At 48.7% G+C, this 69,551-nt stretch overlaps 2 protein-coding genes and 2 long non-coding RNA genes across 7 annotated transcripts; 3 read left to right on the forward strand and 1 right to left on the reverse strand.

Moving 5' to 3' along the window:
* Nucleotides 1-299: 299 nt before the first annotated feature.
* LOC119142801 lies at nucleotides 300-8,421 on the reverse strand. 4 transcript variants are annotated; one of them, XR_005102422.1, is made up of 4 exons: nucleotides 8,206-8,419; nucleotides 4,028-4,712; nucleotides 3,881-3,928; nucleotides 300-2,575 (listed from the first exon to the last, which is right to left on the reverse strand). It is a non-coding gene; the product is annotated as an uncharacterized LOC119142801 (long non-coding RNA). The 4 variants fall into 4 exon arrangements; XR_005102421.1 differs by having other exon boundaries at nucleotides 3,881-4,712; nucleotides 8,206-8,421; XR_005102420.1 differs by having other exon boundaries at nucleotides 300-3,928; nucleotides 8,206-8,418.
* A 238-nt stretch (nucleotides 8,422-8,659) lies between these two features.
* On the forward strand, nucleotides 8,660-39,569 carry LOC119142773. Its single transcript, XM_037376137.1, is given in 16 exon segments — nucleotides 8,660-8,948; nucleotides 10,486-10,567; nucleotides 10,889-11,069; nucleotides 13,650-13,806; nucleotides 14,229-14,326; nucleotides 14,329-14,417; nucleotides 14,840-14,947; nucleotides 16,958-17,048; nucleotides 19,227-19,484; nucleotides 20,400-20,630; nucleotides 24,414-24,511; nucleotides 30,087-30,274; nucleotides 30,361-30,496; nucleotides 37,573-37,636; nucleotides 37,744-37,798; nucleotides 37,964-39,569. Coding segments are annotated over 14 exon segments (3,213 nt in total). The 5' UTR covers nucleotides 8,660-8,948; nucleotides 10,486-10,567; nucleotides 10,889-11,020; the 3' UTR covers nucleotides 39,555-39,569.
* Nucleotides 39,570-50,270: 10,701 nt separating this feature from the next.
* Nucleotides 50,271-50,775, forward strand: LOC119142802. The gene is made up of 3 exons (XR_005102423.1): nucleotides 50,271-50,419; nucleotides 50,527-50,581; nucleotides 50,747-50,775. It is a non-coding gene; the product is annotated as an uncharacterized LOC119142802 (long non-coding RNA).
* Nucleotides 50,776-60,242: 9,467 nt separating this feature from the next.
* Nucleotides 60,243-61,246, forward strand: LOC119142911. Its single transcript, XM_037376476.1, has 3 exons — nucleotides 60,243-60,525; nucleotides 60,633-60,687; nucleotides 60,853-61,246. The coding sequence occupies exons 1-3, from the start codon at nucleotides 60,243-60,245 to the stop codon at nucleotides 61,244-61,246; spliced, it is 732 nt and encodes a 243-aa protein (XP_037232373.1).
* The last annotated feature ends 8,305 nt before the right edge of the window (nucleotides 61,247-69,551 follow it).

Here is a 69,551-nt window from a genome sequence, read left to right on the forward strand (position 1 = left end):
GTAGGCCCCTTCCAAGTGGAAATATTCTGTTCTAATACAGAATAAGAATAGTTATTTTCTGGTTTAATTACTGTCAACGGTGAAAGACTCTTCTTAGAACTTTCCCAGGTCTGTTCCACCCAGTGTCCAGATCTGCACACAGACAACATATCCAACATCACTCACCTAAGAAACACTGGGAAGTGCAGTGGCTTTAGCATCCTCTGCCACAGCCATGTGACTGAACGAACAATATGCAGCTTCTAGAACCCTGTAATTCTGAGAAACGTTATCCCTCACATTACACATAACTACAGGTCTTCTGTGGTATGCTTACTATAGATTCTTTATTTCTCAAACAAAGAAGCAAAATACAAGGTGTTAAGTGTCACAGAAAATTAACACAACTCACAGCACTTGCTTCGTGCTTGAGTGATTTTGTGCATCACAGGTTTTATGTTCTCACTCACATTGTATCTTGTAGCCTTGGAGGCTGAAGTCCAGAGCCCACTGTGCTGCAAACTCACTATTTGTTGTAAAAATGCCATCTACAAATGTCATCTTCCCTTCTCGTGTAAACGATGAAAGAGCCACATAAATTCTTTCAAATGCTGCACTTGAAATCCTCAGAACATGCTACGTGGGCTTACAGTAACAGAATAAAGTAGGTAAGAAAATTCTGCATTTGTGATGGGAAGAAGAAAGAGAAGAATGAAACCAAGGCAGACAGAAAAGGTTACTTCTTGTTCCTTTCCTGTGGGAGGAAGCAGAGAGCTCTAACAAAGAATGAACTGAAAGTAGCAGGAGGAAAGAGTTTAAGGAATGAGCTAAAAGAGGCTAAAGGAACCTGAAATTGAGGATAAGGGATTAAGTAAAACTTTGAACCTTCCCATTTTAAACTAGGAAGATGGCAAAATGAGAGTGAGAGGAAAGGCAGTGAAGTGGCAGAATTCAGACCGTTTATGGGAGTTTGCTAACACCAGTGCAGCAGGTGAAAGAGACTCCAGGAGTATGTAAAGGCTGAGGACTTTCAGGATAGAGCTTGTAATGGAAGAGAAGGGGAAAATGAATCAAGGGTAGAGGACAACAGAGCATGAACAGAATTAGCCAATGGAGGAAAGCAAGTGATGAATGTGAGCAGAAGAGAAAATACCAGAAATCAAAAGAAGAGAGAAAAGCTGGCAGGGTGGACCCGGTGACAGCAACACTGAAAAGCTGAACACAGCACTGCTCTGAAGAGGAAGAGAGGAAAGGAAGCAGGGTAGGTGAAGAGGCAGCAATGGAAAAGCATTCTTCCCCCTCAGCCTGACCCAATTCAAACAACATGATCCATCGGGAGTTTTGACCTTGAGAAATGTCAAATAAAGGCATCAAAGTCTCTGAAGGACTCAGGACATAGAGAGGCCATGAAGATGCCAGGGACAGATGCATTTTTTACAGAGGGCATTTCAGAAACAGCAGCAGAAGGCAAGGCGATGTTAAAATTAGCTACATGACCTGGTGAGTAAGCAGAAAAGATGGAAGGAAACATTGATCGAACGAAGGGGGAGGGAAGGAATTAGCAGCTCTTATAAGAGGGATGCAGGATTTAGATTTATACTTTCAACATGAAAGCAAAAACAAGGCACAGAAAGGATCTAGCAAAGGTAATGTGAACCATTAACAGATAAGGGTAACAAGATGGAGAATTAGCATCAGGAAGACAGGAGGAATAAAAAAATATGAATCGCACCTAAATGAGAACCCTCCCTCAAAGCATCTGAAAAATGCTGGGCAGATAATTTTCACACCAGGACCCCAAAGTGCTGGACTGTACCAGGCTACCCTGGAAGAAAAGAGCATGATTGCAAAGCATAAAAATGAAGACAAGAACATCTTCCATGTGGTTGCCACACTCCCTGCTAGGTTATGGACAGCAGTAGCCTGAGTTCTACATTAGTCCTTCGGACAGGTTAGAAAGACAAGCCCGGAGTGCCGTTCTCCACAGTACAATGTCACCTCAAGCAGAGCTGAGAGATGGGACAAAGGTGAGAAAAGCCTGTTGTGCTTCAATTCCATTTCTAAGTGGTGTTTGCTTTACTGTAGTGCTCTGAGACTGGCAGAGGGAGTCCTGTCCTCTTGGGAAGAGCTCCATTCTGCATCTTACTTAGAATTGGTCTTGTCATCCAACAAGGACCCCTTTCCCATGGGGTGAGAACATGCTCCATTCCTGCAGTCATTCTCACTGCAATAGACTGGACTGGGACTGCACTGCTCACCAACTCCTGCAACTGCAAGCAGCACAGCTGCTCTGCACTGATGGGAGATAATTAAAACCTTCCTTGGTATTGCTTTCTCCCCTCAGAACGGAAAGTGCCTCCCTCTCCATTATGAAACCCATTCCCAGCCCAGAACAAAGGGTAGAAGCTTCTGGCAAGCACAGATCTCACCACAAGAAAGCAGGGGCCAGCACAATTTCTATTGTTTCCTTCCTTGCCATCTTTGTGTGGGGCCTCAAAGTGATGACATAGTGGCTCAGATGCTATAAACAAGGCCAAGTTCATTGACCAGAGACTCCCTGAAGACTGGCTAGATGTCTGTGTTAGGTTATGAGTTCCTGCAAGCAGAGAAAACAGCAGGGTGAAGCTGAGAGAATGGGAAGTTGCAGAACTGGGTGTCGGGACACTGGAGAGATACATTCCCTTTGCTAGTCCTGTTCATCTGAGCTTCCTAGGAAGAAATTGGTGATGTGATTCTGATTTTAACATCATGTGGATGGGGAATTCTAATTGGGGAAAGCAGCACTATGTCTGCTGGCAAACATGGCAATTTCATTGAAACATCAGGAAATTGGTAAGAAATAATGTCACCTGCCAGCAGAACGCAGAAGGCATCACATACCTGGGACCCTGACAAAATTTACTCATGGTCTAAATACAGATTGGACATTATTTTCTGAAAGTCCTGTTGTGGTTCCATACTGGTTAATTTTACAACCATTTTAAAACTGAAGAGACCCTGTGCCTTCAATCCCTGAATATAGCGGAGACCTCAAACCAGAACTCAACTTGTAACCAGAATGGGTTTGAAATGCTGATCCCAGAACACAGATGTTATGCCAGTAATCATTATACTAATAAAATATACATATGTAGTACTAATCCTTTTTTGCAGTTGGACTAGATGATTGTTGTAGGTCCCTTCCAACTGAGCTATTCTACTCTATTCTAATTATATTGTCCCTTTTATATACTCTTCCAAATACCTTTTGGCATAGCTATTTTATCAGAGAATGAACTCATATTCTATTGGTCATGTAATGCAATCAATTACGCCTTCAATTCCTGCTTTCCAGGACACAGCTGCCAATCTGTAACCATGAACTGCTCTGTGGGACTCTCCTAGAAACAACCCTGCTGGCTTACAATCATCCATTATAAAATACAGCAACAGTTTAAGTCAAAAGTGGATGAATTACTGCTCAGTATTTAATCATGTACTTCTTCAAGTAATACTGACAAATGCCTTACAGAAATCCCTTCTCGATCTCTGATGTACTAAAATTCCTTTTTTCTTTTTTTCCTTATGCTTTCCCCCTTGGAGGTATGAAGTTTGGTCTTATCCCCATTTTACAGACAGGCAATTGAGACAGATTTGAGGAGGAAACCATATAAGAGCCAGATTTTTGAAGGCTTTCAAGTCACCAAAGAAATCATGAAACAGCCAATTTTTGCATTTGGAGAGAAGAAAAAGACAGGGTCTTTATCTCTAAAATACAAAGGGAGCTCTGAGAGACTTGAGTCTTCTGGTTTAAGCAGCTGGGGGAGCAGCACCTCCATACAACAGGCCCCTAAACACAGGCAGAAATGTTACTTTTGAAACTTCCCTCAGTGGAAGTTAAAGGTTCCTATCTTGCTCGTACCTCTTGAAAAAAATCCACACTGGACAATGACTCAGATTGGAGTGTAACCTGTTCAAAGAGAAAAGGCAAACTGAGACAGTGTGACAAGGCCTTTGAAGTACTTTGAAGTACTAACACACGTGTGCAATACAGCATAAAGGGACATACCAGTTTATCAGAAGTATCATGGGTGCTTTACCCCAGTCCATGTTTATTCACAAAATGTAGAGAATCACTGAATGTAAATGCAACAGATACACTTGGTAACGTGTTAATTAAAATGGGGAAAGTGGCAGGTAGTACAGGAGCTCTGTGGCGAGTAAGGAGATGAAGAGTGCCTCCCGCCACACAAATGAAAGGCAGAGTGGGGGTTGGTATCACTTGATGTGAAGTGTATGAGCATCCTCCTGCAAGGAGAAGACTTCAATACTTTTTTTTAAAAGCTCTGGTAGTTTTTCAGAAAGAGTTGGTCATAGCAGTGCCTAAGGTCAAGCTCTTGTCCTTTAACATGGAATGGGCAACATCATTTAATGAAGTTCTGAATTATTAACAAGGAGATTTTAAAAGACCCCAGCATTACATGGGAATAAAACAGGGAAGCAAACCTCCCAGGATATCAACATATCTCCACTGATGGTATTCCAGACGTATAATTATCTTACTTAGAAATGTATATTGGTTGTATAGTTAATGACAAACATCACTTCCTCTTACAATGTGTGGTCAACCCTTCCACTATTTTGCCCAGGGCTGATACTGTATGAAGTGTCCAACAATTTCACAAGACACGTCATTTTCATCCCACAAGTATCAGTGCACTGGCAATTCCCCAAGATCCTTTGGTCCATGATCTCTGCAAAACAAAAACAAAAGAAAAACATTCTTTGTCCTCACATCTCCCCAGCTGGTTCTTTTCACCCTCCCTGTTGATTCACAAATCAAAGTCCATTGTAGTACTGGTGCAAATATTATTATCCAGGCTAGTATTTAAGCCATATCCTTACCTCAGTTCCCTCTTCTCTACCGTACAGTCTCTACAAGGCAATAAAACAAACTACTTCTTTTATCTTTTAAAAGTCCTCACAACTGTTTCCTGCACTTTGTAACTTCTGTGACAAGACACAGGATGCTTGTTTCTTCTCTCCACTTCCAACATCACTGCCATTAGTATCCAAGGATATCTTCTAAACTTCATTTCCATCACTTTTTTGGAAGAAGACATTCCACTGAACACCAAAGAATAAGAAAATCACAATATCTTCTTTCACCGTGATGGATTTTTTTGGGAGATGTATACGTTCCTAACAATGACTAGGAAGTTGGTTCATGTGATTGCATTCTAAGTGTTTAAAGTCAGGTTGGACAGTGCTTTAAGCAACCGGGTCTAGTGGAAGGTGTCCCTGCCCATGGATTGGGGGTTGGAACTAGATGGTCCCTTCCAACCCAAACCATTCTGTGATTCTGTGGTTGTACTTGCTTTGTTAATCACAGCCTGTTTGATGACACAGATGTACTTTTATCAAGTAATTAGGTTGTAGACTCAAGACTTTTTTGTGCTTCTTGGACTGATAACTTACATTGTTTATCTCTACATTTTGCTGCACTGGCCTTAGCCTGACAAGGCCGTGCCCTGTCACTGAGACCTCACTGTGGTATTACATTACAATAAAATGATTGAGATCTGAGACTCATACTATATGTTCTCCTGGATCCAATTCTTACCACGTTGTCCTAGACTGGCAGATGAATCTGGCCTCTGTTCTTGCAGCGATTGGGAGCAACGGGACAATATCAGTAATATTTTGGTCAGCAGTTTTTAACACAGTCCTACTGTTTAGCACACCACAGATCTGTAACCTTCTTCTCATTTCTAGAACCAGGTGCAAGCTGATACAGAGCCTGTGCTGCAACTGATAACCTTGAGCATACACCCAAGTGGCTAAGAAAGCAGAACAGGTAAGGGAAAATGATTGAAGTAGATCAGAAGCACAGATTTTGTGTTACTGAGTCAGCCAATGGAAAGACCCAGACTTCTTTGGCCCACCTTGAATTGAAGCTAGAGTCTTGATACTGTGGATACAGAGCACCCTTCTGTGGGAACAATACCTCCCATTTTATGTCTTCTCTCATTTAGTGGTACTGGCATCTCACCTTCCATGCTGGGTAGCCTGGCTGTTCTCTCTCTGAAGCACTCCCTGTTATTCATTTGGGGTTCTCTGACGTCAGCTCTGAGGTCAGGCAGGCAGGGCCACGCCTGTCCCTTGCCCGATCCCAAAGACAAAAGACTATAGATAGCTGCTGCAGCAAATGCTTTTCATTATGTACTCCCCTCTACTCAGACCGCCTGCCCAGTTGGGGGTGGGAGCAGCATGGGGCCCCTAGATGCCTGTGCTGCTCTGCTATGTGTTTTCTGTTATTTGGGGTGAGTTGTGCATTCCTCACAAGCTTTGAATGTCGTGCAGAGCCCCAGGGGAATCCTCAGAGGAGTGGGAGGAGAGACCAGGCAGGGGAAGGTTGCCCATGCACACCAGGGAAGAGGCATCTCCTCCCCCATGTCAGCCTGTGAAGATGTCCAAACCAGAGGGAAGTGCCAGGTCTATGACAGCATACCCGCTGCACACCGCATCCATCCCCTCTCAGAAATGGATTTAAAAGCTTTCTACTTCCCACTAGCAGAACTTTCTTAGCTAGCCTTAGTCTGGCAAAACAGACCAAGAAGTGATAAATCTGTCTACTTGCACACTTGGGAGTCAGTGCCTGAAAGGCAAATGAAAAATTTTAGATTAAGACTAATTGTGACTCAAGAAGAAATGGATACAAATTGGCCATTAATATATGCAACAAGAAATCCTGGCCATTAATACATGCAACAAGAAATCTGGAGGAGATTTCTAGCTATTGCAGCAATCAGGCTCCAAAACATCATTCCAAGGACATAGAAGCAAAAATCCCATCTGCTTCTAAACCAGAGCCTGATAAAATTGTGATTACAGGATTTTGTATCTGTGACAGCTAGGGATCGGACACACAGGCCCAAGAATGGCTGCATACCATGTTCTCATCCTTTACCAAGGAAATCTGATACAGAGACTCCCTTCCTGGAGCACACATGTGGTGTCTTGTACTAAGGACAGGAAAGTAACCTCCCCCCACCCCACCCCCAACTGTTCTGGTCTCTGTTCTAGTGTTAAACCAAGATGTCCAGCTCATGTTTCAGTGTCTGCTCACAGAGTCTGCACAGAAGATTGTTATGTATATAGAAATGTAGGACTGGAAAGGACTTCCTGGGATGGCTGGATGCAGTGAGTTCAGTGGCCACTCCTCAACTTGCTGCCATGTGTTTCGTTCCATCATAATCCTCAGGATGCTAGTGTAACTGGAAATCCTGCAGGATCTGAAGTGCCGGCAAGATGGGCTAGCATGCCCTGTAAGTCTTAACCTGTAACTAAATCAAAACATCATTTCCAGATCCCAGAAATGTGACAAGATGGACAAACGATGAACTAGGAAAAGGGAAACCTGGAGGTTTCCCCTAGCTAGGAAAAGGGCACCTGGAGGAAAAGGAAGCCTTGATCTCTGCAGAAACTGTGCACACATCGAGAACACAAATAGAACTATAGGAGCTATCATAGTGTAATGTGTCCTGCACTATAACTGCAGCAGGTAGGACTGCCTACCTCAGGCATGCCAGGAGTCACCTAAAAGGCAACATGAATCAAGTACACCTCAGAGAAAAAAAATCATGTGACTGTTGATAAAATGCTAGCACTGGGCTGAGGATTGAATTTTATGGGTCCCAGTTAGAAATACGCATACTGACCATTCTCCATAAAAGTGGCATTCTGAGACTAACTTATTGAATGCACAATATACTAATTTGTGGCTTACAAGATGCATAGAGACACCGAATAGGGCAGTAACCGTAGTACTCGTGACTCATCTTACATAGCTCAGGCTGCTATGGCTCCTCTACAACTGCTAATACAAAGCCTAAAGAGAAATAGCATGAAACCACTTCCAAGCACAGACACCCTCATGGCCCTGCCTGTCTGGCCGCGGCACTTACAGCTTGTCCACCCTCGAGAAGCCGTGTCCCCAACAGCCACCCAGCGCCAGCCCCGCTCCAACTGGCCGCACAGGGAGCGGAGCATGTGCACAACGCCTGGGGGTGCCGCTGCGCCGGGCTCTGCCCTCCGCCCCGGGAGCCCCGCGCCTTCCCCCCAGGAGGCCCGCACCCTGCCGCGGAGAGCCCCGCACGTTGTCCCCAGGAGCTCCGCATCCTGACCCTGGCGCCCCGCACCCTGTCCCGGGGAGCTCCGCCCTTCTCCCCCCGCCCCTCCGCTTACCGCGCAGAGGCTGCCCGTTGCCGTGGCGACGTGCCCTGGGACCCCTCGCGCTCGCGGGTCCGCCGGGAGGGGGACGGCCAGGCCGGGCCGGGCCGCCGGGGCCCGGGATCCCACGCGCGGGCGGCCGGTCCAGGCCAGTCGCCCCGCGGAGCGGAACCGGCATTCGGAGGCGGGGCGGGGACGGGCGGCGGGCGGAGCGCGGCGGGCCCGCCAGGGGGCGCGCGCCACCGGCAGCTCCCCGCCCCCGACGCCCCGCGGGCGGGCGCCGCGTCACCGGCTGCGCCCGAGCGTCAGAGCGCGGCGCCGCGCGTACGATGGGCCGCGGGCGGCCGGGCGGCCCGTGCCCCGCTGCCGTGAGTGATCCCCGGGCGGGCCCCTCCGTAGGCGGGGTCCCGGCCCGGGTGGCGGGGCCTGGCCTGGCTTCGGGGGGCGCGGGGGGAGGTTGGGACGTGAACGGGGCTCGGCGGCGCCGGCGGGAACTGCCCTTCCCTGCGCTCGGAGCCCCCCTGGCGCCGCCTGGCCCCACCGTCCCGCCCCGGCGGGCCCGGGCGCTTCTCGGCCCGCGGTGTCGCCACGGCCTTGCGCCAGCGCCGTGTCCTCCTTGTCCCCCGGCGGGTGCAGGGCGCCAGCGGCAGCAGCGCCCTCAGCAAGTGCTCGGCGGCGGCGCGGGGCTACATCCAGGACCGGTTCCTGCCCCTCCTGGTGGGGCGGCGGCGGCGGCGGCGGGCCCCGCTTGTCCACCGGTGAGGAGCGGGCGCGGCGCGGGGTGCCCGGCTGGCGGCTGCCGGGCCCCGGTGCGGGCGGCCCGCAGCCTCCCCTGCCAGCTGCGGAGGGGCTCCAGCGGCTCCCCAGGCTCCTGGCGCTTCGGTTGGAGGCACAACTCCATGAAATGCGTTTTTAGGACACGGTGACAGAGTGGCAACTTGCCGAGCACTGACTTTCAGTGATGTCACCTTTTTAGACACTTAGTATAATTTTACATGGCTTACGGGCAAAAATTGAAAGCTTTGTCCTGAGTGAAATGTGTCACCGGACTGGTTCCTAATTCCCGTATTCAATGCTGCTGAAAACTGCTTAGGATCTGAATACTAACTTACCGAAAATCTTAGCACATCAGTAGTTTTCTCATTAATTATCAAGAACATTGTAATTTTGGTAAGGTATTTGGTGGCTCAGGGTAACAATATTATCTTTTGAGTCAGTGGTATCTTATCAGTAGGTCTTCTCTGGAGCTTTGCAGGACACAGGCATGAATGTTTTAATGTGTATGTGTGGAGGGTTCTATGCTGATATGGTAGTGGAGTTTACATAATACGAGACTAACGGTTTAATGCAATCAAATGGCTGCCCATCACCAAAGGAGTTTCATTGAGGGGGGCGAAAAAAAAGCAGTATTCGTGCAGAAGCTTGCAGGCCTATGGAAATGAGTGTTGCTCACCAGGGAGCTGAGCCTGTGTGACTTGTTGCATGACATTGGCAAGCCAAACTAAATACTAAATTCATAGAAAGAGTTAAGTATTGCAGTTGTCAACACTGTCATAATGAGTTCTGGGACATCTTAGAATAGCTAGTGAAATCTGTAGCCCTTTTGAGGTGTGGGGACGATAACATGCTTGTTAAAGGGGTTGATAGGAACTGGTAAGCCTGGTGGGGATGTGGTGAAACTAACTAAAAGACAGTGCCAAGGAAAAAGAGGTGCTAGTCTGTGCTGGACTAGGCAAATGGTAAATGCTTTCCAGGAGTTAGACTTACTTAGTTCCATTCATTCAAAAAACAGAGAATGAAAATCCTTCCCTGACTTTGCTTCTCTTCCTTTTTTATTCCCCACTCACTGCATTTGCATGCACCGTCATTCATTCTGATATACCCAATAGCCCCTTGTAAGTAAAGGAGTTAATTTCATATTGTTGTTGGAATCTGATTTGGGGCAGGAACTCTGGCGCTGGCCACCCACATTGCAGAGGAGCATCCTGACTGTACGGATTCATACTTTTTCACCCAGTGGTGGTTGATGTATGCAAAATGGAACAGGTCCAGCTAGGATGACTGCATGTTTTCTCTGGGTTATCCGTAGTCTTGTTGGTTAGTACACTTACTGAATACAGAAGATCTGTATTTATTAACAAGCTCTAGATATGACATGTCATCAGACATCTTGCGGTGCAGTTCTATCGATGTGGGGTTACTGGATAGAGAAAAAAAGGTTTTTGAAATGCAGGATGCCAGTGGTGGAGAAATAGAGTTCCTGGACAGTGATTACAACTGAACTTCTTTCCACAGGCGTTACTACATCCGTGCCCGTGCTGTAGATCACTGTGTTCAAGACTTTCTGCTGAAGACCCAAAGCTACCCTAGGACACAGGTACGTTTTCTCTCTCTGGGTGTACTGGCAGTTTCCATTACATGTGTGAAAAGACTTTTTGGCATCTTGGCACAGCAGTAGCGTACTATTGCATCTGAACAGAATGAACTCAGAGATTTGACCGGCACTACTGTGACTGTCCATTTGTCACTTTGACAGAAATATGTGGGAGGGGGCAGTACCTACACAAAACTCTTCTACCTCTTGCAGGAGATTGCCTGATTTTGTCACTATAGATGATGTTATTGAATATTTTTCACACCTAGATGCTCAGGATGCTGCTAGACATGAGTATAACTTTTTCTGATACTTTATCTGCAGATCCTGTCTTTAGGTGCTGGCTTTGACTCCTTACGCTTCCGTTTGAAGGACGTAGGTCTTCTGCATCACACTGTGGTATACGAGGTGGATTTCCTAAATGTGGCATGCCAAAAAGCTGCTCTGATCAAAAGAATGAAAGAGTTGTCAGCACTGGTGGGAGATACCGGAGGGGAAGGATTAGGTATGGTATTTATGGAAGGTGTTCTGGATACTAAATGTTTAGAAGAAGCAAACATAACTTCAGCCTTTAGAAAGTGAGGTATGATGGTAGAGGAACTACAAAGTTGTAGACAAAAAGCATGGTTTTGCTGAAAATTTTTGGAACAAACAGATAATTTGTAAGCATTGGGAGATGAAAAAAAGATGTGTAGGTGCTGGAATGGATTTGTCGGGAATGGATTATATCAAACCAGGTTCAGTTTCTTTCAGTTACAGTTTCTCAAGTACTGCATCTGGCTTTGGGATCTTTAATACAAAGGCAGTGGCAAACTGCAGCATGTCCAGTGAGAGGTCACAAGAACGATAAAGTGGTGGAGCACGACATAGGAGGGCAGGCTGAGAGAACTGGGTTTGTTCAGCCTTAGGAACTGAGGTGAAGCTTACTGCAGTCTTCAACTGTCTAACAGGAGAGGATGAAAAAGGTGGAGCCAGACTTTTCTTGGAGGCACAAAGCAAACAGTCAAGGGGCAATTGTTGCAAGTTGTAGCAAAGGAAACTTCAGTAATGTGTAATGAAAATGTTTGTTTCTTGGGTTTTTTTCTGCCACATGAGTAGTTAAAAATGGGAACAGATTGCCCAGAAAGGCGGTAGAAACTCCAGCTTTGGACATAGTTAGAGCTTGACTGGACAAAGCCTCCAGCAGCCTGATACAGGTAACTGCTGTGAGCAGGGAGTTGGACTAGATGACCTTCAAAGGCCCCTTTCAACCTAAATTATACTGTGATTTATGGCCTTTATGGGTAGGAGAAAAGGTATGACTCTTGGGTGTATTGACTGTAATAAAACATTAGTTGTTATGTTACCTGCCTTTTTTTTTTTTTTTTTTTCCCCTCTCTAAGGCAGGAGAAAAATGAGCCTTATGAAACTACCATAGAGTGTAAGTAAAGCTGAAAGGATTATTATGCCAGCTAAATACTAAGGGGCAATTCAGTGGAAAAATCGAGGAATGTAAAGTATGGGGTTCACTAGAGATTCCTCTTGCATCTGATTTTCTTGAAGGTGTCTGTTAATGTTCTAGATGATATGCTGTAGAAGGTGAAAATGTAATAAACCAGCAAGAAACAGGGAGAGCTGAATATGGTGGATGAGAGTAGGATTTTGATAAAGTACACGAATGGTCTGGAAAGTCTGGAATGAAATACAGTAGGGACAGTAATGAAATACAGTAGGCTGCTATGCTTAGACTGTAATAATCGGTTTAAATACAGATGGAAGACAGGTGCAGAGCACAAGTCCCTGGCTGCCATGAACAGTTGGATAAGTCTTAGTGAGTAGCTCTTCCATGAGCTTGCTCAGTTTCCTCCTGAATCCATTCTTGTTTTTGTGGTTGGTTTTGAATCCATTCACTGGCAGCATCCTGTAGCAAAGAATTCTGTCTGTACCAATAATCTTCAACTACTTCAGCTGAAAGGCAGGTGTCAAAAGAGTTGGGAATATCCTATTTTCTGTGCCCAGAGGGCAGGAAGCGATGTGTAGATCAGTTAGTTGTCAGAAGAAGTTAATAGGGAACATGGAGATGGGCTTCTAGAGAAGGCTGTTTTGCCTCCAGTAATGAATGCCTTTGAGAAGTGTAATTAACAGTTCTCAGGGCAGGGGTAGTTGTTGGATTGCACTGGTACAGAGACATAGAGTAGGTAATTTCTAAAGGTACTTTACAGTTTGTTTCTGATCTGGTTTTGCTTGAAACAGCTTAACAAGCTATAGCTTATGGAGTACAGAGGTATGGTATTATAATCATAGAATCACAGAATGTCTTGGGTTGCAAGGGTCCTGAAAGACCCCCTGCCACGGTCAGGGACGTCCCCCACCAGCCCAGGCTGCTCCCAGCCCCGTCCAGCCTGGTCTTGAGCCCTGCCAGGGATGGGGCACCCACAGCTGCTCTGGGCAACCTGTTCCAGTGCCTCACCACCGTCACAGGGAAGGATTTCTTCCTTATATCTAATCTAAATCTAATGCTTGCAAATCATAAATTGGAACTTATTTCTGAGAGCGGTGATCTGGAAGACTAGTCCTGGTATTTGCAGGGAGCTAGCATGTGCTGGTTCAGGATTCAATGCAATTTTACAGAAAGAAATCTTTAAAAAACAAACCTCAAAAAACCCTTGAGAATGGTTTTATGGTTGTTAGGCAAACCATTCAAATTCTGTCAAAGCACTGGTACTTAGCTAAACTGAAAGGTCTGTAAAAGAGAGCCCTTCAGATTTGATTCTGAATTATAGTGGCTCTATAAAAATGTTCTTAAAGTAAATATGATAAAGTTTTGTTGGTATACTAAATGTGATAGTTCTGTGAGACATCTGTAGGTGAAATTTGCATTAAGAATAATGGAGTTTTCGATCTGCATTTAATGGATTGCTTCTTGACACTATCCCTTTATGGTTCATTTAGCAATGGGGATTTTCTTGTACATGTCCCAGAGAAATTGAGTTGATGGGCACAGGCTTGTGAGCGATTGCCTGCGGGGCTGATATTCCTGTTTGTCCCTTTTGGTCTCAGTATTGCATCAGCACTGTAGTGAGGCTGGATAATTTTTGTCTCCCAGGAGTCATTACCTTTTCTGGAGGGGACTATAAACTACTGGGAGTGGATTTATCAGAGCTGTCTGAGCTGGAGAGAGCCCTGGAGGAAGCAGGGCTAGACAAAGAAATTCCCACCCTCTTCATAGCAGAGGTGGTGCTCACCTACATGGAAAACAGCAGGTCAGTTGAGTTATCTGCTGTTAACTAGGTGGTAAAATGAAAAGAACAAGCTTCTTTTTATGTACGCCACTCATGGCTGGGAGACCTGCTGTCTTGTAACTAAAGCTTCAGCAATTCTGTGGAAGTCCCAAACAGCTCCTTACTTCATAATTGTGATGGGATAATTGATGTCCATGACATCCTAAAAGGGAGGAAAAATAAGAAAAACCTTGAACATGTGATTTTGAGGTTTTTGTTCTGCTCATCCCCTGAATTCTCTGCACAGATGGGAGAGGAGAGGTTCATAAGTTCCCAGCACAGGATTCTCTTTGGTATATTACCTGTGTCAGGATGCCTTAGTAGCATGCTTTATAGTGTTGCAGGAGGATAGATTTTGTCTGCCCCTCAGTGATTTAATTCCTTGTACACGATCTGCCTGACAGGTCAGATGCCTTGATTCAGTGGGCAGCAGAGCATTTCTCTCAGGCATGCTTTCTGCTGTATGAGCAGATGCACCCAGAGGACCCTTTTGGACGTGTCATGCAGCACATTTCAGCCAGCTGAACTCTGCACTTCATTCTTTGTCAAAGTATCCTGATTGTGAGGCACAGCGGAGGCGCTTTTTTGAAAAGGTAAGTACCTGCAGCTCTAAGGAACACATGAAGCGTGTCTTACCTGGGAAAGATTGTAGCATTAAATAATTTTGGAAGTCATCAGATGTGTCAGTTACGGGTTGAAGAAGACAGGGCCAAGGCTGGGCCACTGCCTTCTCTAGTAGCATGACTAGTCATTTGAAGGTCTTTCCAACCAACTTGCAGTCTGCTTTCTGGTATGGCGTTAAGGCAAGATGGGTTCCTCTGAGGCTTTTGGTATAAATTAAGTTCTTAGGAGCTTTACAGGTAAGAGATCTATTCTTACCAGACTCTGGGCTGCTCTTGTTCCAGCTAGACAGTCTTAAAGGCCCATGCAGGTGTTTAATTTAGGGTCTTTGTTTTCTTGTGCGAAGTGAGTCTATCCTTCCAGAGCTAATAATTTTGAGGGGTTTCTTTTTTAGGGCTGGACTGAGTGCAGCGTCGTGGATATGAATATGTTTTTCACCTGTTGTACTCTGGAAGATGAGCAGCAAAAATTGCAGGCTCTGGAGCCTTTTGATGAATATGAGGTAACTCTTCTTGATTCTGAACACCAGTGACCTGGTTTTGATATGATAAGGTGTCTGCAACTTCTTATGGTCATAGTTCTGTACAAGAGTTGCTGAAGCATAGGTGTTCATGGAGGCAGAAAGGATGTTGAATCAGGCAGTTCATGCAGAGCCTGCAGGAAGCTCCACTTGAAGCTGGGGCAGGTAGCACTGGAAGCAGACTCTTGCTTGTTCCTTCCCCAGTGAGCAGTCTCTTAGGGAGACAGCCTTAGCATAGCAAACTAGCTGGTGGTATAAAAGGTGCTGTTGATGCTAAAAGTTTGCATGGGTTCAAGGGGCAATTATTTTAATGAAAGAGAAGTCTATTGAGGATTACTGAATAATATAAAAATAAACCTGTTGTGAGTTTCCTGACTGCAAATGGTTGGGAGCTGTCCTGGGAGAAGTAGATGCACTCGTCCTGCTCTCCTGTGTTTCTGTAGGCTATTACTGTTTGTCATTGTTGGACTCAGGTTACTAGTTTCAGATGTTTTTGGTCTGATGTTGTGCAGCCATTTTCTATATTAATGACTGAAATTTAACTATGACTCTGTTCTTTGCCGTTTTTACGTTAACTGCTAGCGAAGTTTGCAACTATTTCAAGTGTAGAAGAGAAGTCAAAGATACTGAGTAACTTCAAGATAAAGATCCTGTAGGGCACTTACTAGAAGTTTCCCTTTCAATTTTGTGATTTTCTGTTTATAATTCTCTCTAGAAATCTAACAGCATGCAGTATGAAAACTAAGTTAGCTTGCTTGCATTTATTTTGCCAACATGGAGGATCTGCTCTGCTACATGAATGCAAAATTGATCACTGAAAGATGCTGGCAGATTTGCAAAGTGGTGTAGAAATGCCTGCAAGAATTACTGTAGATCAAGACAATTGCTCATACAGTGAGAAAGAAAAGACATTTTATCATTTTCTTTATAGAGGAGGTTAACACGTACACAAGTCTGAGCTGAAAAACGTGCACAGGAGTAAGATACGTGGTAACAGAGAGCTCTACAATTAGCCTTTGAGGTAAAGTAAGGTCCAGATCTTACTATAAGCAAGCTTGATTGAATTAGGTAAGAAATGTAAAATATACACTTAGTGCTGAGGACAATTAATTTTTAGAATAATTTGTCTAGGGGTAAATAGTGGATTCTTCAATTCTTCAGTATTTACATTAACTTTTGGATATCACTTTTCAAAAGATGCTTTTTACTTTGGTGGATATTTGGGCAGTGATGCTAATATTGTGGGTTTTTGTGCCTTTTAAATTCATATTTATGCCTTCTAATCACATAGTTGGCTGAATATATCCCACCCCATGGGAATGAACATACTAAATTCCCTGATGTCCATAAAAGCCAGGGTGGACCCTAGTGTTGCTCCTGACTACCTGTGCAATCCTTGTGCTTGTGCTTCTGCCTCTGAGGTATTCCAAGGCCAGACTGGAAATCGTATTTATGTATCATTGGCCAGCTGAGACCATATTGCACCTTTGAACGTTTGCAATTTCTTTGGGATCACTTCTGCTCCATGACCTTTAGGAAACCTTAATCCCTCTGGTATACAGCTCTCACTCTTTTCTATGATTAGAACTGGGAAGCATAAAGGGAAGCGGATTCCAAAAAAAGAAAGAAGTTCCTCATGCAACATGTAATTATTCTGTGGAACTCCTTGCTGCAGCAGCTTACAGATGATAAAAGTTTATGTGAGTTCAAAGAGCAACTGAATAGATTAATGGATGGGAAAACCACTGAGGATTGTTCAGTACAAAGACTCAGCTTCTTGCTTAGAAAATCCCTGAGCTGTACATTTTTGAAGATTGAGGTGAGGAAGGTATTGACACACTTGCTCTTTCTCAGATTCAGCTTTAGTCTTCTGATTTTGGCCACCATTGGAAACAGTGCTAGGCTAGGTTTTGATCACCCTGACCGTTCTGAGATCCTTACTATTGCTATAAGATTTTGAGGGGGATTGTTTGTTTTTGGGCTTGGCTGCAGGAATGGCATCTCAAATGTTCCCATTACTTTGTCTTGACTGCGTCAAAGGGGGTGGAACCTTCCTGGACACCATTGTTATCCAGTATGACAGGTACATACTGACTGGTTTTCATAGTATTCTTTTATCTCCTGCAGGCTTCACTGAGAGATTTTAGGAGACAGTAAAACCCTGGAAGGAACAGATGGGATGCTGCCACCTGAGTAGCTTTCTCCATCCTTCTAACAATGGTTCTGCTGTCCATAGTGAGGCCAGGGCCACCTCCTGACTCTAGTGGTTCTGATCAATTTCATTCTTATAGTTCATAGAACCTTCCAGTCTGAACAGCTCTTCTTTCTGTTTATATGTGGGGCCTTCCAGTGCATGGCTGCAATGCCAGTCTACCACGATCCTCCTTCTATTTTTGGTAACCCACAGGCTCTCCTTTTTCAGTTTATTCCTGCTTGCCTCTATACATGGTCCTCTGAGCCGTTCTATCCTTCCAGCTTCCAAAAGGTTGTTATGTTTACTTACTGCGCTATCAAAGTATCGTCCAGCAGAGCACTCAGGAGCATGTCGTGAAGTTTTGTTTTGTTATCCCCTGTGGGTGGAATTGTACATGTAGTATTTCTGTTTCTGAAATGTTTTTAAATCCGTACGTTACTTTTTTTAGGTAGGAGAAAAGTGGTACAGTTAGGGAAAAGCCAAGACCAAGACTGTGTTTCTGTGATTAAAAGGACTTGGCAGCAGTAGCAATCTAAGAAATACCTGCTTTTGGCTGTTTGCTTCCTTTTTGAGGGTGGAAAGCAGAAGGTTATTTTTAAGCTGTTTCACATCACTAGTCTTGTTCGCAGTATAGCACCACAAGTAGATCTGTCTGCAACTGAAAGTCGAAATCCATGTTCTAGGGAGCAGGAAAAACAGCTGGAAAAGGATAAGGCAGGATGACGTTCGTTAACCTAACAAGGCTATTGTGTTGTGTCTTGATTCGATCTGAAAATGTGTAGTGAAATTGAAGCTAAATGGATGTGGGTGTGGTTAAATATATTGTGTGATTGTCACTAGTCCTTATGTTAAAACCTTAAAAGCTCCTAAACGCGCAGGCTCTATCCATAAGTTAAAAAAAATCTGGCATTTGCTTAACTGACATGAGTACAGTGAAGACACTTGATTCATTAGAGACAGGAATAGGGTCTTTTTGCTGTTGACTGTTGTATTCAAAACTAATAGCAGGGGCTTTGAAAGTCTGGTAAAGTATCCATTCTTAGATATTTTTTTACTGGGAATGGCAAAAGGTATGTCTCAAATACCAGTATGTGCCCCCAGCTATCCTATCAAATAGATTTGGGTCCCTCTTCAAGACAGTTGCAAGTACTAAGCCTTCTAACAGAGCACAGTAAGTATATTTTCTGAAACGAAAACACCCATCAGTCTTAAAAAAAATAATCTGTAGAAAGACATGCAAGTCCAAGAAGATGAAATTTTTTATTTCATCAAACAATAGAAAGTCTTGTACTAAGCAGCATTCAGTAGACGTAATTTTTCTGGGTATGGCATACAAAAAAATAGACTGAGAGCTGCTTTTCCCGCACCTCATCATCTCTTACAACATAAGAGTAAGGCACTTGCTTAAAACAAAGAAGACACAAATTTGAAAGTCATTAAAACAATTTGTACAACGTGTAAGTGAGCTAGAGTCTTGTGTTTAAAGCTTGTTTCACACTAAGGGATGTAGTATTTAGAGAGAAAGTATCTAGATAACTGAAAATATTCTCTTATAGTAGGGCTGTTGGAATTAACAGAGATTATTCCTCATGCTTTAGAATTGTATTTCAGTGCTTTTCTGAAGGTAGGATCCAAATCTATCAAGAAACTTTGAAATCCAGCTTCCGGGTCTTTGTCCTTTTTCTGCTGTTCTTTGCTATTCAACTAGCCAAATATTGTCTTCATCAGAAAGGTACTCCCTTTGAAGGTATTGCAGTGATTCCTCTCTTGCTACAGCAGTTTAGGATACTGCAGTCTCTTAATCTTACTTCCACCCCATTAAAGCAATCTCAGAACTGTGTCAGGAGTTGAGGGAGCAGTAAACAGAAGTAAAGTTGGCACAGTGGTAGTTCAAACCATTAAGGCTTTATTTCTAGGGCATGTCAGGTTGTCTGTGTCCCCTGTCAACTTGCTTCACAATTTTTTTTTTTTCTTGAAAAGCTGTACAGACTTGCTCAATCTCTCATTTAAAACGTAGTCCTTGATTCTTGTTTGTGCATAAGTTCTTTGATTCTCTTTGGCTTGCAGTTTCTCATCATGAAGGTTCTGTCAGGATGGCTGGGAGTATCACTGCAGCAGTGTGTGCAATGCACTCTGAAGTTTCTGGCCTGAGATGTTACAGTCACCACTCTGTTCTTATAAAACCCAATGTGGTTCTCACCACTGGAGGCTTTGGGGAGGAGGATGGACAGCACTGCCGTATGAGAAATTTTCATGTGCTAATTAAGCATGCAGGCTACTGGAAAGCTGGCTGTGTGAAAAAGAAAAATCCTGATAAAAAATGGGGTGAGTTCCCATACTGATGCAAGCGTATGGAAGTCGTTTTTGTGCTGACAATGAAATAATGTCTAGTGGAAAAGTGATGTCACAGCATGGTTATGCTGGCAGTCAAAGAGATCTGAAGGTTCTGAATGCTAAGTGCCAGGTCCTGCACTTGGGTCATAACAACTCTGTGCAACACCACAGAGTTGCGGAAGAGTGGGTGGGAAGCTGCCCAGCACAGGAGGAGTGCTGGTCGGCAGCCGGCTGGGCATGAGCCCCCAGTGTGCCCAGGTGGCCACGGTGGCCAGCAGCGCCCTGGCCGGTGTCAGCAGCAGCGTGGCCAGCAGGGCCAGGCAGTGCCTGTCCCCCTGTGCTGGGCCCTGGTGCGGCCGCCCCTCGAGCCCTGGGCTCAGCGTTGGGCCCCTCACCCCCAGACAGACCCGGAGGGGCTGGAGCGTGTCCAGAGCCGGGCAGGGGGCTGGGGAAGGGTCTAGAGTACACGGCTTGTAAGGACTGGCTGAAGGAACTGGGGCTGTTTAGCCTGGAGAAAAGGAGGCTGAGGAGAGGCCTTGCCACTCCCTACGACTACCAGACAGGAGGCTGTAGGCAGGTGGGGGTCGGTCTCTTTTCCCAGGTAGCAAGTGGTAGAATGAAAGGAAAGGGCCTCAGGTTGCACCAGGGGAGGTTTAGGTTGGATATTAGGAAAAAATTATTCCCTGAAAGAGTTGTCAAGCACTGGAACAGGCTACCCAGGGAAGTGGCTGAGTCACCATCCCTGGAGGTATTTAAAAAGCATGTAGACATGGTGCTTAGGGATATGGTTTAGTGATGCAGTTGGACTTGATATTAACGGTCATTTCCAACCTAAATGAATCAATGATTCTATACATTTCATGGGAGAAAGACCAGTGTGACCTGTGATGTTCTGTATCTCCACAGATGAGCAGTTGTACCATACTGTGTCGTGTCTCTCGAACAGCCTGGCCCTGGTGGTAGGAGGACGAACATCCCCAGCGAGTGCAGGCTTGGGAATGTTGTGGCTAAATTTCCCTGAAACCTGTAATGCTTCTGACCTAGGTGATATTACAGTGGACCTTTTAAGTGTGCAGCCTGCTGCTGAACCAGCTGCTTTGCGTTGGAGACACAGTACAACTGAAGTAATGTTCAAAGGTAAAAAGCCTGGAAAGAGTGGAAATGGCTGTAGGTATGCAGAGGTATAGAAATTCCAAATACATGGGGTAGTCCTGTCCAGAGAGTGAGGTCTAAAAGGCAAATTGTCATGATATAACCTTACTTTTTATGTAGTACAGGCTATGCGGTTAATGTTGGTGCATTGTATTCGTTTGAAACAATAGCTTTTTGCTGAACATTTCTGAAAGCATATGATCTTGATAGATTCATCACCACTTTAGAGAATCCAGTTACGTTTTGTAAAGGTTTTGTTCCAGTGGTGATTGTTTTTCCCCTGGGCTTAAAAGAGTCAAGGCTTAAATTTTGTGTGAATGTATTCTTATCGTATCCACCCAGTTCTTGTTGTGCCTTTTTGTTTGTCAAGCCCAGAAGTATATGTGAGAGGCTTTGCTAAATCTGACAAAAGGGACAGACTTGAGTAGTCTCAGCTGAGTTTCCTGAACTGAGCAACTGAACTCCTTGATCCAACAATTTGGCAGGATTTCAATTATCTATACCGTTAATACATGGTCAATTCATTACAGAACCTGTATGACAGATACCTTGTGATAATGACTTTTATTATAGATGAGCTGTAATCTTGTTAGCTTTCTAGATGCAGGGCAGGAATCAAAAAATAGAAATGACTGTATAGTGCTGGAAAAAAAGTTCATAATGCATTTTTTTAAAGTGCTACTATACACTTGCAACTGCAGTTTGGTTGGCTCCGCTCTCACAAACACACCTACCCACAAATTAAAAGACTCATTTCCAGCTGTTCCTGTTTAAGATGCAGGATGTGACCAGACAGGCATACTGACCAGCAACCTGCTTACATGTCACTAGCCCTTTTTATCCTTTTATCCCTCTGTCTTCCTGTGTTCGTACCTCCACAAATCACTGATATCCATCCCTTTTCCTGCCTCTGATTCTCTCTTGAGCACCCCATAAGTCTTACGCAAACCCCAAATCCTCTTTCCCTGCAGTACCCACCTCCAGAGAGTTGCTCCTGTTTGCTCATTTTGATGAGTTTCACAGCTGGTAATGGGGCTGACAGTTCCCCTTGGACAGCTCTGGGAGGAGCTGGGACATATTGTCTGATTCTGTAAGCATGTAATTGGGGTTCTCTTGCCTGCACAACTGCTACTGCTTCTCTGTGCCTCCTCTTGTGTGTGAGGAAATGAGCCTTTTATGGCTTGATTGCTCTCCTGGAAGCAGCTGAGGCAGGATATTATTTGGGTTCTGCCACCTTGTTTTGCCTCTGTGCTCCTCTTTGACTGTGCAGGTGAGCTTTTTAGCATGTAACCTAGCACTGCGAGTGAGTGAGGCTTTGTATAAACAGATGCTTACAAGAAAAGCAAAGTAAATGTTAAGAATTCTTAGTGTTAAAAGAATTGCTAGTAAAGGAACAAAAACCAGAATGGAGAATACTGTTCTGCCATTATGTAAGTCCTAGAATTGCAGAATGGTTTGGGTTGGAAGGGACCATAAAGACCATCCAGTTCCACCCCCCCTGCCATGGCCAGGGACACCTTCCACTAGGCCAGGTCACTCAAAGACCCGTCCAGCCGGGCCTTGAACAGTGCCAGGGATGGAGCATCCACAGCTTCTCGGGGCAACCTGCTCCAGTGTCTCGCCACCCTTATAGTAAAGAATTCCTTACTTACGTCCAATGTAAATCTACCCTCTTTTAGTTTAAAACCGTTACCCTTTGTCCTGTCACTACAGGCCGTGGTAAAAGTCTCTCCCACTCTTTCTTATAAGCCCCCTTTGAATACTGAAAGGCTGCAATAAGGTGTCATTGGAAAGCCTTCTTTTCTTCAGGCTAAACGACCTCAACTCTCAGCCTTTCTTCACGGGAGAGATGCTCCAGCCCTCTAATCATTTTTGTGGCCTCCTCTGGACCCACTCTAAGATGTTCATGTCTGTCTTGTACTGGAGACCCCAGAACTGGATGCAGCGCTCCAGGTGGGGTCTTACTTCCCTGGACCTGCTGGCCACACTTTTTTTTTTTTGTGCAGCCCATGGTACAATTGGCTTTCTGGGCTAAAGGTGCACATTGCTGGCTCGTATTTAATTTTTCATCAAACAGTATCCCCAAGCCCTCCTTTGCAGGACTGCTCTCAATCCATGTATCCTGCAGCCTGTATTGATACTGGCAATTGCCCTGGGCCACATGCAGGACCTTTCTCATGGCCCTGTTAAGCTTCATGAGATCCATATTGTCCTACTTCTTAAGCCTGCCAGTAGAAAAGAAATTAAAAGAAGCTTTGAGATCTCTTCTTGACACTTGAAATATGATGATTTCCTCTTTTGTATGCTGCATTACCCAGTGGTAAGTAGCATTGAAACCTTAGGGACATAATCTGTTCTGGAAGGCTGGGTCTTGGGATCATTTATGGCTGAAGTTATTCATGCTTGATCACACCAGAAAGAAGTTTCAGAACTTCCTCACTGAAGGATAATATTTTTAATTCTGGAGCATTATGGAGCAGGATCCCTAGCTCTTTATCCAGGAGAAGTGCCTCAGACGAAATGTTACTCTTCTAGTAGCAATTGTCAAATATTCAGTAGTTCTGAACAGGTCTAGAATCAAGCCCTGCAATGGCATGCTGAAGGTTTGTTTAGTAAAATATATCGACTGTACGGGGCAAAAACTTCAGCAGTTATTAGCAAGTCAGTGGTGGGTCCTAGTGGAATTCAGGGAGTGAAAGCTGTCCTTTCTTCAACTGTTTCATTCTCCGCTAGCTGGCAGGGAGCTATTGAAGGGGAACACCAGGGGAATTGTTAAGCAGTCATTAGTCTAGTCTGGAGCATACTTTGAATTTGTGGAGCAGTGTTTAATTAACACCGTAATGTAATTTAGAGTTCAGCCTTCTAGTCAAAATTTTATATCAAAGAAGCAACTGCTCAATGGGTAAATAACGTTTTATAAATGATACGTTGGTTTTTGTTTTTGTTGGACTGTATTGCATCATTTTATTTTTGCCCTGATTTTGCTTTGTAGCTGAAGTGACCAACAATTGTGTTATTTGCCCAGTCCGTTACGAAGAAGTAAGCTGACAGTACATAGTGCAGTTAACACACATCCTTGAAAGCTACCAAGAGTACTTTTGCACATTTTGTATCTCCTTTTTGAGGCTTCTCCAGATTAACTCCTACACACTTAAATTACCATTATCTCCCTTTTGCAGGAACAAATAGACATTCTTGTTGCCTTATGAGGATTTATCTGTTTTCTTGGGATAAACACAGATGTCATTGTGGTGCTATGATTTATGTATTTAGGGTTTTCTAGTTTTATTAGTTCTACAGGTGTAATCTTCCCATTGCCTAGTTTTCATTCCTTACGTCCGTTAGGTATATTAAAAAACGTGCTTTCTCCTTTTGGTTTTGAGACTATAGTGTATGATTTCCATTCAGACTTTACATATTCAGAAACTACATAATATAAGTGGATGATAAGGGTCTTCTTAATGACCACAAACATGAAAAATGTTAATAAAAATATTTAGTCTTCCATGTGTCTTATAAAAGGTCTAGATAGAAGAGTAATTCCTGTATCTTTGAAACAATTTCTTGCATTTATTGCTAAAGTCTGGAAATGTTTGTCGGATTGCTATGTCTTAATATAAAGTGTGTAAAACTACTGCCTGACTGCATTAATTTCTGTCTTTGGTTAGCTTTCGTTCTACAGGAAATTTAACCAAAAAATTTAACGAAGTAAATTTTTGCTTTTGTGACGTACCAAATTCTAACTTCTCTTTTCACCTTTTTCCATAGGCAAGAAGTATCTGTTTCTGTATGGTGGCCGCTCTGCTGTGGAGCCTGTGCTAGGTGATTGGTATTTCCTGCACACTCAAGAACTTTTCTGCACTGTGGTAAGAACTTAGGGAGGCCCTGGGGAGTAGAAGTTGCCTTTGCTTCATAGGTGCATGCTGCTGTATTGCAAGCCCAACTAAATCACAGTGGTATTACCATACTGAAGTGGGTGACGCTGGTAGTACTATCACACTCTATAGTGATTAGAGTTAGAGCTAACTTGTAAGCACCTTGCTCTTTAGCGGAATACAGTCTTCACAGAATAGCTGAGATTTGAAGGGACATCTAGAGATCACCTAGTCCCTCCCCCTTGCTTAAAGCAGGTCTAACTAGAACAGGTTGCTCAGGATATTGTCCAGTTGGGTTCTGATTATCTTGAAAGATGGAAACTCCACAACCTCTTTAGGCAACTTGTGCCAGTGCTTGACCACCTTCATAATAAAATGTGAGGAGTTTTTATCTCTAAGTGGATATTTTTGTATTTCAGTTTGTGCCCATTGCCCTGTTGCTGGATACTACTGGGAACATTCTGTCTCTCTCTTCTTTCATTTCTCCCACTGGGCATTTATGCATGTTGATGAGATTTCCCCATGAGCATTCTCGGTCACCAAGGCATGCGGCTCCAGTGCCAACAGTCTGCTGTGGATGCTGTAGCGTGTGGTGCAGGGGAGGTTCCTGAACTGGGAAAACCTCAGGGGAGTGCAGAGATGGGGGCCAGGAGCAACTGCGGCCAAGAGCCCCACACCTCTAAAAGAAACCCCTGGGGAGCACTAGGGACCAGGGCAGGCAGGCAGGGCCTGGTGTGTCAGCCAGGGCGTGTCAAGGCGGTTTGCATGGCAGGGTGCTGTAACTTGGCTGGCTCGAACAGGGAGCCGTGGTACCTGTCTGGTAGGCGGCTATGTCTGCAGCTGACACGGCTTCCCAGGCAGAGCTTCCATGGGAACATGCTGCTACCCAGCCGTCAGGCTGCAGGGTGTGCCCCACTGCGGTACCAGTATCGGTGGCAACAGTGAGCACACCTGTGGGAGGTGTGCCCAGGTGGAGGAGCTCCTCTGCTTAGTGGCAGTGCTCCAGGAGGAGGTTGAGGAGTATCAGGGAGTCTGCGAAGGAGATTGTCTACTGGAATCCTACCTTCCCTGGGACAAACCTGTCAGGCAGACAAGACACGTGATATGGAGGATTCCCTATCCCTCTGCCCAGCAGAACATGGTAATTTAAGGGATAGAGGAGAACAAGTCTCTTAAACCAATGGTGGGCTCTTGGACCTCCAGAGCCCACTGTTGGAAGACCATGACTGGAGGAATGATGAACTCCCAGCTGACTCTGAATTTGTTCAAGACTTGCTGCCTCAGCTGAATGCGCATACATCTATGAGGCCGATGGGATTCATACGAGGGTACTGAAGGAGCTGGGTAAAGTTATCACAGGACCTCTTTCCATTATTTTTCAACAGTCTTCAGTCTAGAGAGGTCCCAGTCAACTGGAAACTGGCAAATGTCCCAGTTTTCAGGAAGGTTAAGAAGGAAGACCCTAGTAATTACAGGCTTGACAGTCTTACTTCAGTGTCTAGTAAAATTATGGAGAAGGTTTTTCTGGGAGTTGCTGAAAAACACTTGAGAGACAGTGCAGTCATTGGTCATAGCCAGCATGGGTTCCCAAAGGGGAAAGCCCTGTTCAGGTAACTTAATTTCATTTTATGACAAGGTCACCCTTCTTGTTGATAAAGGGAAACCAGTAGGTGTGGGTTTTTTGGATTGTAGCATGGCTTTTGTTGTCTCTTGCAGTATCCTGGACAAAATGTTCAGCATACAGCTAGACAAGCCCATAATATGATGGGTGAACAGGTCAGACTGAAGGAGTTAGTAAATGGGGTTACGTCAGGCTGGCGGCCAGTCACCAGTGGGGTTCCACTGGGCTCAAGTATAGGGCCAGTGCTCTTTAATGTTTTAATAAATGATCTGGATGCAAGAGTTGAATGTACCTTAAGTAAGTTTGTTGATGATACCAAACTAGGAGGAGCTGTGGATTCCCTCAAGGGCAGAGAGCCCTTACAGAGAGATCTGGATAGACTAGAGAGCTGGGCAATTGCTAGCCATATGAAATTTAACAAGAGCGAGTGCCAGATTCTGTACCTAGGATGGAGTAATCCTGGTTATACATACAGACTGGGGGATGAGAGGCTGGAGGGCAGTCCCACCAAAAGAGATCTGGGGACTGGGTTGATTGAACGTGAGTCAGTGGTGTACCCTGGCAGCTAAAAGGGCCAACTGTGTCCTGGGGTGCATCAAGCACAGCATAGCTAGCTGGTCAGGAGGTGATTGTCCCACTCTATCCTGCACTGGTGCAGCCCACCTTGAGTTCTGTGGGCAGTTTTGGGTGCCTTTATTTAAGAAGGACAAATTAGAGTATGTCCAGAGGGGAGTGACCAAAATGGTGAAAGGTCTTGAGGGCAAGATTTATGAGGGGTGGCTGAGGTCACTTGGCCTGTTCTGCCTCGAGAAGAGAAGACTGAGGGGTGCCCTCATCGCAGTCTACAGCTTCCTCAGGGTAGGCAGTGGAGCAGAGAGGTGTTGACCAGTGACAGGACATGAGGAAACAGAACGAAGTTGCATCAGGGGAAGTTCAGACTGGACATCAGGAAAAGGCTCTTCACTGAGAGCGGCCAGTCACTGGAACAGGCTTCCCAGGGAACTGGTCACAGCACCAAGCCTGTCAGAGGTAAAGGAACATCTGGACAATGTTCTTAGTCATATGGTTTAGTTTTAGATACTCCTGTGAGGAGCAGGGAGTTGGCCTCAATGATTCTTATGGGTCCCTTCCAACTTGAGATGCTCTGATTCTGTGGTTCTGTGATTCTCTCCTTGAAGGCAACCAACATGGTGAAAGGTGTGGAGCACAAGACTTGGAAATGCATGCTCACATACGTGCAAGGTTCAGGGAAAATACAAACACACAAGTCTGCCCTCTAGCAGCTGGCATCCAGACACATGGGTGCCGTAATCCGTGGTCCTATTCTAGCTGCTGAAGCTGAGCTGCTCACTTGATTCAGTTGCCCCAGTCACCCAAGTAGTTGCCTCTGGGTCATGCACAGGTCCTGTGACCTGTGATGGTCTTGTCTTCCACTCATGCCACAGGCCCAGGAGTGCTTGCATTCCCAGTTTGACTCGTTTGTTGTCCCAAATTCACTCGCACCGGCCCCTCCAGTAGCTGACAGTCTGGAGGCAAAGTCTTTGAGAGCCATGAAGATGCTCTCAAGATCTGTGGCACCTCCAACTCCTGATGCTGAGGCTCTTGCTTGTTCTAGCTGTGGGCACAAAAGGCCCAGGAGTGTTTTCCCCTGCTGCTCTGACTCCGTTTTCTGGTTCCATATTCATTAATGCTTGTCTTTGCAGTTGCAGGCACCTAGTCCGTGCATCACTTGCATGGAGTAGAGTGTGATATTACACAGAAAGGTAGTTAAGAAAGGATTTAATCAGTAAGATAGATTGATCAGGTGCAGAGCTCAGTCAGACAAGTGTACTGACCGGTGACTGTTTACATGCGACTGACCCCTTCTGTGCCCTTTTGTGTTTGTTCCCCCTCTGTTCCCTAATGATCCTCTTGTAAACGTTTCTTAGTAAGTTTTGTTTAGTCCCACAGGACCCTCCTTTGAGTCTTTGAATCCTCTTGTTCGTCACGTCCACCTTCTTATCAGTTTCAAAGTCCAGGTTGACCATCCTCAAGCTGTGCCTGGAGTTTCTTAATGGCCCATGAATTAGTGATGGGAGACTTTTGATCTTTGGTATTGTCTCTGTTGTCCCTTGTCTGTCAGGTTTGTGTCTCTGGTTTTGTTTTATCAGTTCCCCCTTTACTTATTCCATTTGCATTGAAAGTGACTGTGATCCGGTAAACTTAATGAAACAGGTGCTCACCCTCCACATATGCTTTGAACTTCTACAGAAGCCAAATCAACTGTATCTCAGGTCCTCAAAAATACAGAAACTGATAGTAACAGATTATAAATATCTGGAAGATAATTGGGAGGTAAGTGACCACCAAGAAGAGTCCAAGAAGTTATTTGTTTAACATTATTTGTGTTTCTGTGGCATGGCAGTAGATTTTTTTTTTTCTGAAGAATGCATATGTATCAAGACTTTAGTAGGACTTCACCTTGTGTGACACATTCATAACGTTACTAAGAAAACATGGTTTAAAGATGAGTGTTGCAGGGCGGTGCAAAATTATTTGGAAGTCAAACTGAGAAAATTTAGAAATGACACTCTATGGAAATGGTGTCCCACAGGATCAGTCCTGGGGTCTGATTATTAATGACAAAAATGATGAAGTGAAGAGTATTTGTATCTTACAGGTAGTTAACATCAGGCAGAGTAGTCTCAATAGTACCTTAGTGGACAAGAAGAAAACTCAAAATTACTTTGACATGGAGGAAGTACTTGTGGAAAAACAAATTGCAGGTTATTAAAGATAGACTAATTTTTAAAAATACTGCATAGCAGAATTATGCATAATTATAGGGGATCGCAGGCTAAATAAGAGTAAGCAGGGTCATGCTGTTGTGGAGGGCCTAAACAGTGTGTTCAGGTATGTAACCAGTAATGTTATCTCTAAGACACATGAATCGGTCCTTCTATTCTCTTCAGTGTTCTTAATCTCAGCAGGATCCTTGTAGAATACTCAGAGCTGATTCCGGAGAAAAAGGAGTGGACAGGATGTATACTATATACAGCTCTATAGAGGTATGCAAGAGAATGACCAGACCACATACCTTATAGCGGAAGATTTTGAAAGGCTTGTGGCTATTGAGCCTGGAGAAGTTTCAAGATAGAAAGAAGTGTTCAAATATGTAAAATATAGCTACAGAGAGGACAAACATTGTTCTCCATTTTTACCTTGAGCACTACAGGAAATCTATAGAAAGGGCAACTTCAAAAGGACACTGAGAGAAGCTGTTAATTATGAAGATTGTAAAGTGCTGCAGTAGACTGCCTAAAGAGATGAAGTCTTGTCACTGCAGACTTTCATAGCTATAGTTCCATTTGCTTTAGGAGAAAGCAATGGACCAGATGGCCTCCAAAATTTTCTCCACAGCTTTTTTGATATGATATTCTTTCAAATCCCTCATCTTAATTTTTTTCATTTAGTGCAAGCACTAAAGGTTTGCTTTCTGCACATTAGTACTGCAGTTCAGCATTTTACCTTGCTCTGTGGTTTGAGCGCTTTGCTGGTCACTGCATTAGTCCCTGTGTTTGTAAACTTGTGGTTCTCAGGTGCATGTCTTGAACAGAAAGCAGCATGTAAGAATGCACATAAAGTTGCCTGTAATAAATGTGCAGAAGTAAAACCCTCTCAAGACTGAATGGTACTAAATACACTGAGGGCCAGAGACATATCGGAGATAGTCTAAATGGAAACACTTCTACTCAGCAGTCCCTAGGGGAATGTGTGTTGGTTGGGTTTTTTGAATTGTTCCCTATCGTGGTTACCCTGTTCCCCTCCAGCAACTGTTCCTATCCTATGGCAGGAAGGACTGTTACATCCCACAGGACATGCAACAGCAAGAGATCATTTAAGAGCCTTGGCATGAAGGAGACATTTAGCTTGCCCAACTTGACCCTTGGACTTACGTTTTCCTAGATTCCTGTTGAGGGTCCAGTACCAGAAAGCCGTCACTCTCACAGTGCCTGCAGCTGGAAGGGAGGAGTGCTAATTACAGGAGGTCTGGGAGAAGCTGAGCAGCCCTTAGGTTCAGTTTTCTTTCTGAGGGAGCTTGAACATGGCTTTCAGTGGCAGACAGTAGAGACGCACCCTTCTCTCATCCCAAGGTAAGTAGAAGGCATTCAGCAGTGAATCTTCAGCCTGTATCTACCTACCTCTCTGACTAATGGAGTTTCTCATTTTGAACTCACAGGTATTCACATACTGCACATGTGCATGATGGAAAACTTCTGCTTGTTGGTGGAGTGTGGTTTCACTCATCCTCTGTGCCAGGCATCACTGTTCTTGACTTAATGACTGGTCTCTGCTTGGACTATACGATTAATGTGGTAAGTACTGACATTTTTCTTTCAGCGTAAACAGTGTAGTGTGAAGGAATGTTAACTGTAGGGGTATTCCCTGAAACACAGTAGGGAATGCAAAACAGGCAAATCTGTGAGTGGAATAAACATTCCTTGTTTGAGATGGAATCTAATTTTGAAGTGCTCTTACCAACCCAAGAGTACAGAACAGTGTTAAGAGAGGGAGAGTCTGAGTGTGCAGAAGACTGGAGGGCACAGAGCTGCTCTATTCCAAACAGGGGGAGCAGAACTGAGGTAGGCACAAGCCCAGTAATTTCAGGGTGCCTATGGAAGAAGAGAACAGATCAAACCAGAGCCTAAATTAGTCTTCATGGAGGTCTGTGGTATAATTTCATTAAAAAATTCATGGTGGAAATAGGTATGTGCTATAGCTGCTTCCTGAAGTATAAGAAGAAAATGGCATGGATATAGTGGAAACTGCACTTAAACATAAGAAAACTTCTTACTGTAAAGGTGATTGAACTCTGAACAGATTCAGAGAGGCTGTGGTTCTCTGTCATCCAAGATACTTAACACCTGACTGGGCAAGGTACTGAGCAACCTGCTGTAGTTGAGCCTGCTTGAACAGGTGTGGTTGGACTAGGTGATACCCAGATGTCCCTTCCAACCTCATCTATTCTGTGATTTTGTTCTGTGATTCAGTGAAGAACAATCATACAGGTGATGTCACATACCAGGATTTTGGCATACTCTGGGCAAAACTTAGTCTAAATCTGTGAGTAGCCCTCACCTGTGATAATGCCACCTGAAGTACAATAAAAACCTGGACCTGTTGGAGTGGGCCCAGAGGAGCGCCACAAAAATAATCAGAGGCTTGGAACACCCCTCCTGTGATGACAGGCTGAGAGAGTTTGGGTTGTTCAGCCTGGAGAAGAGAAGGCTCCAGGGAGACCTTATTGTGGTCTTTCAGTACTTAAAGGGGGCTTATAAGAAAGATGGGGATGGACTTTTTGATAGGGTCTGTAGCAGCAGGACAAGGGGGAATGGTTTGAAACTAAAGGAGAGAAGCTTCAGACTAGATACAAGGAGGAATTTTTTTACAATGAGGGTGGTGAAACACTGGCACAGGTTGCCCAGAGAGAGGTGGTCAATGCCCCATCCCTGGAAACATTTGAGGTCAGGCTAGGCAGGGCTCTGAGCAACCTGATGTAGTTGAAGATGTCCCTGCTCATTGCAGAGACACTTGACTAGATGACCTTTAAATGTCCCTTCCAATGCAAACCATTCTATGAGAAAACTTCCGTTGCTTGACAAGTTTTTATTTATCTTTTACTTAAAGAAACACATTTCTTTTAGGTATCTGTACATATGGTTCCTGTCCTTGGTGAAACTAGAATTTGTGACAGGTCTGTTTTTTATAATAGGCAGCATGTGTGCATCTGGCTGACCTTGCAGCATTTTCCTGAGGGCATAAAGCATGAAGTACGCTTAAATGTAATTGAGTTATTTCTTACTCTGTAGCAGAAGTTATAAGTGACCTAATATCCTTTAGATAATATAGGCTATCCTTGTTGGATAGTGCTGAGAATGGGTACCGTGATAATAAAGTTGCATCTAAAAGAATAGAACTTCTTTGTTGACATTGGATAAGTGGATGCAGATGGATTGGTAGCTGCCTTTGCTTATGAGCTGTTTGCTTGGACTTAGGTGCTACTTGCTCTGTAGGCTTTTGGAACTACCAGTACTGTGCTAAAATATTGATAGTACTGTACAGTATATGTGATTGGTCCCAAGTTTTGAAAGACTGGGATTGTCAGTGATTTTCTGTGCAGTACTGGATACAGCATTGATACATGCATTAGAAGGTGACAGCACCAAAACCATTGGCTGGCAGCTTTCTCTGTGCTTGAAAAAGCCATGGAACAGTCACCATGGGCAGATATATATCTCTTAATCGTTAACCTTTCTTCAAGAATATAGATGAAGGTGAAGGTGCTGTCATAAAAGTTGCCTTCTGTCTGGAGCATTTTACAAGGGAAGCCTCTACAACATGTCCTCTTCAGGTTGCAGTGGCCCCTGAATTGCCAACACAGCAGCTTTGTTACAGCTGCAGTCTGATACCTGCAACAAGTGTGTCTCCAAGGTTCGCTTTCCTGAGCTTTTGAATATTGGAAGTCATCATGAAAGAGCTTTTCTTCAGGTTGTCAGATATACAGGTTCTAAATCAGATGTTTCTTGGACCTCAGATGTATAACTGTGTACTTTAGGCTGTCTCCTTTGTGGTGAAGGGGGCACAACTGTTCATTGCTTCCTCTGATATAAGAACTGGGAGACATTAGAAGAAGCTGGCAGGCAATACACTTCAAAAGAGTGCTTCGTGTGAAACATAGGTAAGCTCTAACTCCTTGCCATAGGACATGGATGCCAAAGTTTACATAGATTCAAAAAGTGACAGGCTGTGTTCTTGGAAGGAAAAAAATTAAGGCTCAGGAAGTACATTCCCTCTCATTAAAAATCACTGAACTGCAAGTTACTGGGTGAGTGGAGTATACTACAGGAGTGTATCATGTTTTCCTTGTTCCTGTGTTCTTTAGCTATCTATTTCTGCTCACGTTTGTGGGTGGTATAGTGGACTAAATGGTCCTAGGTGGGACCCAGTGTGGCTGTTCTTAACTTTCTAATGAAGGTACCATATGAAGTATCTCTGCAGCATTGTGAGGTACCCACATGTTGAAGTCCTGTACATTCAAAATCTCCTTTGCTTTTTTAGGAGCAGCTGGAGTGGCCATTAATGCTGCATAAGCATAGTAGTGTCTTTCTGCCAGATGAGAAGGAGTTGTTGCTTATTGGTGGTGGTGGGAACTGCTTCTCCTTTGGGACACACCTGAACCCAGAGCCTGTGTCTTTGAGCCTCAGCAACATCCTGACCAGCCACTGACTGGGACCAAACAGGACTGAAACAATGCTGCTGCACTGTGGTGAGACACCTATTCACCCGTAGGTCCAAGAGCAACAAAATATTTCTGCAAAGATTTTCTATCCAGAATGCATTGGTAGAGGGTGGGGGGAGGATTAAAAGGGACAGTTACAAGTGGCTGCATATCTTATCTTTTTTTTTTTTTTTTTTTTTTTTACTGCTCTTTGTGTTGCTGTAAATAAAAGTATCTTCAAAAGTAGCTCTGTGGTGGTAGTGGTAGTCCTTAGAGGAGAAGTGAGGAACAGTGCTGTGTTCAAAAGGGACATGACTTTGCACAATCATTGGAAACGCTCAGTCAAGCATAATTAAATAAGTGAAAGCAAGTGTATCTCAGGTCATGGTTGTGGTTTAACCCCAGCCAGCAACCCAGCCCCACACAGCCGCTTGCTCTCTCCCCCTCACCCAGAGGGATGGGGAGGAGGATCAGAAAGGAATGTAAAACTCGCGGGTTGAGATAAGAACAATTTAATAGGTAAAGCCAAAGCCGCACACTCAAGCAAAGCAAAGCAAGGAATTCATTCACCACTTCCCATGGGCAGGAATGTGTTCGGCCATCCCCAGGGCAGCAGGGCTCCATCACGTGTAATGGTTACTCAGGAAGACAAACACCATAATGCCAAATGTGCCGTCCCCCCCACCTTCTTCTTCCCCCAGTTTATATACTCAGCATGACATCATATGGTACAGAACATCCCTTTGGCTAGTTTGGGTCACCTGTCCTGGCCGTGCCCCCTCCCAGTTTCCCATCCCCTCCAGCTCTCTCACTGAGAAACTGAAAAGTCCTTGACTTAGTATAAACATTGTCACTTCCTGGCATTACAAAGGCAGGGACCTGTGTCTCTTTGTCCCTTCTGAGGTGTGCCCTCCAGAAAAGCTTGCAATGTTATAAGCCGGTAACTTTCAATAGCTGAGACAGCAGAAGGGAAAAGATGTGCTCCTTGCCTTTCTTCTGCTTGGTTTTTGAACAAGGGAAGGGAGCAGGACTGTTGCCCTGCAGCTTGTCACTCCAGTAAGACACTCCTTAATTCGCAGAAGCCCAGCAGAAGGGCTTAATGGATGGCTTTGGAAAAGGGCCAAAGGAGCAGACGGCAGGCTGCCTTACCCTTCCTGTGCAGTAGTCTGCTGGCCCCAGTTTTACAGTCTTGTCTCCTCCAAGGTTAGTTCAGATTCCCTGGGAGCTCTGGTTTTGTAAGCATCTGATTCTATCTTTGGGAGTGCAGCAGGGCCTGGAGTCAGTAAGAGTCGGGATAGTTGCTGGGCAAAAACGGCAGGGATCTTCTTCCCAGTTCCCCCTGTGGGCTGCAGCAGTTCAGCTAGCTGGACCAAGCAGCGGTGTGAGAAGAACTGAGCCCTTTAAGTGATGATGCATTCTGTTCCCCTCCAATGGGGAAGATCTCCACGTTTCATTTCAGTAGTTCAGCCTTGCAGCAGCTGTAATCTCCCAGAGGAGATACCATGGGGCTGTTCCCATCGGGTTTTGCCAGCTCTTCACTCGGTTACACTGACGAGGGGCAGTCCCTGAGAGTGATGGGAGCTCAAATGTACAGCAGCAGACCACCAAGGACTTGTGATTGTCACTGGGTCTTCCCAAAGGCTTGCAATTATAGAGTTTAATTTAGGCAGGTTTTTTAAATTTTAATCTAGGCAGTTTCTCGATGGGTAGTTTTTCCATAACACGTGGGATCTCCAGGTTTAACCCGGGTGCCGGAAAACCCCAACAACTACACATATGCCGAATAAATGTTCGCAGCTCTGGGGCACACCAGGTGTCTATTGGGTGCCACAGTAACGATTTGCAACTAATTTTTCATGAACAATTCCTTAGGGGAGTATTCATGGGGTAGGGGATTTATTACCCACGTTTCAACTCTATTATCTGGAATGTTTAAGGACCACGTTTGTTTAACGTTTGAGGGACCACGCTATGAAAGTGCTTGATTATGAAAGAGCGATTATGGTGGACGTACCTCTTTTGTTACGAATTTGAACATGCCAACTCGGGCGTAACGGGACGTTATATTCATGGTGTATGGGTTCACCATGGGGTCTCGATACATACTGGATCCCCCCTTTCCAAGGGGTCCGGGTCCCCTGCTCAATAGGCAGCTTGTAGAGTTAGCGACCACGGCTCCCTTGGGTCATCAGCAGTTAGGAAACCCCTGGCCCCCAGTACCCTTGGGCCTCGTCTTCCAACAGCAGGACTTGATAGCCTCCTGTCAGTGATACTCTCCATACATACTCTGTCTCAGTTTCTTGAGCTAACCTGGTGTATTTTTCCTGGAATTTCGACACTTTGGCTGCCGAGTGCGGCACCGTCTGGATAGTAACGTGTGGGGCTTCCCCACCTTGGCTGCTGTCGGTGGTCTCAGCTTAATCACCGACCTCATTAGGACTTCTTCATTCTTGGGGTAAAATATTTCTCGGTCCATTTCCAACTCCTTAGACAAGTACAAAGGTCTTGGGCCCTGTTTCTCAGCCAGCCGTGCCGATCTTGTAAATCCCAGCAGACTATCCACAACAGAATTAAGATCTGTCTGATCAGGAGATCCTTGTCCCCCTTCCTCTCATTCGGACCGTGAAGTTTGTTCTCCATCCAAGGCATCTGAGAGAGCGTGTGGAGTCGCTGAGTGCTGTTACGTTCAGCACTTAGCTGGCTCTGCAGGGTTTTTATTTGTTCTTGCAAGGGTTTAACCATTTCATCATTAGTTGGTTTAATCAGGCGCCTCTCCTTCTGGGCCGCCACTCGTGCGGCTCCCAACACAGCACGCACCGTGGCTTTTCCTGGTCACGCTTCTCGTTCCTTCCTAAGCGGTGTCATTCTATCTGCTACAGCTTTTGAATCGTGCCAGCTAACATGGCCCCGTGCCATCCCTGGTGAGGAAAGGCACGCCTTACAGTCCTTCAACTTTTCAGTAAGAGGGGAGCAGTCAAGCACCGGCATTTCCCAGGCAGCCATGGCTTGCCACTGCTCAAACGTCTCCCGGCTTACGCGGAGAGGCCGCTTCCCTGCTCTCCCTGCCCACCCTCACCGGGGGAAGGGGAGAGTGAGTGAGCTTCGCAAATCCCCAGGGAAGGTCACAGGTGTGGATAACTGGCTAGCTGAAAAGGGTCACATAGACATAGTCCAGCTGGCTGGACAAAAATGCACATGGCTCTCAGCTGATCTGAAGTAAAGCAAAAATACACTGTCTTTGGCTGTCCTTGTTACACAATAACAGGAAGATTTCGGTGGGAAAAGAACGTTGCAGGTGGGAACACATAACTACAGAAGAGAAACAAGGGGCGGGCTTGGTATTTAGGCAACTAACCAATAATGAGCTTAACTTTTGTAATATGTATGAGCTAATTATAACAAGGCATAATAGGTGACTGTAAGGGACAATAAACGAAGTCTGCTGATCACTCATATTGAGCGACTGTGTCTTCCCTCCGTCGCAACACGTCTCCCGGCTTACGCGGAGAGGCCGCTTCCCTGCTCTCCCTGCCCACCCTCACCGGGGGAAGGGGAGAGTGAGTGAGCTTCGCAAATCCCCAGGGAAGGTCACAGGGGTTGTCCAGTGTCACAGAGGGAAAGGGGGGCTCTGGCTGCCCCAGGAATTTTCACAAAGGGGGGCTGCGACTGCCCCAGTGATGTCACAAAGGGGGGCTGCGACTGCCCCAGTGATTTCACAAAGGGGGGCGGGGGCGGCTGCCTCCCGTACTATAAAAGGGGGGTGCGCGCCCCACGGGGAAGGCAGTGGGCCGTCTGGCACCGTCTGGGCGGGCTGCAGACTGCAGCCTCTGCCACACTCCGGCAGTGCTGGGTGTCCTCTCACTGGGGACCCAGTAGGTCACTGGGGATCTGCACCGTGGGTCTGGGCTGACAACTCGGAGCACCATGGCCACACCACAGCCAGTGCCATGGGGCATCACGACATCCCCATAATGGTTGACGTGCTCCATGTCATGATGCTGATGTTCATGCTGGAGCTCAGCCCGGTCGCAGCCATACTGTATTTCAGGCGACTCCGGGTAGGTGACAGTTGCACTGCACTGCCCCTCCGTGCAGGGAGGGGTAGGGTGGGAGGTTAAGGTGTGGGGCCGGGAGCTGTTTCCGTCTCCTCACCCAGCTGCTGGGGTCCTGCAGGGGCGTAGGAAGAAGACAGAGCCTCAGACGAGCACGACAAGAGCCCGGTTCGAGGAGGAGAGCGGTGAGTGGCTCCGGCCCCAATTGACCTGGAAACGGGTGACACCCTGCAGAAGGCCTGGCCTGGGGCTCTGGGCTGCTGGCCACTCACACCATCTCCTCTCTTGGCAGCTTCTCCCCAGGCACATGGAGCAGCAGAGAAGCCCACACCAACCGTGGAGATGGGGTAAGCGCAGGGGACACCCACAGGTCCTGCCCCAGACCCTCAGCCCATGCCCTGCCCCTGCCCACGCTGGGCAGCGCTGCCTGCCGCCAAGGAGGGTGTGCTGCCCGTGAGTCCTGCCGGAGGGGCCGGGTGCAGCGGGGGTCTCTTCCCTCTCCCCCTCTGCAGGGCAAGCCTGGAAGCGTCAAGCGTGGAGCACTGCTCCCCAGAGACCGTGCCGCACTCCCTGTCCCGGAGCAGCTCCTCTTCACTGAACTCCCCCTGCTCCTTCCCAGAGCCCTGGCCGGCTGCAACAGCAGAGCCAGCATCGATGAACATCTTGGGACCTCAGTATTCTTTTAAAACCATCTGCATGCTGGCGGGGCAGCCAGGGCTCCCAACTGGCTTCAACATCCCACTGGAGCTGCCAGAGGGGCCAAAGCACGAGGAGTTCCCCACGGATGGCAGGGACAGGGTGCAGAGCCCCGTCGATGTGGAGCCACCCCCAGGCAGCCCCTCGGCCATGGTCACAGAGAACCGCACTGAAGAGCTCATCCGCATGGTCCAGGACGCCCTCAAAATGACCAAGCAGTGCAAGAAGTTTCTGCGGATGCAGATAGCCAAGTGTCGAGGGGCGGCCTGTGCTGGGGCCCTCCCCAGGGTTCCTTCCCCCCTGCTCACCAGGGAAGAGGAACAGCCCCAGCCAGGGCTGCTGAGAGCCAGAGTGTCGCGCAAGAGGGGCCTTAGAGTGGAGCTGCCGCAGTCGGACACAGATACTGACAATGCTGCAGATGGGGACAAGGACAAACATAAGGAGACGCGACCAGGCAGAAGCAGCTCCATCGATGTGGAGCCACCCCCAGGCAGCCCCTCAGCCATAGTCACAAAGAACCGCACTGAGGAGTTAATGTGCATCACGCAGGACACCCTCAAAGTGACCGAGCAGTACGAAAGGTTTCTGCAGAGGCTGACAGCCATGTGTCAAAAGGCGGCCTGTGCTGGGGCCCTCCCCAGGGTTCCTTCCCCCCTGCTCACCAGGGAAGAGGAACAGCCCCAGCCAGGGCTGCTGAGAGCCAGAGTGTCGCGCAAGAGGGGCCTTAGAGTGAAGCTACCGAGGGTGGATGCAGACAAGGACAATGCTGCAGATGGGGACAAGGACAAACATAAGGAGACGCGACCAGGCAGAAGCTGCCCCATCGATGTGGAGCCACCCCCTGGCAGCCCCTCGGCCATGGTCACAGAGAACGACACTGAGGAGTTCATGTGCATCATGCAGGACACCCTCGAAAACATCGAGCAGTACGAAAGGTTTCTGCAGATGCTGACAGCCAAGTGGCGAGGGGCGGCCTGTGCTGGGGCCCTCCCCAGGGTTCCTTCCCCCCTGCTCACCAGGGAAGAGGAACAGCCCCAGCCAGGGCTGCTGAGAGCCAGAGTGTCGCGCAAGAGGGGCCTTAGAGTGGAGCTGCCGGGGGCGGATGCAGACAAGGACAATGCTGCAGGTGGGGACAAGGACAAACATAAGGAGACGCGACCAGGCAGAAGCAGACCTGTAAAAGCACGCAGGAGGAGCCCAAAGGAAGTTAACAACAGTTGCCCCACAGAGCCAGGCAGAAGCAGCACCAGTGGCCAGGACAACACCATCTCCGTGGGCAGGAGCACCCCGGCAGAGCCCAGTCCCCAGCAGCAGGTGCCCACGGGGAGCTGCCTAGAGGACTGGTGGAGACGCCTGTGGCGGCCACGCTGCATCTGCTTCTGCAAGACCCCGCCGTGGCAGCGCTAGTGTCAGTAGAGGAGCACGATCCCCTGCCAGTGAGCAGCTGGGGGAGTGCAGGGCTGGGAACTGCCTGGGAAGCTCCCCCCCTCTGAAATATTAAAAAAGAAATGTTTTCTCTATCCCTGGTGCTGTGGCTCGTCCATCCATCCCACAGCTGGGGCTGCGACACCGTCAGTGCCCAACCCCAGTGGGGTAAAACGTTTCTCGGTCCATTTCCAACTCCTTAGACAAGTACAAAGGTCTTGGGCCCTGTTTCTCGGCCCGCCGTGCCGATCTTGTAAATCCCAGCAGACTATCCACAACAGAATTAAGATCTGTCTGATCAGGAGATTCTTGTCCCCCTTCCTCTCATTCGGACCGTGAAGTTTGTTCTCCATCCAAGGCATCTGAGAGAGCGTGTGGAGTCGCTGAGTGCTGTTACGTTCAGCACTTAGCTGGCTCTGCAGGGTTTTTATATGTTCTTGCAAGGGTTTAACCATTTCATCATTAGTTTGTTTAATCAGGCGCCTCTCCTTCTGGGCCGCCACTCGTGCGGCTCCCAACACAGCACGCACCGTGGCTTTTCCTGGTCACGCTTCTCGTTCCTTCCTAAGCGGTGTCATTCTATCTGCTACAGCTTTTGAATCGTGCCAGCTAACATGGCCCCGTGCCATCCCTGGTGAGGAAAGGCACGCCTTACAGTCCTTCAACTTTTCAGTAAGAGGGGAGCAGTCAAGCACCAGCATTTCCCAGGCAGCCATGGCTTGCCACTGCTCAAACGTCTCCCGGCTTACGCGGAGAGGCCGCTTCCCTGCTCTCCCTGCCCACCCTCACCGGGGGAAGGGGAGAGTGAGTGAGCTTCGCAAATCCCCAGGGAAGGTCACAGGTGTGGATAACTGGCTAGCTGAAAAGGGTCACATAGACATAGTCCAGCTGGCTGGACAAAAATGCACATGGCTCTCAGCTGATCTGAAGTAAAGCAAAATACACTGTCTTTGGCTGTCCTTGTTACACAATAACAGGAAGATTTCGGTGGGAAAAGAACGTTGCAGGTGGGAACACATAACTACAGAAGAGAAACAAGGGGCGGGCTTGGTATTTAGGCAACTAACCAATAATGAGCTTAACTTTTGTAATATGTATGAGCTAATTATAAGAAGGCATAAAAGGTGACTGTAAGAGACAATAAACGAAGTCTGCTGATCACTCATATTGAGCGACTGTGTCTTCCCTCCGTCGCGACAAATGGCGCCCGAACAGGGACCCTAGAGAGGGCTGAACCTGCGAGCCACGGTTCGACGGAGATTCGGGTACCGGTCCTGAAAGCAGCGCAGGAGGCGGAAGGGCACAGTCCCCGCGCCCGGGAGCACCTACAGAGGGTCCCGCCGGCCACGCGTCGCCGAAGTCTCGCAAAGGCTGCAACAGCGCTGACGACGGTATGGAGAGACAAGCGACGTACGGTTCGTTCATATGCTTTTTAGAAAAGCGGAGCGTTCGGGGCATAGATTGTAAAAAGGAATTACCCGGGTTATTAGCGTATGGGATAGCATCCGGGACCCCCGCGGCAGCGGCGAGCGGCGGTGTGCGGCCCGGCAGGCCCCTTCCCGGCCGCGGTTTCTCTCCAAGGCGGCACCCCCCCCCCGCTCCGATCGGCGCCATGGCGATGCAAGCGGCCAAGCGAGCTAGGATCCGGCTGCCCCCAGAGATCCACCGGATCCTTTATATTCGGAACCTGCCGTATAAAATCACGGCGGAGGAAATGTATGATATGTTTGGGAAATACGGACCTATTCGACAAATCAGAGTTGGAAACACTCCTGAAACAAGAGGAACAGCTTAAGCTCCTCAAGGAAAAATACGGACTTGATTACAAACCCACCAAAAAAAAAAAAAAAAAAAAAAAAAGTGCTTCAGATGTCCCCTACAAGAAATGGGTTTCTGCCTTGAACTAGCAAACATCTCTGTGTTTAACGAGAAGCCTTTTTGCCTTGATGGAGATAATTTATTCTGTATTCTGTATTTATGCTGTATTCTGAATGTGGAAATTGGTTGGGACGAGGAGGCTGGCTTAAAGGCATTTTGCAAACGGGATTATTATTTTTGATCATTATTGTAATAATAGGTTTTTTGATCAAAACCAGCCAAAATTATTTGTAAGCATTAGGCATATCTGAAGAGAATGCCTTTATTTGAATCAGCAGTTAAGGTGTAGTTTAGTCTGATGCTGTGGTTTTATCTGCTTCTGGTGAATTTTTGAAGTGATGAAATCAGAGATATAAGGTATACTAAGAGTTATGAGGTAATAAGGTAATGATCTAAGTAAGGGTGCTGTCTTTTGTATCTACAAGTGCAATATGCTTTTATGTAGCAGAGAGAAACTTTAACAATAATGCTGCTTGAGCGAGATGTGCATGTGACAACTTGGGAAAAGGGATATCACAACTGGAGTGCAACTGTGTTTCTACGTCTGGCAGAGTGAAATCTTTGAAGACCTGAGTTTAGACAGTCTAAAATAAATTGTTAGTATTCAGAAAACCCATCTTAGGCCTCTTTTGCTTACATAGTGTTATGGAAGTCAACTGCTATTGTAGAGAATTAATGATTTTTTAATACATATTAACAAATACTACTATTTTAACTTGAGGCAGTTGAGTGAGAAATACTCACGTGTAGCATTTGAGGGAATGTCAGCATAAATCGCACTTACAGTAAGACTGCATTTTTAATTACTGTACTCGTTAAGATTCGATGATGCCATAAGGCTAAGGCCTTTTATCACGGATTGGTTCTGAACTAAAAGGTGTGTGCACATGTAGATATGCACATTTGTGTTATTTTCCTTAATTGGCTACAAAATAATATAATTAGGTTGGGGACTAGATCTTGGGAATTTGTCTATTATACTTCTGTTTGTTAAGGAACGTGCATAACACACAGCATCCATGTAGGCTTGGCTTGTGGCACAGTTGTCAAATTTAGCATAGACATTCAGACAGATAAGCAACGTACTCTTCTTGTGTGTATCACCTACAAGCCATTATGGCTTAGTGTCTAAATCTGTATGTAACTGTTGAAAAATCCACTTATGAATGTATATAGCTTAGAACTATTTTTTTCCCTTTGTTGATTCTTTGATATCAGTGAGGTATTCTTCAGAAAATGTATGGACTGGTTGGTTGCATAAGGGCAGTTGTTATTTGGACAGAAAATTGTTAATGGTCGGGGATTTTCCACTAAAATATTTGCAAATATTCCGAGTCAAACATCAGTTTGGTTTCTTTTTGGGTTTTGAGCTTGCATTAGTCCATGTTCAGAACTTTAAAATTACCCTTGAATTTTCTAAACTTTTTATATTACTGGAACAGAAAGAGCATCTAAATTAAAGCTTCAAGCTAACTCTATTTTTCAAGTATTTCAGGAATTATACTTCTGAACTGAGATTTTATAAGTTGGCTGTGTATTTTCCTGTGTTTAAAAGCTGTTATTGAAAATGGTCAACCAAGCCTATGTCGCCCAAAATAAAAACGGGGGAATTGTGGATAACTGCCTAGCTGAAAAGGGTCACATAGACATAGTCCAGCTGGCTGGACAAAAATGCACATGGCTCTCAGCTGATCTGAAGTAAAGCAAAAATACACTGTCTTTGGCTGTCCTTGTTACACAATAACAGGAAGATTTCGGTGGGAAAAGAACGTTGCAGGTGGGAACACATAACTACAGAAGAGAAACAAGGGGCGGGCTTGGTATTTAGGCAACTAACCAATAATGAGCTTAACTTTTGTAATATGTATGAGCTAATTATAAGAAGGCATAAAAGGTGACTGTAAGAGGCAATAAACGAAGTCTGCTGATCACTCATACTGAGTGACTGTGTCTTCCCTCCGTCGCGACGGGTCACAGGGGTTGTCCAGTGCCACAAAGGGAAAGGGGGGCTCTGGCTGCCCCAGGAATTTTCACAAAGGGGGGCTGTGACTGCCCCAGTGATGTCACAAAGCGGGGCGGGGGCGGCTGCCTCCCATACTATAAAAGGGGGGTGCGCGCCCCACGGGGAAGGCAGTGGGCCGTCTGGCACCGTCTGGGTGGGCTGCAGACTGCAGCCTCTGCCACACTCCGGCAGTGCTGGGTGTCCTCTCACTGGGGACCCAGTAGGTCACTGGGGATCTGCACCGTGGGTCTGGGCTGACAACTCGGAGCACCGTGGCCACACCACAGCCAGCGCCATGGGGCATCACGACATCCCCACGCTGTCTGACATGCTCCACGTCACGATGCTCGTGCTGCAGCTCAGCCTGGTCTCGGCCATACTGCAGTTCAGGCGACTCCGGGTAGGTGACAGTTGCACTGCACTGCCCCTCAGTGCAGGGAGGGGTAGGGTGGGAGGTTAAGGTGTGGGGCCGGGAGCTGTTTCCGTCTCCTCACCCAGCTGCTGGGGTCCTGCAGGGGCGTAGGAAGAAGACAAAGCCTCAGACGAGCACAAGAGCCCGGTTCGAGGAGGAGAGCGGTGAGTGGCTCCGGCCCCAATTGACCTGGAAACGGGTGACACCCTGCAGAAGGCCTGGCCTGGGGCTCTGGGCTGCTGGCCACTCACACCATCTCCTCTCTTGGCAGCTTCTCCCCAGGCACATGGAGCAGCAGAGAAGCCCACACCAACCGTGGAGATGGGGTAAGCGCAGGGGACACCCACAGGTCCTGCCCCAGACCCTCAGCCCATGCCCTGCCCCTGCCCACGCTGGGCAGCGCTGCCTGCCGCCAAGGAGGGTGTGCTGCCCGTGAGTCCTGCCGGAGGGGCCGGGTGCAGCGGGGGTCTCTTCCCTCTCCCCCTCTGCAGGGCAAGCCTGGAAGCGTCAAGCGTGGAGCACTGCTCCCCAGAGACCGTGCCGCACTCCCTGTCCCGGAGCAGCTCCTCTTCACTGAACTCCCCCTGCTCCTTCCCAGAGCCCTGGCCGGCTGCAACAGCAGAGCCAGCATCGATGAACATCTTGGGACCTCAGTATTCTTTTAAAACCATCTGCATGCTGGCGGGGCAGCCAGGGCTCCCAACTGGCTTCAACATCCCACTGGAGCTGCCAGAGGGGCCAAAGCACGAGGAGTTCCCCACGGATGGCAGGGACAGGGCGCAGAGCCCCGTCGATGTGGAGCCACCCCCAGGCAGCCCCTCCGCCATGGTCACAGAGAACCTCGCTGAAGAGCTCATCCATATAGTCCAGGACGCCCTCAAAATGACCAAGCAGTGCAAGAAGTTTCTGCGGATGCAGATAGCCAAGTGTGGAGGGGCGGCCTGTGCTGGGGCCCTCCCCAGGGTTCCTTCCCCCCTGCTCACCAGGGAAGAGGAACAGCCCCAGCCAGGGCTGCTGAGACCCAGAGCGTCGCGCAAGAGGGGCCTTAGAGTGAAGCTGCCGCAGTCGGACACAGATACTGACAATGCTGCAGATGGGAACAAGGACAAACATAAGGAGACACGACCAGGCAGAAGCAGCTCCATCGATGTGGAGCCACCCCCAGGCAGCCCCTCAGCCATAGTCACAAAGAACCGCACTAAGGAGTTAATGTGCATCACGCAGGACACCCTCAAAGTGACCGAGCAGTACGAAAGGTTTCTGCAGAGGCTGACAGCCATGTGTCAAAAGGCGGCCTGTGCTGGGGCCCTCCCCAGGGTTCCTTCCCCCCTGCTCACCAGGGAAGAGGAACAGCCCCAGCCAGGGCTGCTGAGACCCAGAGTGTCGCGCAAGAGGGGCCTTAGAGTGAAGCTACCGGGGGCGGATGCAGACAAGGACAATGCTGCAGGTGGGGACAAGGACAAACATAAGGAGACGCGACGAGGTAGAAGCTGCCCCATCGATGTGCAGCCACCCCCTGGCAGCCCCTCGGCCATGGTCACAGAGAACCACACTGAGGAGTTCATGTGCATCATGCAGGACACCCTCGAAAACATCGAGCAGTACGAAAGGTTTCTGCAGATGCTGACAGCCAAGTGGCGAGGGGCGGCCTGTGCTGGGGCCCTCCCCAGGGTTCCTTCCCCCCTGCTCACCAGGGAAGAGGAACAGCCCCAGCCAGGGCTGCTGAGACCCAGAGTGTCGCGCAAGAGGGGCCTTAGAGTGGAGCTGCCGGGGGCGGATGCAGACAAGGACAATGCTGCAGGTGGGGACAAGGACAAACATAAGGAGACGCGACCAGGCAGAAGCAGACCTGTAAAAGCACGCAGGAGGAGCCCAAAGGAAGTTAACAACAGTTGCCCCACAGAGCCAGGCAGAAGCAGCACCAGTGGCCAGGACAACACCATCTCCGTGGGCAGGAGCACCCCGGCAGAGCCCAGTCCCCAGCAGCAGGTGCCCACGGGGAGCTGCCTAGAGGACTGGTGGAGACGCCTGTGGCGGCCACGCTGCATCTGCTTCTGCAAGACCCCGCCGTGGCAGCGCTAGTGTCAGTAGAGGAGCACGATCCCCTGCCAGTGAGCAGCTGGGGGAGTGCAGGGCTGGGAACTGCCTGGGAAGCTCCCCCCCTCTGAAATATTAAAAAAGAAATGTTTTCTCTATCCCTGGTGCTGTGGCTCGTCCATCCATCCCACAGCTGGGGCTGCGACACCGTCAGTGCCCAACCCCAGTGGGGTAAAACGTTTCTCGGTCCATTTCCAACTCCTTAGACAAGTACAAAGGTCTTGGGCCCTGTTTCTCGGCCCGCCGTGCCGATCTTGTAAATCCCAGCAGACTATCCACAACAGAATTAAGATCTGTCTGATCAGGAGATTCTTGTCCCCCTTCCTCTCATTCGGACCGTGAAGTTTGTTCTCCATCCAAGGCATCTGAGAGAGCGTGTGGAGTCGCTGAGTGCTGTTACGTTCAGCACTTAGCTGGCTCTGCAGGGTTTTTATATGTTCTTGCAAGGGTTTAACCATTTCATCATTAGTTTGTTTAATCAGGCGCCTCTCCTTCTGGGCCGCCACTCGTGCGGCTCCCAACACAGCACGCACCGTGGCTTTTCCTGGTCACGCTTCTCGTTCCTTCCTAAGCGGTGTCATTCTATCTGCTACAGCTTTTGAATCGTGCCAGCTAACATGGCCCCGTGCCATCCCTGGTGAGGAAAGGCACGCCTTACAGTCCTTCAACTTTTCAGTAAGACGGGAGCAGTCAAGCACCGGCATTTCCCAGGCAGCCATGGCTTGCCACTGCTCAAACGTCTCCCGGCTTACGCGGAGAGGCCGCTTCCCTGCTCTCCCTGCCCACCCTCACCGGGGGAGGGGAGAGTGAGTGAGCTTCGCAAATCCCCAGGGAAGGTCACAGGTGTGGATAACTGGCTAGCTGAAAAGGGTCACATAGACATAGTCCAGCTGGCTGGACAAAAATGCACATGGCTCTCAGCTGATCTGAAGTAAAGCAAAATACACTGTCTTTGGCTGTCCTTGTTACACAATAACAGGAAGATTTCGGTGGGAAAAGAACGTTGCAGGTGGGAACACATAACTACAGAAGAGAAACAAGGGGCGGGCTTGGTATTTAGGCAACTAACCAATAATGAGCTTAACTTTTGTAATATGTATGAGCTAATTATAAGAAGGCATAAAAGGTGACTGTAAGAGACAATAAACGAAGTCTGCTGATCACTCATATTGAGCGACTGTGTCTTCCCTCCGTCGCGACAAATGGCGCCCGAACAGGGACCCTAGAGAGGGCTGAACCTGCGAGCCACGGTTCGACGGAGATTCGGGTACCGGTGCTGAAAGCAGCGCAGGAGGCGGAAGGGCACAGTCCCCGCGCCCGGGAGCACCTACAGAGGGTCCCGCCGGCCACGCGTCGCCGAAGTCTCGCAAAGGCTGCAACAGCGCTGACGACGGTATGGAGAGACAAGCGACGTACGGTTCGTTCATATGCTTTTTAGAAAAGCGGAGCGTTCGGGACATAGATTGTAAAAAGGAATTACCCGGGTTATTAGCGTATGGGATAGCATCCGGGACCCCCGCGGCAGCGGCGAGCGGCGGTGTGCGGCCCGGCAGGCCCCTTCCCGGCCGCGGTTTCTCTCCAAGGCGGCACCCCCCCCCCGCTCCGATCGGCGCCATGGCGATGCAAGCGGCCAAGCGAGCTAGGATCCGGCTGCCCCCAGAGATCCACCGGATCCTTTATATTCGGAACCTGCCGTATAAAATCACGGCGGAGGAAATGTATGATATGTTTGGGAAATACGGACCTATTCGACAAATCAGAGTTGGAAACACTCCTGAAACAAGAGGAACAGCTTAAGCTCCTCAAGGAAAAATACGGACTTGATTACAAACCCACCAAAAAAAAAAAAAAAAAAAAAAAAGTGCTTCAGATGTCCCCTACAAGAAATGGGTTTCTGCCTTGAACTAGCAAACATCTCTGTGTTTAACGAGAAGCCTTTTTGCCTTGATGGAGATAATTTATTCTGTATTCTGTATTTATGCTGTATTCTGAATGTGGAAATTGGTTGGGACGAGGAGGCTGGCTTAAAGGCATTTTGCAAACGGGATTATTATTTTTGATCATTATTGTAATAATAGGTTTTTTGATCAAAACCAGCCAAAATTATTTGTAAGCATTAGGCATATCTGAAGAGAATGCCTTTATTTGAATCAGCAGTTAAGGTGTAGTTTAGTCTGATGCTGTGGTTTTATCTGCTTCTGGTGAATTTTTGAAGTGATGAAATCAGAGATATAAGGTATACTAAGAGTTATGAGGTAATAAGGTAATGATCTAAGTAAGGGTGCTGTCTTTTGTATCTACAAGTGCAATATGCTTTTATGTAGCAGAGAGAAACTTTAACAATAATGCTGCTTGAGCGAGATGTGCATGTGACAACTTGGGAAAAGGGATATCACAACTGGAGTGCAACTGTGTTTCTACGTCTGGCAGAGTGAAATCTTTGAAGACCTGAGTTTAGACAGTCTAAAATAAATTGTTAGTATTCAGAAAACCCATCTTAGGCCTCTTTTGCTTACATAGTGTTATGGAAGTCAACTGCTATTGTAGAGAATTAATGATTTTTTAATACATATTAACAATACTACTATTTTAACTTGAGGCAGTTGAGTGAGAAATACTCACGTGTAGCATTTGAGGGAATGTCAGCATAAATCGCACTTACAGTAAGACTGCATTTTTAATTACTGTACTCGTTAAGATTCGATGATGCCATAAGGCTAAGGCCTTTTATCACGGATTGGTTCTGAACTAAAAGGTGTGTGCACATGTAGATATGCACATTTGTGTTATTTTCCTTAATTGGCTACAAAATAATATAATTAGGTTGGGGACTAGATCTTGGGAATTTGTCTATTATACTTCTGTTTGTTAAGGAACGTGCATAACACACAGCATCCATGTAGGCTTGGCTTGTGGCACAGTTGTCAAATTTAGCATAGACATTCAGACAGATAAGCAACGTACTCTTCTTGTGTGTATCACCTACAAGCCATTATGGCTTAGTGTCTAAATCTGTATGTAACTGTTGAAAAATCCACTTATGAATGTATATAGCTTAGAACTATTTTTTTCCCTTTGTTGATTCTTGATATCAGTGAGGTATTCTTCAGAAAATGTATGGACTGGTTGGTTGCATAAGGGCAGTTGTTATTTGGACAGAAAATTGTTAATGGTCGGGGATTTTCCACTAAAATATTTGCAAATATTCCGAGTCAAACATCAGTTTGGTTTCTTTTTGGGTTTTGAGCTTGCATTAGTCCATGTTCAGAACTTTAAAATTACCCTTGAATTTTCTAAACTTTTTATATTACTGGAACAGAAAGAGCATCTAAATTAAAGCTTCAAGCTAACTCTATTTTTCAAGTATTTCAGGAATTATACTTCTGAACTGAGATTTTATAAGTTGGCTGTGTATTTTCCTGTGTTTAAAAGCTGTTATTGAAAATGGTCAACCAAGCCTATGTCGCCCAAAATAAAAACGGGGGAATTGTGGATAACTGGCTAGCTGAAAAGGGTCACATAGACATAGTCCAGCTGGCTGGACAAAAATGCACATGGCTCTCAGCTGATCTGAAGTAAAGCAAAAATACACTGTCTTTGGCTGTCCTTGTTACACAATAACAGGAAGATTTCGGTGGGAAAAGAATGTTGCAGGTGGGAACACATAACTACAGAAGAGAAACAAGGGGCGGGCTTGGTATTTAGGCAACTAACCAATAATGAGCTTAACTTTTGTAATATGTATGAGCTAATTATAAGAAGGCGTAAAAGGTGACTGTAAGAGGCAATAAACGAAGTCTGCTGATCACTCATATTGAGCGACTGTGTCTTCCCTCCGTTGCGACAGGTCACAGGGGTTGTCCAGTGTCACAGAGGGAAAGGGGGGCTCTGGCTGCCCCAGGAATTTTCACAAAGGGGGGCTGTGACTGCCCCAGTGATGTCACAAAGGGGGGCGGGGGCGGCTGCCTCCCATACTATAAAAGGGGGGTGCGCGCCCCACGGGGAAGGCAGTGGGCCGTCTGGCACCGTCTGGGTGGGCTGCAGACTGCAGCCTCTGCCACACTCCGGCAGTGCTGGGTGTCCTCTCACTGGGGACCCAGTAGGTCACTGGGGATCTGCACCGTGGGTCTGGGCTGAGAACTCGGAGCACCGTGGCCACACCACAGCCAGCGCCATGGGGCATCACGACATCCCCACGCTGTCTGACATGCTCCACGTCATGATGCTCGTGCTGCAGCTCAGCCTGGTCTCGGCCATACTGCAGTTCAGGCGACTCCGGGTAGGTGACAGTTGCACTGCACTGCCCCTCCGTGCAGGGAGGGGTAGGGTGGGAGGTTAAGGTGTGGGGCCGGGAGCTGTTTCCGTCTCCTCACCCAGCTGCTGGGGTCCTGCAGGGGCGTAGGAAGAAGACAGAGCCTCAGACGAGCACGACAAGAGCCCGGTTCGAGGAGGAGAGCGGTGAGTGGCTCCGGCCCCAATTGACCTGGAAACGGGTGACACCCTGCAGAAGGCCTGGCCTGGGGCTCTGGGCTGCTGGCCACTCACACCATCTCCTCTCTTGGCAGCTTCTCCCCAGGCACATGGAGCAGCAGAGAAGCCCACACCAACCGTGGAGATGGGGTAAGCGCAGGGGACACCCACAGGTCCTGCCCCAGACCCTCAGCCCATGCCCTGCCCCTGCCCACGCTGGGCAGCGCTGCCTGCCGCCAAGGAGGGTGTGCTGCCCGTGAGTCCTGCCGGAGGGGCCGGGTGCAGCGGGGGTCTCTTCCCTCTCCCCCTCTGCAGGGCAAGCCTGGAAGCGTCAAGCGTGGAGCGCTGCTCCCCAGAGACCGTGCCGCACTCCCTGTCCCGGAGCAGCTCCTCTTCACTGAACTCCCCCTGCTCCTTCCCAGAGCCCTGGCCGGCTGCAACAGCAGAGCCAGCATCGATGAACATCTTGGGACCTCAATATTCTTTTAAAACCATCTGCATGCTGGCGGGGCAGCCAGGGCTCCCAACTGGCTTCAACATCCCACTGGAGCTGCCAGAGGGGCCAAAGCACGAGGAGTTCCCCACGGATGGCAGGGACAGGGCGCAGAGCCCCGTCGATGTGGAGCCACCCCCAGGCAGCCCCTCCGCCATGGTCACAGAGAACCTCGCTGAAGAGCTCATCCATATAGTCCAGGACGCCCTCAAAATGACCAAGCAGTGCAAGAATTTTCTGCGGATGCAGATAGCCAAGTGTCGAGGGGCGGCCTGTGCTGGGGCCCTCCCCAGGGTTCCTTCCCCCCTGCTCACCAGGGAAGAGGAACAGCCCCAGCCAGGGCTGCTGAGACCCAGAGCGTCGCGCAAGAGGGGCCTTAGAGTGAAGCTGCCGCAGTCGGACACAGATACTGACAATGCTGCAGATGGGAACAAGGACAAACATAAGGAGACACGACCAGGCAGAAGCAGCTCCATCGATGTGGAGCCACCCCCAGGCAGCCCCTCAGCCATAGTCACAAAGAACCGCACTAAGGAGTTAATGTGCATCACGCAGGACACCCTCAAAGTGACCGAGCAGTACGAAAGGTTTCTGCAGAGGCTGACAGCCATGTGTCAAAAGGCGGCCTGTGCTGGGGCCCTCCCCAGGGTTCCTTCCCCCCTGCTCACCAGGGAAGAGGAACAGCCCCAGCCAGGGCTGCTGAGACCCAGAGTGTCGCGCAAGAGGGGCCTTAGAGTGAAGCTACCGGGGGCGGATGCAGACAAGGACAATGCTGCAGGTGGGGACAAGGACAAACATAAGGAGACGCGACGAGGTAGAAGCTGCCCCATCGATGTGCAGCCACCCCCTGGCAGCCCCTCGGCCATGGTCACAGAGAACCACACTGAGGAGTTCATGTGCATCATGCAGGACACCCTCGAAAACATCGAGCAGTACGAAAGGTTTCTGCAGATGCTGACAGCCAAGTGGCGAGGGGCGGCCTGTGCTGGGGCCCTCCCCAGGGTTCCTTCCCCCCTGCTCACCAGGGAAGAGGAACAGCCCCAGCCAGGGCTGCTGAGAGCCAGAGTGTCGCGCAAGAGGGGCCTTAGAGTGGAGCTGCCGGGGGCGGATGCAGACAAGGACAATGCTGCAGGTGGGGACAAGGACAAACATAAGGAGACGCGACCAGGCAGAAGCAGACCTGTAAAAGCACGCAGGAGGAGCCCAAAGGAAGTTAACAACAGTTGCCCCACAGAGCCAGGCAGAAGCAGCACCAGTGGCCAGGACAACACCATCTCCGTGGGCAGGAGCACCCCGGCAGAGCCCAGTCCCCAGCAGCAGGTGCCCACGGGGAGCTGCCTAGAGGACTGGTGGAGACGCCTGTGGCGGCCACGCTGCATCTGCTTCTGCAAGACCCCGCCGTGGCAGCGCTAGTGTCAGTAGAGGAGCACGATCCCCTGCCAGTGAGCAGCTGGGGAGTGCAGGGCTGGGAACTGCCTGGGAAGCTCCCCCCTCTGAATATTAAAAAAGAAATGTTTTCTCTATCCCTGGTGCTGTGGCTCGTCCATCCATCCCACAGCTGGGGCTGCGACACCGTCAGTGCCCAACCCCAGTGGGGTAAAACGTTTCTCGGTCCATTTCCAACTCCTTAGACAAGTACAAAGGTCTTGGGCCCTGTTTCTCGGCCCGCCGTGCCGATCTTGTAAATCCCAGCAGACTATCCACAACAGAATTAAGATCTGTCTGATCAGGAGATTCTTGTCCCCCTTCCTCTCATTCGGACCGTGAAGTTTGTTCTCCATCCAAGGCATCTGAGAGAGCGTGTGGAGTCGCTGAGTGCTGTTACGTTCAGCACTTAGCTGGCTCTGCAGGGTTTTTATATGTTCTTGCAAGGGTTTAACCATTTCATCATTAGTTTGTTTAATCAGGCGCCTCTCCTTCTGGGCCGCCACTCGTGCGGCTCCCAACACAGCACGCACCGTGGCTTTTCCTGGTCACGCTTCTCGTTCCTTCCTAAGCGGTGTCATTCTATCTGCTACAGCTTTTGAATCGTGCCAGCTAACATGGCCCCGTGCCATCCCTGGTGAGGAAAGGCACGCCTTACAGTCCTTCAACTTTTCAGTAAGACGGGAGCAGTCAAGCACCGGCATTTCCCAGGCAGCCATGGCTTGCCACTGCTCAAACCTCTCCCGGCTTACGCGGAGAGGCCGCTTCCCTGCTCTCCCTGCCCACCCTCACCGGGGGAAGGGGAGAGTGAGTGAGCTTCGCAAATCCCCAGGGAAGGTCACAGGTGTGGATAACTGGCTAGCTGAAAAGGGTCACATAGACATAGTCCAGCTGGCTGGACAAAAATGCACATGGCTCTCAGCTGATCTGAAGTAAAGCAAAAATACACTGTCTTTGGCTGTCCTTGTTACACAATAACAGGAAGATTTCGGTGGGAAAAGAACGTTGCAGGTGGGAACACATAACTACAGAAGAGAAACAAGGGGCGGGCTTGGTATTTAGGCAACTAACCAATAATGAGCTTAACTTTTGTAATATGTATGAGCTAATTATAAGAAGGCATAAAAGGTGACTGTAAGGGACAATAAACGAAGTCTGCTGATCACTCATATTGAGTGACTGTGTCTTCCCTCCGTCGCGACAAATGGCGCCCGAACAGGGACCCTAGAGAGGGCTGAACCTGCGAGCCACGGTTCGACGGAGATTCGGGTACCGGTCCTGAAAGCAGCGCAGGAGGCGGAAGGGCACAGTCCCCGCGCCCGGGAGCACCTACAGAGGGTCCCGCCGGCCACGCGTCGCCGAAGTCTCGCAAAGGCTGCAACAGCGCTGACGACGGTATGGAGAGACAAGCGACGTACGGTTCGTTCATATGCTTTTTAGAAAAGCGGAGCGTTCGGGACATAGATTGTAAAAAGGCATTACCCGGGTTATTAGCGTATGGGATAGCATCCGGGACCCCCGCGGCAGCGGCGAGCGGCGGTGTGCGGCCCGGCAGGCCCCTTCCCGGCCGCGGCTTCTCTCCAAGGCGGCACCCCCCCCCGGCTCCGATCGGCGCCATGGCGATGCAAGCGGCCAAGCGAGCTAGGATCCGGCTGCCCCCAGAGATCCACCGGATCCTTTATATTCGGAACCTGCCGTATAAAATCACGGCGGAGGAAATGTATGATATGTTTGGGAAATACGGACCTATTCGACAAAGCAGAGTTGGAAACACTCCTGAAACAAGAGGAACAGCTTAAGCTCCTCAAGGAAAAATACGGACTTGATTACAAACCCACCAAAAAAAAAAAAAAAAAAAAAAGTGCTTCAGATGTCCCCTACAAGAAATGGGTTTCTGCCTTGAACTAGCAAACATCTCTGTGTTTAACGAGAAGCCTTTTTGCCTTGATGGAGATAATTTATTCTGTATTCTGTATTTATGCTGTATTCTGAATGTGGAAATTGGTTGGGACGAGGAGGCTGGCTTAAAGGCATTTTGCAAACGGGATTATTATTTTTGATCATTATTGTAATAATAGGTTTTTTGATCAAAACCAGCCAAAATTATTTGTAAGCATTAGGCATATCTGAAGAGAATGCCTTTATTTGAATCAGCAGTTAAGGTGTAGTTTAGTCTGATGCTGTGGTTTTATCTGCTTCTGGTGAATTTTTGAAGTGATGAAATCAGAGATATAAGGTATACTAAGAGTTATGAGGTAATAAGGTAATAATCTAAGTAAGGCTGCTGTCTTTTGTATCTACAAGTGCAATATGCTTTTATGTAGCAGAGAGAAACTTTAACAATAATGCTGCTTGAGCGAGATGTGCATGTGACAACTTGGGAAAAGGGATATCACAACTGGAGTGCAACAGTGTTTCTACATCTGGCAGAGTGAAATCTTTGAAGACCTGAGTTTAGACAGTCTAAAATAAATTGTTAGCATTCAGAAAACCCATCTTAGGCCTCTTTTGCTTACATAGTGTTATGGAAGTCAACTGCTATTGTAGAGAATTAATGATTTTTTAATACATATTAACAAACACTACTATTTTAACTTGAGGCAGTTGAGTGAGAAATACTCACGTGTAGCATTTGAGGGAATGTCAGCATAAATCGCACTTACAGTAAGACTGCATTTTTAATTACTGTACTCGTTAAGATTCGATGATGCCGTAAGGCTAAGGCCTTTTATCACGGATTGGTTCTGAACTAAAAGGTGTGTGCACATGTAGATATGCACATTTGTGTTATTTTCCTTAATTGGCTACAAAATAATATAATTAGGTTGGGGACTAGATCTTGGGAATTTGTCTATTATACTTCTGTTTGTTAAGGAACGTGCATAACACACAGCATCCATGTAGGCTTGGCTTGTGGCACAGTTGTCAAATTAGCATAGACATTCAGACAGATAAGCAACGTACTCTTCTTGTGTGTATCACCTACAAGCCATTATGGCTTAGTGTCTAAATCTGTATGTAACTGTTGAAAAATCCACTTATGAATGTATATAGCTTAGAACTAATTTTTTCCCTTTGTTGATTCTTTGATATCAGTGAGGTATTCTTCAGAAAATGTATGGACTGGTTGGTTGCATAAGGGCAGTTGTTATTTGGACAGAAAATTGTTAATGGTCGGGGATTTTCCACTAAAATATTTGCAAATATTCCGAGTCAACATCAGTTTGGTTTCTTTTTGGGTTTTGAGCTTGCATTAGTCCCATGTTCAGAACTTTAAAATTACCCTTGAATTTTCTAAACTTTTATATTACTGGAACAGAAAGAGCATCTAAATTAAAGCTTCAAGCTAACTCTATTTTTCAAGTATTCAGGAATTATACTTCTGAACTGAGATTTTATAAGTTGGCTGTGTATTTTCCTGTGTTAAAACGCTGTTATTGAAAATGGTCAACCAAGCCTATGTCGCCCAAAATAAAAACGGGGGAATTGTGGATAACTGGCTAGCTGAAAGGGTCACATAGACATAGTCCAGCTGGCTGGACAAAAATGCACATCGCTCTCAGCCTATCTGAAGTAAAGCAAAATACACTGTCTTTGGCTGTCCTTGTTACGCAATAACAGGAAGATTTCGGTGGGAAAGAATGTTGCAGGTGGGACACATAACTACAGAAGAGAAACAAGGGGCGGGCTTGGTATTTAGGCAACTAACCAATAATGAGCTTACTTTTGTAATATGTATGAGCTAATTATAAGAAGGCATAAAAGGTGACTGTAAGAGGCAATAAACGAAGTCTGCTGATCACTCATACTGAGTGACTGTGTCTTCCCTCCGTCGCGACGGGTCACAGGGGTTGTCCAGTGCCACAAAGGGAAAGGGGGGCTCTGGCTGCCCCAGGAATTTTCACAAAGGGGGGCTGTGACTGCCCCAGTGATGTCACAAAGGGGGGCGGGGGCGGCTGCCTCCCGTACTATAAAAGGGGGGTGCGCGCCCCACGGGGAAGGCAGTGGGCCGTCTGGCACCGTCTGGGCGGGCTGCAGACTGCAGCCTCTGCCACACTCCGGCAGTGCTGGGTGTCCTCTCACTGGGGACCCAGTAGGTCACTGGGGATCTGCACCGTGGGTCTGGGCTGACAACTCGGAGCACCGTGGCCACACCACAGCCAGCGCCATGGGGCATCACGACATCCCCACGCTGTCTGACATGCTCCACGTCATGATGCTCGTGCTGCAGCTCAGCCTGGTCTCGGCCATACTGCAGTTCAGGCGACTCCGGGTAGGTGACAGTTGCACTGCACTGCCCCTCCGTGCAGGGAGGGGTAGGGTGGGAGGTTAAGGTGTGGGGCCGGGAGCTGTTTCCGTCTCCTCACCCAGCTGCTGGGGTCCTGCAGGGGCGTAGGAAGAAGACAAAGCCTCAGACGAGCACAAGAGCCCGGTTCGAGGAGGAGAGCGGTGAGTGGCTCCGGCCCCAATTGACCTGGAAACGGGTGACACCCTGCAGAAGGCCTGGCCTGGGGCTCTGGGCTGCTGGCCACTCACACCATCTCCTCTCTTGGCAGCTTCTCCCCAGGCACATGGAGCAGCAGAGAAGCCCACACCAACCGTGGAGACGGGGTAAGCGCAGGGGACACCCACAGGTCCTGCCCCAGACCCTCAGCCCATGCCCTGCCCCTGCCCACGCTGGGCAGCGCTGCCTGCCGCCAAGGAGGGTGTGCTGCCCGTGAGTCCTGCCGGAGGGGCCGGGTGCAGCGGGGGTCTCTTCCCTCTCCCCCTCTGCAGGGCAAGCCTGGAAGCGTCAAGCGTGGAGCACTGCTCCCCAGAGACCGTGCCGCACTCCCTGTCCCGGAGCAGCTCCTCTTCACTGAACTCCCCCTGCTCCTTCCCAGAGCCCTGGCCGGCTGCAACAGCAGAGCCAGCATCGATGAACATCTTGGGACCTCAGTATTCTTTTAAAACCATCTGCATGCTGGCGGGGCAGCCAGGGCTCCCAACTGGCTTCAACATCCCACTGGAGCTGCCAGGGGCCAAAGCACGAGGAGTTCCCCAGGATGGCAGGGACAGGGCGCAGAGCCCCGTCGATGTGGAGCCACCCCAGGCAGCCCCTCCGCCATGGTCACAGAGAACCTCGCTGAAGAGCTCATCCATATAGTCCAGGACGCCCTCAAAATGACCAAGCAGTGCAAGAAGTTTCTGCGGATGCAGATAGCCAAGTGTCGAGGGGCGGCCTGTGCTGGGGCCCTCCCCAGGGTTCCTTCCCCCCTGCTCACCAGGGAAGAGGAACAGCCCCAGCCAGGGCTGCTGAGACCCAGAGCGTCGCGCAAGAGGGGCCTTAGAGTGAAGCTGCCGCAGTCGGACACAGATACTGACAATGCTGCAGATGGGAACAAGGACAAACATAAGGAGACACGACCAGGCAGAAGCAGCTCCATCGATGTGGAGCCACCCCCAGGCAGCCCCTCAGCCATAGTCACAAAGAACCGCACTGAGGAGTTAATGTGCATCACGCAGGACACCCTCAAAGTGACCGAGCAGTACGAAAGGTTTCTGCAGAGGCTGACAGCCATGTGTCAAAAGGCGGCCTGTGCTGGGGCCCTCCCCAGGGTTCCTTCCCCCCTGCTCACCAGGGAAGAGGAACAGCCCCAGCCAGGGCTGCTGAGACCCAGAGTGTCGCGCAAGAGGGGCCTTAGAGTGAAGCTACCGGGGGCGGATGCAGACAAGGACAATGCTGCAGGTGGGGACAAGGACAAACATAAGGAGACGCGACGAGGTAGAAGCTGCCCCATCGATGTGCAGCCACCCCCTGGCAGCCCCTCGGCCATGGTCACAGAGAACCACACTGAGGAGTTCATGTGCATCATGCAGGACACCCTCGAAAACATCGAGCAGTACGAAAGGTTTCTGCAGATGCTGACAGCCAAGTGGCGAGGGGCGGCCTGTGCTGGGGCCCTCCCCAGGGTTCCTTCCCCCCTGCTCACCAGGGAAGAGGAACAGCCCCAGCCAGGGCTGCTGAGACCAGAGTGTCGCGCAAGAGGGGCCTTAGAGTGGAGCTGCCGGGGGCGGATGCAGACAAGGACAATGCTGCAGGTGGGGACAAGGACAAACATAAGGAGACGCGACCAGGCAGAAGCAGACCTGTAAAAGCACGCAGGAGGAGCCCAAAGGAAGTTAACAACAGTTGCCCCACAGAGCCAGGCAGAAGCAGCACCAGTGGCCAGGACAACACCATCTCCGTGGGCAGGAGCACCCCGGCAGAGCCCAGTCCCCAGCAGCAGGTGCCCACGGGGAGCTGCCTAGAGGACTGGTGGAGACGCCTGTGGCGGCCACGCTGCATCTGCTTCTGCAAGACCCCGCCGTGGCAGCGCTAGTGCAGTAGAGGAGCACGATCCCCTGCCAGTGAGCAGCTGGGGGAGTGCAGGGCTGGGAACTGCCTGGGAAGCTCCCCCCCTCTGAAATATTAAAAAAGAATGTTTTCTCTATCCCTGGTGCTGTGGCTCGTCCATCCATCCCACTGGGGCTGCGACACCGTCAGTGCCCAACCCCAGTGGGGTAAAACGTTTCTCGGTCCATTTCCAACTCCTTAGACAAGTACAAAGGTCTTGGGCCCTGTTTCTCGGCCCGCCGTGCCGATCTTGTAAATCCCAGCAGACTATCCACAACAGAATTAAGATCTGTCTGATCAGGAGATTCTTGTCCCCCTTCCTCTCATTCGGACCGTGAAGTTTGTTCTCCATCCAAGGCATCTGAGAGAGCGTGTGGAGTCGCTGAGTGCTGTTACGTTCAGCACTTAGCTGGCTCTGCAGGGTTTTTATATGTTCTTGCAAGGGTTTAACCATTTCATCATTAGTTGGTTTAATCAGGCGCCTCTCCTTCTGGGCCGCCACTCGTGCGGCTCCCAACACAGCACGCACCGTGGCTTTTCCTGGTCACGCTTCTCGTTCCTTCCTAAGCGGTGTCATTCTATCTGCTACAGCTTTTGAATCGTGCCAGCTAACATGGCCCCGTGCCATCCCTGGTGAGGAAAGGCACGCCTTACAGTCCTTCAACTTTCAGTAAGGGGAGCAGTCAAGCACCGGCATTTCCCAGGCAGCCATGGCTTGCCACTGCTCAAACGTCTCCCGGCTTACGCGGAGAGGCCGCTTCCCTGCTCTCCCTGCCCCCCTCAGCGGGGAAGGGGAGAGTGAGTGAGCTTCGCAAATCCCCAGGGAAGGTCACAGGTGTGGATAACTGCTAGTGAAAAGGGTCACATAGACATAGTCCAGCTGGCTGGACAAAAATGCACATGGCTCTCAGCTGATCTGAAGTAAAGCAAAAATACACTGTCTTTGGCTGTCCTTGTTACACAATAACAGGAAGATTTCGGTGGGAAAAGAACGTTGCAGGTGGGAACACATAACTACAGAAGAGAAACAAGGGGCGGGCTTGGTATTTAGGCAACTAACCAATAATGAGCTTAACTTTTGTAATATGTATGAGCTAATTATAAGAAGGCATAAAAGGTGACTGTAAGAGACAATAAACGAAGTCTGCTGATCACTCATATTGAGCGACTGTGTCTTCCCTCCGTTGCGACAGGTCACAGGGGTTGTCCAGTGTCACAGGGAAAGGGGGGCTCTGGTTGCCCCAGGAATTTTCACAAAGGGGGGCTGTGACTGCCCCAGTGATGTCACAAGGGGGGTGGGGGCGGCTGCCTCCCGTACTATAAAAGGGGGGTGCGCGCCCCACGGGGAAGGCAGCGGGCCGTCTGGCACCGTCTGGGCGGGCTGCAGACTGCAGCCTCTGCCACACTCCGGCAGTGCTGGGTGTCCTCTCACTGGGGACCCAGTAGGTCACTGGGGATCTGCACCGTGGGTCTGGGCTGACAACTCGGAGCACCGTGGCCACACCACAGCCAGCGCCATGGGGCATCACGACATCCCCACGCTGTCTGACATGCTCCATGTCATGATGCTCATGCTGCAGCTCAGCCTGGTCTCGGCCATACTGTATTTCAGGCGACTCCGGGTAGGTGACAGTTGCACTGCACTGCCCCTCCGTGCAGGGAGGGTAGGGTGGGAGGTTAAGGTGTGGGGCCGGGAGCTGTTTCCGTCTCCTCACCCAGCTGCTGGGGTCCTGCAGGGGCGTAGGAAGAAGACAAAGCCTCAGACGAGCACGACAAGAGCCCGGTTCGAGGAGGAGAGCAGTGAGTGGCTCCGGCCCCAATTGACCTGGAAACGGGTGACACCCTGCAGAAGGCCTGGCCTGGGGCTCTGGGCTGCTGGCCACTCACACCATCTCCTCTCTTGGCAGCTTCTCCCCAGGCACATGGAGCAGCAGAGAAGCCCACACCAACCGTGGAGATGGGGTAAGCGCAGGGGACACCCACAGGTCCTGCCCCAGACCCTCAGCCCATGCCCTGCCCCTGCCCACGCTGGGCAGCGCTGCCTGCCGCCAAGGAGGGTGTGCTGCCCGTGAGTCCTGCCGGAGGGGCCGGGTGCAGCGGGGGTCTCTTCCCTCTCCCCCTCTGCAGGGCAAGCCTGGAAGCGTCAAGCGTGGAGCACTGCTCCCCAGAGACCGTGCCGCACTCCCTGTCCCGGAGCAGCTCCTCTTCACTGAACTCCCCCTGCTCCTTCCCAGAGCCCTGGCCGGCTGCAACAGCAGAGCCAGCATCGATGAACATCTTGGGACCTCAGTATTCTTTTAAAACCATCTGCATGCTGGCGGGGCAGCCAGGGCTCCCAACTGGCTTCAACATCCCACTGGAGCTGCCAGAGGGGCCAAAGCACGAGGAGTTCCCCACGGATGGCAGGGACAGGGCGCAGAGCCCCATCGATGTGGAGCCACCCCCAGGCAGCCCCTCGGCCATGGTCACAGAGAACCTCGCTGAAGAGCTCATCCATATAGTCCAGGACGCCCTCAAATGACCAAGCAGTGCAAGAAGTTTCTGCGGATGCAGATAGCCAAGTGGCAAAAGTGGCCTGTTCTGAGGCCCTCCCCAGGGTTCCTTCCCCCCTGCTCACCAGGGAAGAGGAACAGCCCCAGCCAGGGCTGCTGAGACCCAGAGTGTCGCGCAAGAGGGGCCTTAGAGTGAAGCTACCGGGGGCGGATGCAGACAAGGACAATGCTGCAGGTGGGAACAAGGACAACATAAGGAGACACGACCAGGCAGAAGCAGCCCATCGATGTGGAGCCACCCCCTGGCAGCCCCTCGGCCATAGGCACAAAGAACCGCACTAAGGAGTTAAGTGCATCATGCAGGACACCATCGAAAAGATCGAGCAGTACAAAGGGATTCTGCAGATGCTGACAGCCATGTGTCAAAACATGGCCTGTGCTGGGGCCCTCCCCAGGGTTCCTTCCCCCCTGCTCACCAGGGAAGAGGAACAGCCCCAGCCAGGGCTGCTGAGACCCAGAGTGTCGCGCAAGAGGGGCCTTAGAGTGAAGCTGCCGCAGTCGGACACAGATACTGACAATGCTGCAGGTGGAGACAAAGACAAGCATAAGGAGATGCGACCAGGCAGAAGCAGCCCCATCGATGTGGAGCCACCCCCAGGCAGCCCCTCGGCCATGGTCACAGAGAGAACCACTGAGGAGTTCATGTGCATTCAGGACACCCTCGAAAACATCGAGCAGTACGAAAGGTTTCTGCAGATGCTGACAGCCAAGTGGCGAGGGGCGGCCTGGCTGGGGCCCTCCCCAGGGTTCCTTCCCCCCTGCTCACCAGGGAAGAGGAACAGCCCCAGCCAGGGCTGCTGAGACCCAGAGTGTCGCGCAAGAGGGGCCTTAGAGTGAAGCTGCCGGGGGCGGATGCAGACAAGGACAATGCTGCAGGTGGGAACAAGGACAAACATAAGGAGACGCGACCAGGCAGAAGCAGACCTGTAAAAGCACGCAGGAGGAGCCCGAAGGAAGTTAACAACAGTTGCCCCACAGAGCCAGGCAGAAGCAGCCCTGTACAAGCGGGCAGGACGAGCCCAAACGAAGTTAATGAGAGTTGCCCCACAGAGCCAGGCAGAAGCAGCCCTGTACAAGCGGGCAGGAGGAGCCCAAAGGAAGTTAACAACAGTTGCCCCACAGAGCCAGCAGCAGAAGCAGCCCTGTACAAGCGGGCAGGACGAGCCCAAACGAAGTTAATGAGAGTTGCCCCACAGAGCCAGGCAGAAGCAGCCCTGTACAAGCGGGCAGGAGGAGCCCAAAGGAAGTTAACAACAGTTGCCCCACAGAGCCAGGCAGAAGCAGCCCTGTACAAGCGGGCAGGAGGAGCCCAAACGAAGTTAACAAGAGCTGCCCCACAGGGCCAGGCAGAAGCAGCCCTGTACAAGCGGGCAGGAGGAGCCCAAAGGAAGTTAACAACAGTTGCCCCACAGGGCCAGGCAGAAGCAGCACCAGTGGCCAGGACAACACCATCTCCGTGGGCAGGAGCACCCCGGCAGAGCCCAGTCCCCAGCAGCAGGTGCCCACGGGCAGGGCATGTGACCAAGCGGCCCCAGCGCTGTGCTGGGCAGGACGATGCCTGCAGAAGGTCTGCAGCTGTCTGTGTAGCTGCCTAGAGGACTGGTGGAGACGCCTGTGGCGGCCACGCTGCATCTGCTTCTGCAAGACCCCGCCGTGGCAGCGCTAGTTGCAGTAGAGGAGCACGATCCCCTGCCAGTGAGCAGCTGGGGGAGTGCAGGGCTGGGAACTGCCTGGGAAGCTCCCCCCCCCCATCTGAAATGTTAAAAAAGAAATGTTTTCTCTCTCCCTGGTGCTGTGGCTTGTCCATCCATCCCACAGCTGGGGCTGCGACACCATCAGTGCCCAGCCCCAGTGGGGACGGGCTGGCACTGGGCACTGCTGGCACCCACAAAATGGGGGGTGGTCGTGTCTGGCACCCCAGTGGTTGCGCTGCCTTCGGAGGACCAGGCTGGGCTGGAGAAAGGGGCTGGCAGGAACCTCACTGGGTGCAGCAAGTGCCGAGTCCTGCCCCTGGGGAGGAACAAGCCCCGGCACCAGCACAGGCTAGGGCCACCTGGCTGGAAAGCAGCTTGGCAGAGAGGGGCCTGGTGGGCACCTCAACCAGCTGGCTATTGAGCAGGTGGTCTGGACCCCTTGGAAAGGCGGGATCCGGTTTGTATCGAGACCCCACGGTGAGCCCATATACCATACCCCCATATGCTGAGAGTGCAGTCAGATTTTGGGTTGTCCTTCAAGGAGCCTGGCCTCTTCTTCCTCAGCCCAAGTGCCAGGAATCACAGAACCACACAATGCTGGGGGCTGCAGGGGACCTCTGGAGATCATTCTCCACCCCTCCGTGTGCCTGGGGAGATGGTATATGGGTAGGTGGTATATGAGTCGGTGGTCGCGATCTTCCCCTGCCGGAATTACCTTTTACTACAGTTCACGGTTTCTTGGCAGGTAACTACAAGTTGTTGTTCCAGACTCTTCCCAGTTCCCATTAATCTCATATTCTGACATTTCAATACACTTTCTACATACAGAAAACTAGTCAACTGCAAAGAAATCCTCTCCCCAGTTCCCATTAATTCTACATTCTGACAGTTCAATGCATTCTCCTAGTGTACCCGTAAATACTGTATCCAATCATCTTTAATCTTAAGTCGGTTATCTAAGTTCTAATCATTCCTACTAGGTGATTCTGACCTATTCTTTTGGCCTTGCTACAGGGCTGTACAGAGGATTTCATAGCAGCTTTTGCTGTGCAACTACAAGTTTCATTAAAATATATTTCTTATTCCAAATGATTTTATAAAATCAAATAAAGTCAATTAATTCTAACTTATTAGCAGATCTGTAACATGCTGATACCTAAAATAATCACTACAAAACTACCACGGACATTTCTGGAGCTGGGAGGCACAGGCAGTCCCAGATCAGCCATAGGCTGCAGTTGAGTGTGCATTCACTTTTGAGGGTATTTCTTTTGGTGTGCTAGTTACATCTGGTCTCTCTTAAGGACAGTCTGGAAAACTGAAGACGCAGCCCATGGCTCTTTCAAGGCAGCGTGACCAAGACATCACAGCCTGCTTGCAGTCTTGCTCCTCACCAGTGGGTGTCACCTCAAGACCACTAGTCCTGGACTTTGTAGCTCTATCCAGGCTGTATTTCAGCCCACTTTTGCTGTGTTTTCCAGTAGGATTTTCTCAACCTGGAAAGGGTGGTGTCGTCTTCTCCCTGCTGCTATGTCCATCTTTAAAATTGCAAGTGCAGGCAGAGCTAGTGCAGCCTGGGTATGCACAGTACGGAGCATGGGGACGAGTCCTGGCTTAGCTGTCACTGTCTGGGGCTGTGCTTGGATCAGTAGCAGTTGACACAACAGACCCATGCACACACCGGTTTTTACCCATCTTCTCTTTGCAGCCCCCTCTTTAATACCCTGCCCTGCAGCTCTGGATCCTGCTGGGCCTGGGAGCTGCTTTCAGAGGGAAGGACCTGGGACCATGTGGCTCTGCAAACACAGACCAGTGAGGTTTGGGTACACAAAGAAGAGAAGAGGTGATTCTTTAGGTCCAGCATATTTAAATGTAGCAAGGAGTCAGGTAAGACATCGAGAAGAGAAATCTCTGTGGACACCTTGTTGTGGCCTTTCAGTAGTTAAAGGGGGCTTACAGAAAGATGGGGACAGACTTTTTGGTCCAGCCTGTTGAGATAGCACAAAAGGGACTGGTTTTAAATTAATAGAGGAGAGATTCAGACTAGATATAAGGAAGAAATTTTTCATGGTGAAGGTGGTGAGGCACTGGGACAGGTTCCCCGGAGAGGTGTTAATGCCCTATCCCTGGAAACATTCAAGATCAGGCTGGGCAGGGCTGTGAGCAACCTGATTGAGTTGAAGATACCCTACCCATGGCAGAGATTGGACTGGGCGACCTTTGAAGGTCCCTTCCAACCCAAACCATTTTGTGATTCTATGAAAATCACAGTAATGGCAGCAAAAGTCTGGGAGTGCCCACTGGGAAAAAATGTTTGGGGCATTTTTATACCAGATGAGGTTTGTTTTAAACAAACATAGGTCAGAGATGGCTTGCCTGGAGTAGGTCTTGTGGAGGGGCCAAGATACTGGAAGCTGGTTTAGCCCAGATTGCCGGGTGCTGGAAAAGGAAGTGTGAATATTTCCCTTCATGGGTGCCCCGTGCTGCCCGGGCTCAGCTCTGGGCTCCGTACAACATTTTAAGACCTTGAACACACAAGCCTGAAGCAGACTTATGTCCCTGTTTTGCAGCAGATGGGGTGCAATGACAGCATGGATGTGCTATGGAAAAAAGGAATCAGAGCTGGACTGGTTGGTTACAGACCAAATATCAAACAGGGGTCCAGATTCCTTCCCAAAACCAGTTCAAGTTCACCTCTGTTCACAACTATCTAAAGGTACATGAAGAAGCAGGGTGGTTTATAGGCTCCTAGCAGAAGCACTGAGGCTCAGCATCCAGCTCCACTACGAACCATCCACCTCAGCGTGGCCAAAGCCCTCAGCCTCACTATAGATGGATTCCCACCTGCAAAATGGAGACTGCCACAGCAGCATGTAGGCACCTCGCAAAGGAGAGGCTATCTACTACTCAACAAAGCCCTTTCCAGCAATAACCTCAAGTTTGTTTGGGAGAGAGGTTTTATGATGCTAAATCTCTTAAGGGTTGCGGTGGAACAGGTTGCATGGCAGGGAGAGGCAGAGAGGCATCTCAGGACATAGCATCTACATCTCTGTTTTATCAGCATCCCTGACTCAGGAAGCGAAAGCCCGTAATAACATCTCACCGTCACTTGCCATGGAAACAGCTGAGTCAGTTCTGGCAGCAGGCAGGTTAAGCAGTGTGTGACACCATGATGCTCATGCACAGCCCTGGCTGACCAGGTTTGAAAATGAAAATGAAGCCAAGTTTGCTGGGCAGGTGGGGGTGTGCATATGTTGGGCTACTGTCTCTGATAATGACCACATGGTTGGAAATCTCCAAATACATATGCAATTCTTCCCTTTCTCCTTTTCCTGCAAAAAATGGGCTGGGTTCAGGACACAGTATAATACTGGTGCTTCTAATCACCTGTTGCTCACAAGGCCAGCCTTGAATAAACCATGATCACTCTTGAAAGTGGTGTCAGTACTTTCCTGTTCCTCAAGCAATTAAGCATCATATCTGTGATGAAAACTTTGTTTTGAACTCTTCTTTGACCCTCTGGCTTTCAAGGAGAGCACAGAAGTGCCCACAGGCCTCTGATCCACAGCATACTGTAGATCCTCCAGCACCATCCCTTAAACAGCACATCTTCCTAGAAACATTGGTAAGAAATTGGGTGCTTCAAGAAGCACCTCCACCTCTCCAAGTATTACTAGCAAAGCACTAGACCAGTCTGAGGGTGTTTAGGAGCCTTATACCAATGAATCTCCTTGACTTGTGGCTTTCCTCCCCTTTCCTTCAGTTATTCTGTAACATTAACTGGTACCCCTGACCTCCTGGGTTTTGTAATGATGATTTATGGGGATGTTTGCATTGTGGAAAGGCTGAGCACTTTGTCCCTTTGCCTGTTGTGCCTGAGTGCTCATCCACCGCCGCAACGGGACATTTCTGCCTAGTCCTTCCTTCCAGCCACAGTGATGACTGAGCACGCTCTGCGCAAGCACTAAACCACGCAACCTCAACGCGTTGAGGGAAGAGCAGGTCCTTGCTCTTGTACAGGGGAAAATGTGATATGGATTCTTTCTGGTTGGGGGACAAAGCTGTACCATGGTTTTTCCCTTGTGTGTGGCCCAGGCTCCAGCTCAGAAGACTATGTTTGAGCAGCTATGGGTCAACTCTGGCAGATCTCGGCTCACAAAGGCTCCTGCAAATCTGGGCATGATGACCCCCCATATACAAAGCTCAACAGCCACCAAACCCACAGGTAATGTTAAGGTGATGTCCAAGTCCTTTCTCAATAACTAGATGCTCTGGCCTGACATGGTGGAGCTGGCACAGAAAGAAAGCACATGCTGGTCTCTTGCAGACAAGAGGTGATCCTGGAGCAAATATAGGACACAAATTTATGCAGGGTGTTTGTTGACCAGGTGCTTTGTCAGGATGGGATGCTGAGTGGGGAATGCCTGCTGTGCTGTCTCAGCATCGCTAGTCTGTACGGTGCAGCTAGCTTCGCCAAACCCTAGAGCTGCCCCTCATTAGAGATGCAGGGAGAGTTTTCATGTCCTCAAAAGCCCCCCAAGCCATTAGGAAGGGATGGCAGTTGTTTCATTCATGTATTTTTCACTGCAATGCAGCAAAGGAGCCTGCATTAGGCCTCTCCATCAGTCACCCTTCAATTACACCTCGACTGATTGATCCTCTCTTCTCTTCCTTTCAAAAGCATGTCACTAATGGGTGAGAGGCTGACTGCACTTCATGTAATTCAGTTGGCTGGGCCATAGAGCAAGGAATGTTTTCCTGAGCTAGATTTACTCCCCTGAGAGACCCTCTCCCCTTCCTCCCCTTGCCATCTGCTCACGACAAGTGCTCTTGGCTATCCTGCTATCCACGACACCCATCCATCTCCATCAGCGCAGTTAGCCATGCTGAGCACACCACATAATAAGATCTCTGCTTTCTAATTAGCCAGTGCATGCTGATTTCCTAGCCATGGGAAAAACAAGGATAAAGTGCTGGAGGGTAGGAAGTGAGAAGATACCTTGTTCTTAAATACCTGTTTGTACCAATCAGGGTTGCTACAGAGCAGGCTGGGAATCAGAAGAAAAGTATTTGGGGCTTTTTTGTTTCTCTGAGTTTTGGGTTTTGGGAGAGGATTGTTTGCATTGGACCTGCACCCAAAAGGTGATTCTTGGTGCAATAGAGGACCCAAATTAGTGTTTGCACCTGCATGAGTTGATGTGGTGGGGTAATGGGGGATTGCAGCCTGAGCTTCACCCTTTGGGGGAGCAGTAAAAGGACCAAGTGCATATGGGATTTTGCACACAGAGCATACAGTGGCTGCATATGTTCTTCCTGGTTTCAAGGGGTTTCTACTGACCTGAAGAAGAAACTCTATCTTCAGCCCTGGTTAGGCTTTCTGTTGGGTCTCAGTTACTTCAAAGAGAAGAAATCTACACACCAGTATTTTTTTTCTCCTTATTTCGCCCCCCCCTTTTTTCCCCTTTTTTTGGTTTTGGTTTTTTTTTTTTGAGAACTGTGAAGGGAATTCAATTTTTAAGCAACAGGACCATTTATCTTTCTGAATTAAGTGGGATTTTTTCCTTGCAAAAAATGCTTGCCATTTTCTAAATAGTGATAGTTAATTCTGTGCCCACTACTGAGGTGTTGCAGCACATCTCACCCTCGAGTTAAAGCCATAATTTCATAGATAATTTATGCCATAATCCCCATCTGGACAGCAATGGCGATGCAGGATATCCAGCTCTAGTACTTTGGATAGCAGGCCTGCTCCTGCAATACGAAAAGCTTGGGGGTTTTGTTCCACTTTGGAAGACCACTAGTTACTGGTGGTTAATGTGGTCCAGGCAGAGTTTGGGCAGGCTTAGGACGGTGCAATACCACATGCCACCATCCTGCCCTGCACAACTAAGGTAAGCATCACATGGAGGCTGTGCAGTGACTTCATCTCACATGTAGCTAGCTCAGATACCCCTACCACAGTCCTTCTCCTAACCCTGGCCTGCTTTTCTTTGGTTGGTTTTTTTTTCCTTTAATCAGTCTCTTCCTGAGGCATTGTCTTCTTCTGTCCAGATTATCACCTACATCATGGTGTATATGATCCTATCCCTTCATTTAGATGGTTGTTCTCCTCCCTAATTCCTCCAAGCTCTACCTTCTCCTGTGTGTTTGTTTGTGGGGAGTTAAATATAGAATGGGGGAAGATTATGGTGGGTGGTAGTTATAGGTGAGCTATGTCGATGGACCATACCATCCTGGTTACAGCTGAGAACTTCAACATGGCCTAGGGAAATTGGAGGCATGTTTTGGGAATGGGACGAATGAAACAGAGTAAAAAACTCCTTCCCTGTGGCTGCCCCAGGGGGATGAAGGGAGGAAGCAAGGCCCAAGGGGAGGCCAGTAGGTGGCTCCCAATGCTGAGGCAGCAGGGAGGCCATCCCCATCCCTCATGGCTTATTAGTGGTTCTGTTCCACCAAGGGTCTGCAGAGATGTAGGCTTTCAAGTTCAGCTCCCAGAGTTTTCCTGTGGCAGTGCCTGCAGAAATCAGAAGCACTGGGTAGAAATCAAGCCACCTATCAGCTATTTTTTCTGTAGAAGAGG

Source organism: Falco rusticolus, chromosome 2 (assembly GCF_015220075.1).
Source record: "Falco rusticolus isolate bFalRus1 chromosome 2, bFalRus1.pri, whole genome shotgun sequence".
Lineage (NCBI taxonomy): Eukaryota > Metazoa > Chordata > Aves > Falconiformes > Falconidae > Falco > Falco rusticolus.

Bases quoted from the DNA above. Each gene is read 5' to 3' on its own strand.
- LOC119142911 (XM_037376476.1), top strand. From the start codon at position 60,243: ATGGGGCATCACGACATCCCCACGCTGTCTGACATGCTCCATGTCATG. The intron at 60,526-60,632 runs GTGAGTGGCTCC...CTCTCTTGGCAG, and splicing joins CCGGTTCGAGGAGGAGAGCA to CTTCTCCCCAGGCACATGGA. The intron at 60,688-60,852 runs GTAAGCGCAGGG...CCCCCTCTGCAG, and splicing joins ACACCAACCGTGGAGATGGG to GGCAAGCCTGGAAGCGTCAA.